Source organism: Medicago sativa, chromosome 4 (genome assembly GCF_051527215.1).
Source record: "Medicago sativa cultivar Bolivia chromosome 4, Bolivia_mono, whole genome shotgun sequence".
In the NCBI taxonomy this organism is placed as follows: Eukaryota; Viridiplantae; Streptophyta; class Magnoliopsida; order Fabales; family Fabaceae; genus Medicago; species Medicago sativa.
The window spans coordinates 61,458,062-61,523,078 of record NC_140752.1 but is presented as its reverse complement, the minus strand read 5'-3'; the positions used below and the strand labels follow the sequence as shown (position 1 = coordinate 61,523,078).

General features: G+C 32.6%; 4 protein-coding genes, 1 long non-coding RNA gene and 1 pseudogene across 6 annotated transcripts; 2 read left to right on the top strand and 4 right to left on the bottom strand.

Annotated features, from left to right (window-relative positions):
• The first annotated feature begins 17,092 nt into the window (after window positions 1-17,092).
• On the top strand, window positions 17,093-20,718 carry LOC146930432 (uncharacterized). Its single transcript, XR_015006377.1, has 3 exons — window positions 17,093-17,320; window positions 18,928-19,057; window positions 19,136-20,718. It is a non-coding gene; the product is annotated as an uncharacterized LOC146930432 (long non-coding RNA).
• LOC146930431 (glutathione S-transferase U8-like) lies at window positions 20,319-21,454 on the bottom strand. Its single transcript, XM_085701981.1, has 2 exons — window positions 21,124-21,454; window positions 20,319-20,830 (listed from the first exon to the last, which is right to left on the bottom strand). Exons 1-2 carry the CDS (start codon window positions 21,433-21,435, stop codon window positions 20,486-20,488), a joined length of 657 nt encoding a protein of 218 aa, XP_085558107.1. The 5' UTR covers window positions 21,436-21,454; the 3' UTR covers window positions 20,319-20,485.
• Window positions 21,455-25,530: 4,076 nt separating this feature from the next.
• On the bottom strand, window positions 25,531-26,555 carry LOC146930430 (fasciclin-like arabinogalactan protein 11 pseudogene; annotated as a pseudogene). Its single transcript, XR_015006375.1, has one exon. The product of XR_015006375.1 is annotated as a fasciclin-like arabinogalactan protein 11 pseudogene (transcript).
• A 2,301-nt stretch (window positions 26,556-28,856) lies between these two features.
• On the bottom strand, window positions 28,857-31,534 carry NF-YC10 (nuclear factor Y, subunit C10). Its single transcript, XM_085701978.1, has 4 exons — window positions 31,053-31,534; window positions 30,862-30,946; window positions 29,195-29,236; window positions 28,857-29,074 (listed from the first exon to the last, which is right to left on the bottom strand). The coding sequence occupies exons 1-4, from the start codon at window positions 31,419-31,421 to the stop codon at window positions 29,001-29,003; spliced, it is 570 nt and encodes a 189-aa protein (XP_085558104.1). The 5' UTR covers window positions 31,422-31,534; the 3' UTR covers window positions 28,857-29,000.
• Window positions 31,535-44,305: 12,771 nt separating this feature from the next.
• Window positions 44,306-49,529, top strand: BGAL8 (beta-galactosidase 8). Its single transcript, XM_085701979.1, has 18 exons — window positions 44,306-44,518; window positions 44,813-44,908; window positions 45,171-45,283; window positions 45,375-45,534; window positions 45,642-45,785; window positions 46,025-46,113; window positions 46,234-46,339; window positions 46,588-46,675; window positions 46,791-46,909; window positions 47,009-47,167; window positions 47,247-47,449; window positions 47,535-47,629; window positions 47,737-47,846; window positions 47,947-48,060; window positions 48,150-48,251; window positions 48,333-48,544; window positions 48,705-49,041; window positions 49,242-49,529. Exons 1-18 carry the CDS (start codon window positions 44,354-44,356, stop codon window positions 49,347-49,349), a joined length of 2,520 nt encoding a protein of 839 aa, XP_085558105.1. The 5' UTR covers window positions 44,306-44,353; the 3' UTR covers window positions 49,350-49,529.
• A 366-nt stretch (window positions 49,530-49,895) lies between these two features.
• On the bottom strand, window positions 49,896-52,085 carry LOC146930427 (uncharacterized). The gene is made up of 2 exons (XM_085701980.1): window positions 51,370-52,085; window positions 49,896-50,923 (listed from the first exon to the last, which is right to left on the bottom strand). Exons 1-2 carry the CDS (start codon window positions 51,809-51,811, stop codon window positions 50,193-50,195), a joined length of 1,173 nt encoding a protein of 390 aa, XP_085558106.1. The 5' UTR covers window positions 51,812-52,085; the 3' UTR covers window positions 49,896-50,192.
• Window positions 52,086-65,017: the final 12,932 nt, after the last annotated feature.

Here is a 65,017-nt window from a genome sequence, read left to right as displayed (position 1 = left end):
AACCAGAGACGTGCCTGAATAAAATCAAGCACGTCTTTTTGAATCGCGAATGAACCGACCGCCAACATGGATAAATGTTCACGTACCATCAGCCCTTGCAAAACACGGTAGGCGTAATCACCCTTTTGAGCCTAAACAAACTCAGCGATCAGAACCAACAACAAAGCTATCAAAACATATCAGATTAAGTTTCGAGAAACCACACACCACTGAACATGGCGTTTTAACCGGTGACCTTCTCCAAAAAAGAAAGCCATAATGAAACCTTATTGAACCTTAATCTAGATCAAACCCACGAGCCATACGCACCCACAACAACAAGGTTATGCGGCAGCTTTGCCTTCGCATATGGGAAGAAACCATGAAATTTAAAGATCTCAAAGATATGGAAATCCACCAACCACCGCCCAGAAAACAAGATCCGAAACCAAACGACCTAATACCTCCCAAAGGGGTGAAATGGTAGCATGAAGGAGCGGTCTTGTCGCATCACTACCCATGGAGCCTACATCGGAACTTGGACATTTGGATTTGGAGGGGATGTCGAGCGGTGAGAAAGTTTTAGAGAGAGGTTATAGGGTTTTTTGTTTTAGAGAGAGGGTATGAGGTGCAACAACTTTGATATATCACTTTCCAACAAGAGCATGGTTGCAAAGCAAAGGAATTGAATGTCCTTCCAATTGTGTGATTTGTGACTCATTATATGAAGACCTCACTCATGTTGTTTGTTAATGTCCTTTTTTAGTCCAGGTATGGCGTGCTTCTGGATTATGGTCCAAAATCAATAAAGAAGTACTGGAAACCACTAAACCAAACCAACAACTACAATTTTTATGTTAGTGCGGTGTACATCACTGAATCTTGCTGGTCTTTCGAAACATAGATATCTAATGATTTGGCAAAATGTGTCAGAATCACGTTCGTATGTGGTGGACAGAGTCGTTTGGCTGCCTGAGGACTATTGGAAGCTAGCAAACAGTATGGATAATCAAGGCAAAAGCGAACCGTGCATGCAACCCTGATGTAGTTGCTGCAGACCAAAACATGGCAACAACATAAACTGGTTCGGTGGCAAAAACTGCATCGGGGAAGATACAAATGTAACATAGATGCATATTTCATTATGCAGCAGTATCAGACAAGTGTTGATATGTGTCTTACAGGTTAACATGATATTTTTATTCTTACAATTACACCCCCAACGAATTAAAATGGATCCTTGGCTTACTTCACGCAATTAAAATGGATCCTTGATCTTTACTTTGACAATGTTGACTTCTCATATGAATTACACCCCAACGAAAATGTGTCCATGAAGTATCTCAAATCATTTCAGTAATACATACTCTTTAAGCAATAAAACAAATTGGATATAATTTTAGGAAAGTAGTTAATATTATTCTTAGCTCTCTTTTAGGGAAGATCGTGATTTGCTACGCGCTTGTATCCCTCCCTCTCTCTAGCTTTTTGGTTATATAGTATTAAAAAAATGCACAATTATTGGTTGACATCCTTTTTTTTTACCACTCATGTACACCCTCAATGTGGCATGGGCATTAGTAATTTCACGCACTTTATTTTTTTTCCTGATTCATCCTTCCCCTCTATCACATGAAACCTTTCTAAACTCCCTCTTTGTCTGTGCTTGTCCCTTTTCTTCCTACCACAACAACAACCTTGCCACAACCACCTCCCCTTCTTCCTACCACAACCGTTCATATTAGAAACTCACGGCGACAGTGAGACCATGGACGGAAAAAACCAGAAAAACCATGGATGACGACGGTAAGACCGTGAACGGCGACAGTGATAAATACATGGCAAGTTGCAAAGAGAGGGCGACAGAAGAGGACTGGTGGAGGTGATGAGGACGAGCAGAACCGTGATGTTAAAAGTAGGTGGCTTAAGAAAGTGATGGTGACAGATGAAGATGGGTGGTCGTGAGGATGATGGTGGTGGTGGGTTACAGACTTACAGTGACAAGGATGATGGTGAGGATGGTGGGTGACGATGGTGTCGGATCTGGGGACGGCCGATGGATGGTGCGGCACGGCCGGTGGTGGTGTTCGGTGAGTGAAGAGAGGGTGAAGGAATAGAGGGGGAGGTTGGTGGTGAAGTCCTACAGATTTGAACGGGGTTAGGTGGAGAGAGAAAAAATGTCGGCGAAGACGAGGGGATTGAGCGGCGGAGGTGTGAGGAAAAAAAATTAAGAAGATGGTAAAGAGAGAACTGGGATAAGAGAGGAAGTGAGAGAAAACTAGTGGATGAGAGGTAGATGATGAGGTGGCACTTTTTAGAGTATTTTATAATAAATAGGGACATGTGGAAGGGTGTACAAGAGAGGGATGCCATGTAAGGGTGTGCATATATCATCACTCTAAAAAAAAAATCTAGTTAATGAAAAATAATTATAGGATATGTATGATATATCCGAAGTGTCCTGCGAGTACTCGGTGAGATCTACATTACCCCTTCATGAATTGGGGGTAATTTACCCTTAATGATAAATAGGATTCAATTCTGAAAGGAATGAGATGGAGATCACATACTGAATGAAGGAGATGCAGAAACTTAATGTTTTCGAGATAAAAATGATAACTAATTGTTAGAAAAAAAACCGTAATACATTACCCTTAATGAATTGGGGATAAATTACCCCCAATAACAAATATGATTCGATTATGAAACGAAGAAGGTGGAGATCACATATTAAATGAAGGAAATGAAGAAGTTTGATGTTGTTGAGATAAAAATGATAAATGCTTTTAAAAACAAAGATGAAAGAAATTTTTCTTTGAAAGGGGTAAATTACCCCCAAATCATCAAGGGGGTAGCGTATAAAAAACTAAGAGTATTCATGTACGTTTATAAGTACAAAATAAGTAATGAACTTTTTATGATCATCAATGTTTTTTTTTGAAATATTTATAAAGATTAATGATCAATTTAGTGAGATAACGGGATAAATGTGACATGTTTTTACATTTCATTATTGATCTTTGATGACCATCTAGACTTAAATTATGTGAGATATTTACTAATGTTAGGTGATCAATTGAAAGAGCTAGAGAATACAAATACATTTTTTCTGTTAAGTAGGTTAGTGGTTAAGAATTCACTTTTTTAACGTGAATAAGTGGAGTGTCTGGGGTTCAAACCCCGACTACTGCATATATTATGCAATATCCCTACAAATTAAGTTAAGTTCACGGGGACACACATGACATATTTATAGGAGACATTTAACATTAATTTCAATATTTGTCAAAAAAATTATTAATTCCAATATTATAAATGGCTTTTGACAACTCCTAAGTGCTAAAAACTGTTTACCTGAGCAAAGCATGATTAATTTTTTTACTTATAAAGCGATACAAAAATTATTTATTACATGTGAATGAGAAAGAAAAATATGGCTCAAATTCTCATGTTTGTTTATGATTTGATCATCTTTCTTTCCATATTTATTGTTGTAACCAACGGTGGTATGTCTTTTTTTCACACCACTTTCCAATTTTCTGATTTATCTTATACACAATGTTATATCATCTTTTAGTAACTTTCCTATTTTACATCGTAGGTCTCATTCCCTGCGTTTCTGATGCTGATTGTCCAGCAGAGTTAGCCTTGGTTATGAAGTGCATTAATAAATTTTGTGAGCTAGTGATAGAGTAAGAATTAAGTTTAAAAATAATTATGTTACCTCTAAACATACTTGTTTTTCCTTCTATCCTAATTGAATAAGTGATTTTCACATATTTTCAGTTTTGTTTCATTTGTTTTTATGATTTCGTTGTCTCTGCACGACTGTGGTTGTTTTGATTTCTCGTCTTTGTTTGGTGCGTTTTTTATTTCACGTCTTAGTGCTGTGTTTATTTGATGTAGGATTGAAGATCAACTTTGAGCAAGTGTAGATATGATCAATGACTTTAGCGTCGCCAACGTTGCAGATCAGAAGACATGAGCATTCCGAAGACTTGAATATAGTCGTATTTGTAGGCATAGATACTTTTCCGTTTTATGTTATTTACATGGATGTTGTGAGTTTGTTGTGTTTGTTTGCAGATTCATTCTTTTTGTTTTTAGCGATTTTAGATTTGTATTGTATCAATGTACTCTATTAATAAATATAGGAAATATATGATTATGTAGAATAATTGTTTTTTTTCTTATAAATTTAGCAGGTATTTAAAAAAAATTATTGAAAAGAGGTAAAATATATTATAAATTATGTCATTTTTTTTACAAATAATTTATTATGCTCGTTAAATAATGTAGCTTCATACATATAGGGTACTCCCTCCGGTCATATTTATAAGCAAAAAACAACTTTTAGGTTCATTGAATAACTAATGTATCTGGTTTATAAATGTGACCAGATACATTAATTATTCAATGAACCTAAAAAATTATTTTTTGCTTATACTACCTCCGTCCCTAATTATAGGGCCCTTTTAAAAAAATAACAAGAATTAAGATAGTGGATATTTGTATTAAATATGTTTGTAATTACTATTGTTTTTACAATTTTATCCTTTAAGAGAGAGGGTTGGTTTATGTTTTCAACATGTTATTTATTCTTGATTGAAGAAAAAGATGTATAATAAATAGGGGCATGTATGTAAAGAAATAATTAATATAGTTGGAAATAGCAAAGGGGTCTTATAAAAAGGGACAAAAAAAATTCTCAAAAGGGTCTTATAATTAGGGACGGAGGTAGTAAATGTGATCGGAGAGAATAGATTGTTTAGGTGTTTACTATATGGATGATGTTGGTTGTTAATTATGATTTCAAACAAAAAACGCACGACCTCATGTTATCCGTTGATTTTCACCATCACACGGTTGTGATTTCAGTGACATGCACAATTAATACTCCTTCCGTCCCTTTTTATAGGAGTAGTTTACAAACAAAAAAAAAATTAATTGTCCCTGAATATAAGATCATATACAAATTCCTAGATGCATTAATTACTCTTTTTCCAAATAAATATATCTCTTATTAATACTCCCTCCGTTCCTTTTTAAGTGTCACTTTTGGAGAATTTTTTTGTTCCTATTTAAGTGTCACTTTAAATAGTTCAATGCAACATTAAATGTTATTTTACTAATATTACCCTTATTTATTATTGTGGAGAGAGAAATATATGTAACTAGCATGGACACCCGTGCCAAGCACGGGCTAGAATGTCGTTATATTTGATGGAGGGAATATTGTGATGTATCAGGTGTTACTTAAAATTTTAGATGGAGTTTTGGTTGTATCATTATCACTTGTGTGGTTTCTCTTTATCCAAATTGTCGATCTACATCAACGTAGGCTCCCACAGAAAGCCCAACGGTGGTATCACATCCGTGTTCGGCGTTGTGGGGGAGCGAGAGTTGTTCTTGGTGGTGGACTACAGACACAAAGATCCTAACACTTAATGGAGAGATGTTAATGTCTCAAGTGTGAGTTAAAATTCCGTATTGTATGCAAGAGTAGATGTGAGAAACATATAAGTGAAATGACTCATATACATAATGCCTTAAGACTTTGAAAGAAGATAGGATGTGAATCTCACTTCTGTGATTGATCTTAGCTTAATGTGATAATACAATCCATTGTAGGATCCTAGCCTAATGTGATGATTTGTTTCATTATTTTTTGAGTGTCATTTGTTTAATTTTTCATCTTAAATTTTAGTTTTTGAATGTGATTAGATTTCATGCACACAAAAAAAATAACCTTTGTCATTTCAAATTCCTTCACTTATGGTATTTCATGGGAACTTGCAATGGAAAAATGTATATGTATGATGAGTTGACAAAATACATATTCGTTAGAAATTTTAAATAGATGTACATATTTTCAATAAATCTAATATTTTGGTAGCATAATTGCCCAGTAATATTCAACTTCTTTAACAAATCCATAAAATCACCAGCAATTCATTATGTTTCCTATGCTCTCACGAATAAAACGCACACTCCTTATTTTTTTTTCTCTTTTCATTTCTATCAAGTTCAAATTCATTTTTAATCTTCTTTTCTTTTATAATTTACTTTATCTCTTCTCATGAAAGAAAGAAACAAACACCCCTCTATGAAACTGCCGCCAACCCACTTTTTTTTACCATGTCGTGTCTCTGACCTTATGTGATATCTCACCAGATCACATACATAATAGTCTCACACTTAAGGGAGAGATGTTTATGTTTCATATGTGAGTTAAACTTGTGTGCAATAATATACATTGAGTAACATATAAGCAAGAAGAACAATATACCTAATGTCTTAAGATTTTACGCAAAGATGTGATGTCAATCTCACTTGTGGAGTTTCTCATAGTCAAATGTGATGGTCCAACCCATTGTAGACTCCCTCAGAACTCTAAACATTATAGTGAGTTAAACTTGTGTGCAATAATATACATTGAGTAACGTATAAGCGAGAAGAACAATATACCTAATGTCTTAAGATTTTACGCGAAGATGTGTTGTCAATATCACTTGTGGAGTTTCTCATAGTCAAATGTGATGGTCCAACCCATTGTAGACTCCCTCAGAACTCTAAACATTAATTTTTTTTTTTTTTAGTTTTTGAATTTCATTTGTTTAACTTTTTATATCAAGTATAAGTTTTTGGATGTCATTTGCTTTCATACAATTTTTTTTATCCAATCAATATTATATCAAATACCTCCATATTTGGTCTTTGGGTGAACGAACATGCGAATGGAAAAATACAAATATGTTATGCTGAATTGAAAAAGTACATGATTATTAAACATTTTATAAAGATGTGGCGTTTTTTTAACCGAGTCTATTTTTTGGTGAAATATTTACTCTTAAATTTCCAACACTTTTTAACTGACCCATAAAATTGTCAGTAACTCGCTATATTTCCGATACTTCCATGGACAAAACACACACTATTTTTTTCCCTTATCATTTCTTTCATGTTCAAATTTCTTTTCATATTCTAATTTAATTTTATTGTTGCTAAATTTATTTCTCTTGTTTCATGAAAGATGGGAACACAAACTTCCCTCCGCAAAAACACCATTAATCCAATTTTTTTAACCATGTTGTGCCTTCGCCTAACCTTATTTGACTATCAACAAATTACAGACGCATTGAGTCTCACACTTTAGAGATATATGTTCATGTGTAAATTGTGACTTAAAGTTCCACATTATTGGATGCCAAAGTAGACGTTGAGAATAAGTAAGATGACCAATACACCTAATGCCTTAAGGTTTTGGATAATGATGTGATGTCAATCACAATTGTGTGGTTTCACTTAGCCTAATGTGATAGTCCAACCTACTGTAGACACCCTTAGAACTCTCAACATTACGATAAACGGTTTCGTTAGTTTTGGGATGCCAATTATTTAATTTTTATATCAAATTTATTTTTTTGGGTGTTGTTCACTTTCATGCAATATTTTTTAATCAATCTCTAAGATATTAAATTCCTTATCCTTTGGTCTTTGGTGGAATTTAACCATAGATAAACACTTAAGTGTTATACTGAGTTAACAAAATATGTGCTTAGTAAATTCTTTATATGTTGTTGCGTTTTTTTTACCCGAATCTAACTTTTTGGTAAATTAGTTTTTTTAACGCAATCTAACTTTTTGGGTAAATTAATTACACAAAAATCTTCAACTCCTTCAACAATTTCATAAAATCACTTGCAACTTACTTCGTTCTTTATAACCTCATGGACAAAATACACAATTCTTATTTTTTTTTTTAACCGGTATCAGTTCTCTCAATCTCAAATTTATTTTTCATCTTCTAATTTCTTTGATCTCTTCTCATGAAATAAAGGAACAAAAACACACTTTTAGTAAATTACCATTAATCTACCTTTTTGATCATGTTGTACATCGGTTTGACCTTATTTGGCTATGTCACGTAATTACGGACACAGAGAATGTCACACTTGAGGGAGATATGTTATCGTGTAAAATAAGAGTCAAAGTTCTACAATGAAAGGAATAGTAGATATTGAATAAGATATAAGTGAGATGACTCACAAACTTGTGCCTAAATAATTTGGGAGAAATTGTGGTGTCGATATCATTTGTCTAGTTTCTTTTAGCCTAATGCAAAGCTACAACCCAATGTAGGTTACACTTGCACTCCCGAAATTATGATGATTTGTTTTGTTAGCTTTTGAATGTCATTTGTTTAATTTTTTTATGTTAAATATTATATTTTGGAAGTCGTTCGCTTTCATGCAATTTTTATTTGTCAAGGCGATAACTTTTTTTTATTTAACCTCTATTATTTTAAGTTCCTTCACTTTTAGTCTTTAGTGGGATATGACAAAGGAAAAACGTTTATGTGTTATGCTGAGTTGAAAAATACATGTTTATTGTACATTTTAAATTGATGTGACATTTTTAATGAGTCTAATATTTTTGGTAGAATAATTACTCAGTAATATCCAACTCCTTCAACAAACTCATAAAACTACCCACAACTCACTCGTTTTCCTTGTCATTTCTTTCTAGTTCGAATAATTTTTCTAATTTAATTTCTCTCTTCTCATAAAATAAATGAGAAAAAAAAACATCTCTATGAAACCACCACCAAGCCACCTTTTTTACCATGTTGTGCCTCTGGCCTTATTTGACTATTTCATCATATCATAGACATAGAGAGTCTCACGTTTAAGGGAGAAATGCTTATTTGACTATTTCATCATATCATAGACATAGAGAGTCTCACGTTTAAGGGAGAAATGCTAATTTGTCATGTGTGAGTAAAAATTCTATATTGCCAGCAAGATTTGATATTTATGAACATATAAATGAGATGAGTAATATACATATTGTCTTAAGGTTTTGGATGAAGATGTGGGGTTTCTCATTTTGAAACACAATACCTTGGTATATGTTCCTCATCAATATTATTGGACATCCAACTTTAAATCTTAATTTGTGGTTTGAAATATGCAACTGTTAATATCATTCAAGAACTCAATTGAATATCATTTGCTTTGTAGCTTGTTATTTTGGTCAGATTGACAAACCGAATCAAAGCTAATATTTTCCTTCTCGTTTTCTGGAAACAACGATAGAATAATATTGTTAAAGTGCTCAAATGGGTCCAAAGTTTGAGCAAGTATCCCTCGCTCTTGATTTTTTTGGAGATCTATATATTTTCCAAATTATTTGGATAAACAAAGTCAATAAGGGAACACAATGAATAAGTTTGATCTAATCCACTTGTTTTGGCCCGGGACTACTTTTAAGGTCTCGTGTTTGATTCTCTCTGCTGCCTTCATATCAATTTTAAGGTCTCGTATTTTCTTTTCAGATCCATGTATCAATGCTTCATTGATTTTCAATGGAATATTGAAGGATGAACCGGTTGTACGAACACCTGGAATTAACATGTAAGCTATGACCCTAGGAAAAAATGGTCAAATTGATAATAGATTAGACCCTCGTAAGTATGTGGATAGCAGTTCAATTTCTGCCTCATGTGTATGGAAAATATTCAGCTGAGATGAGAGAACTCGTCTTATGTATCCCACAGGTTTTCCAACTAAGATTAGTCACTGCTAAGCGGTGATGTAAGCTTTATACCAATTTCATGATAACTCGAAAAAATATCAAATATAAAATTAGTTACCAAACTTAATTGATACATTTAATTAGTATATCTAATAAACATTAAAAATCAATATTTATTATTATTAATAATAATATAATAATAATAACAATAATATTTAAAAATTGATAATTTCAGCAAGCATTTATTTTGTATTATTTTCGACCAAAAATTTTCATCAATAAGTTAATCGATTGTTAGAGCATCCACAATGGACCTCTCCTTTTGGTTGCTTAAATGAGTCTCTATGTACATGTCACTTGCTCTTATAATTAATACTTAATAAGATTTAATCTTTCAAACTCTAGGAGTATATATGTTACCAGAATAACTTAAGGACTTTCTCTTAGTTCGTTCCTTTTATTTTTCTTTTGGTTTTCTTTACTTTTTATTTTCTTGTTATTTACTTTTTTCTTGGTTTGGTGTTTGCCCCTCAGCTTTTTGCTTAGCTTTATTGAGAAGGTTTTAGTCCATCCCCCAACTCCTTTTGTTCTTGTTTCCTTTTATTTATGCATTTATAAAGTGATGCAGCTGGTTCATAATTGAACCCCATTCAACTAAAAAAATAAAAAATCTCTCAAACTCAACACTTCAAAAAATATTAAATGGGTCTTAGTAATAAATAATTGTTGTGCATTTTATATTAAATGTGTAGTTTTTTAATAAATAATAGTTGTTGTCAATAAGAAGTTATTACTTTCAGTTGCTTTAACATGTGCAATATTGCATCTAAAAACCCATAGGTCTAGCCACTGTATATGTTCTACACCTAATTTTCTAGTTCTATCTAGTGGAAGTTCGGTTTAAAATTAACATAAAAAAAAAATACACATTTGTTGGCTAGTGCCCCTTTTAAAATAGATATATTTTGATTAATGTGTATATACACTCTTTACAACTTTGTTTGTATGAGAGGTAGTACAATACTTATATTATTGAGTAAACGTGTTTTATTCAAAATATTGATTGTTATAATGATTTTTTTAAATTACCATTTACATGCTCTTCAAAGTCAAATGAGGTTTGGGTTTTATCATTTTTTAAAAGTGAAAACGAACCAAACTGAATCGATGGTGTACGGTTTGGTTCGACCAAAACTGCATTTAAATAAAAGAGGAATCCCCTCAAAAAAAATAAAAGAGGAATTTTTTTTTCTTCAAATGTTTGTATTTATTTAATACTGAAAATAAAATATATGAAATTCCGTGAGAACACATAATTCAGAAATAAAGTTGCAATAAAAATTTAGATTTTTTTTTAGCAAAATTCAGAAATAATCATAGTAATAAAATTCAGAAAAACTTCTGCAACGTAAGAATCTAGAATATGTCAAAAAAGAAACTTAAGAATCCAGAAGAGAAGCTGCAACAAAGAAAAATGAAACCCTAATTCAAAATTCTTATAATATAACACTAATCCAAACAACACAAAGAAGAAAAATAAACAAAAGCCTTAAAAGACTAAAATACACACTTATTACATATGATTCGTGGTATAAAATGAGTAGATGACAAATTACCAAAAAAACTAAAGTTTCCTCCCAATTATAAAGATAGGAAACTACTTTGTTCTCAATATTATAAAGGTCTCTGCAAAATAATGAACACGTTGTAAACAAAATCGATAAAAGAAATTTCAATAATGTTGAGTTTCCTCCCAATTAGAAGAAACATAACCAAACTGGAAGGAATTAAAGTCGATTAAACTGAGATATACTTTAGTTATAAATCCGATAAGTTCTTTGTAAATTTGAGGAACATTGAGTAGCAATATGGTCATCCGCAAACAAATATATGGGAAAATAAATATGTTACATTAATAGCAAAAGAAATTTTATGAATAAGATCATATCGTTATATGATGAAAATAATGTCTCAAATGAAGCATTTTCAAAAATGATATATAGTAGACAATTATTTGGAACAAAATATAAATCATGAGAGAAGATTCAAGATCCCTTTCGTTTATGCCTTTCTTCAGCTTCAAAATCAATTTCTCAACAAATTATTTGATAACTAACATTCTCCCTCTTATTTTCTCCTGTACAGCTAAAAATCCAACTATTAGCAATAAAATCCTAAACCATGGCCACAAACCATGATGAAGGGGAACGGTCTGATGCAATCAACAATAAAATTTGATGAAATTGTAGGAACTAAAGGTGTTCTTGATCTTCTTACCGTTCTCAAAACCATTTTTGAAAAATAGTAATAGTGATGAGAATAGGATGGGAGATAAAGATCTGAGCTATTTTATTTCCTTTTTGTGACAAAAAGAATCATTACCTTTCACTATTTTATTTTGGTTTTAATTTGATTTTAATAGGTGAGAAACAATTCAACGATAGTCTTGAATTAGACCAATTGTCAACATTCTTTTTTAGGACTGTTATAAGTGTTGAATAATTTGAATTTAATTTCATTAATTGGCAGTTGATAGTTTCTTGTTTGATTTTTTTATGAGCAGTTTCTTGTTTGATTTGATATCAGACAATTAAATTTCTAGATATCATTTTGATCATAATAATAAATCGAATGATTTCTTAAAATAGAGGCAGTATATGGAAGTATGTGTTGAGACTGAAATACCAGGTGCTAAGCATATACCATGTAATGGAAATTTGAATTTTTCTAGCATTAATTAGCCTGACATTAATTAGAATGAGACTATAACATGCCACGTGTACTTTTGAATGAAAATGGTTTCACTTGTTTATATTGTAGATGTAGATGTAGATTGTAGATGTGGATAAGGATACGGATAGAGATATTGATAGTTTAGCCGAGATTGTTGTCTTTTTTTTAATATAATTTTAAAATAAATAAAAAAATATGGGTATGAAATAAATGCAAATAAATATTATCGATGTTGATGAGTGACTCAAACAACCATAAGTATGTGTTTTATCATGCAATTTGTAAAAAAATTAACAAAGAAGTTTGAGTATGTGTTGATGGCAGAAATAAATAAATATGAGGAGATAAAAATGGAATGCTTGATTAGGTGATAAAGAGTATTTGATGCATGTGAACTAATTTATCAAATGAAATGAATGGATGAGATTTGATGTTAAAATAATTTATGTGAAATAGTATATATCAACGCCATGTTTAGTGAAAATGAGTGATTGACAATAGAAACGAAAAAACTTAATAAATTAAATCAGTTCTTTTGAATAGGAGCAAATGAAAATAATAAAGAAAATAGTGAGGTTTAGATAAAATTCATTGAAAAAAAATAACTAAAATAAACTTTCTACATTTTCGCAGGGGTCGGTCTTGTTCTACAACATACATGAATAGTTTGCACCACAAAAATGTAAGATAAAAATATAATATCTTGAGAACTATCAACTAATATGTTACCCAAAAATACTTGAGAATTCTCTGTTTTTTTTAAGGAAGAATTCTCTTTTATATGCACGACTTCAACGTTGGAAGAACAAAACATTGACATGCCTTTCACATATCTCTCATTATTAATAGTGGCAAAAAAAATAGTTTTGGAATGAAGAAATCTGATTCAAAACGTCTTTCAATTACGTCGCTTCAAATTAATAGAAAAATAATGAAATTCATTAAAACGTGAAGCAAACTTTTTCAAAAGGTGTAAATATATATGGGGATGAAAACCTTAAAATTAGCAGAGCCGACAGCTAAACCTATAAAAGGGAATCAAAATTCGGAAGGAAAAAAAAAGGTGCCTAAATCAATTTGATAATAATGAAATCAATAAAATTGAATTGGTCAGGAGGTAGAAATATTTGCATTTCAAATAAATGATATTATAAACAATTTGTATGAAAGGAAGATGCATATACAAATGATGAAAGACAAATTGACTATATATAGGAAAAAAAACTCAAGACTGGCTAACTTAATATGATGATGTGTTGATTACAATTTGATTGGATGATAATTAAGAATTATGTACCAACATGTAATTGGTACATATCTTGTCATAAGCCGTTAGAACTCGAGGGTATCATAGGATGAATATGTGAATTTGAACAAAATACATGGATATATACAATATGTAGTGGAGTAATATCATAAATTGAATCAATTTTTGAAATTAGAGTGATGAAAAAAATATGTTAAGAAGAAAAGTGTTTCAATAAAATAAAAGAGAGATTTTGAGAATAATTTTAAAATTTTAGTATGAAAAATTTTAGTATGAATTCTAAATGATGTGAAGATGTTTGAGACGGACAAACAATATTTATAGGAAAAAAGAAGCAAGTAAGTCACATCAATTATGCCATTAATTTAGTAATGAAATTAGTAACACATTAAATAGCAAAAATAATTTGAATAAAATATTCCATTCATTTTTTTGTCATTATAAGCCTTTTAGTCAACTTGCATAATCATGTTAATTACATAAGTCTTGCACAAATCACATAATATGTACCAATTACACAAAACATTAAATGCACCTTTCAATATAAGGATGCCATGTGTACTATCAAAATAAAATAGTGCAAATATATATAATAGAGATGGGATATTAAGTAAATAAGGTTATTATAGTAAAAATAGAAATTATTGTATCAAAAGTAGCAATATTTATTGATTGTCTTGGTTTGTGTAAAATGTCAAAATGTGACAATTAAAAAGGAACGGAGATAGTACTATCAATTTGCCTTGGTATATGAAAAGTTAACAATAAATATATATTTAATTAAGAGTAATCTAGTACTAATAAACACACATATTTGAGACAACTTTATTACTCCAACAATTTTACCAAATACTCGTGATTTTTGTAAACTACTCATATAAAAAAGGACGGAGCGAGTAGCTTTTTTATTACTTCAAAACAACATACATCACATTCTTGCAATTCTTGTGTGCTTTCCTTCGTACTCTTTAGCAAAATGTCTCTTTTCAATAATTATCATATTGATGAGTTAGGATTCTCTCCGATTATTAAAATAAATATTCCTTCATACTCTTTAGCAATGTCTCTTTTCAATCATTATCATATTGATGAGTTAGGATTCTCTCCGATTATTAAAATAAATAGAAAGGTCGATTACAATATTTTTTTATTGTGTATAAAAGGATATAAATGCATACATTTTCAAAATGGGTGATGTTATAATTCCTCTAGGGTTTTGATGATAACAAAGTATTAAAGAATAATTGGATATGGTAATATATGTTCAAGTGTGCATCATCATAGATTCAAATTTAACATGGTCTGAACATGTATAAGAGCGTCAGAAGCACAAAGAGAATCTAAAAGACTATGGTAGAAGATCTGAAGAAATGTCAATCAGAAGTCAACGCCTTTGGATCAGAAGAAACAAAGCTACTCAGAAGCTGAAGATCTGCATCAAACTCTGAAGACCTCCAGACTTTGAAGAACATATGATCATAAGGGACCCAAAAGCCATGTTAGATTTGTCCTCTTCTGAAGTTGTCTCCATCAAGACTCTGATAGTACAGTTTGTCTTACTCTAACCATATGTAGAAACAAACAAAGAACTGCAAGGACAAAGAGAATGAACATATAATTCCAATTTCAGCAAAGGCATTTCAAATGTCTAATCAACGACATTATCCATATCAGGTAATGGAACAACGTCCTTGATTTGAAGCTTCTCAACGATCTTAATGTGTTGGAACTCTTATTCAACGTCTCTCAAATACCTGCCTATATAAGGAGTTGATGAATTGAAGAACAATAACAAGACTTTGTTATTTTCCCTTCAAAAAAAATAACAAGACTTTGTTATTTTAATTGTGCCCTTACTCTGTCAAATCAAAAAAACACATAGAACACTTAAGAATTTCTTATCAAAGTTTGTATCTTAGAAATTCTAAGTATTTGAGTATGTTATGTTTGATTATGTTTTGTTCACACCTTTGATTGTAGATCAAGTGTAAGAACAAATCTATTTATTTTTAAACTCTTAGAAATTTCTTTTAGTTGTGATTGAGCAATTAGAAATCTCTTTTAGATGTGATTGAGCATTGGAAGTCTTTAGCTTGTGTGTTTGAGCATTTGTTCCTTGGAAGTGCAATGGAAGTCTCTCTCTTTCTCTCTCTCTCCCTCTCCCTCTCCCTCTCCCTCTCCCTCTCCCTCTCCGTCCCTCTCCCTCTCTCCCTCTCACTTGAACCCATCACCTTGACTAGTGCATAAACACTTAGAAAAAGATTGAAAAAAACCAACATAATTCAACCCCATCTTTTGTGTTTTTTGCACCTTCAATTTATAGGAAAAACTATAGTAACAAATATATTCATATATTTTTAAGAAATGAAAATGATTTTTTTTTTTTTGGTACTTCAATTTATAGGAAAAACTATAGTAACAAATATATTCATATATTTTTAAGAAATGAAAATGATTTTTTTTTTTGGTACTAAATGAAGATGATTTCTGCTACATAGCAACCATGAAAGACAACAAACACGCCAATTTTAAAGTTGTCGATTAGTCATTTTAAATCAAGAGAATACTGATTCTTGAAGTTTTGAACTGAAGAAATAAAATAATTCTTGAATTTTATGAATTGACAAATATATTTATGAAATTCAAACACATGAGTACTCAAAATAATTCTTATGTTAACTTCTATCTTTAGATGTTATTATATGATGACAAGTAAATGCGCATGTGGTTATTCACGTGGATCACAAGAAACTTATGCCTATGATAGAATCAATTCAAGACAAGATAATCTTATGGCAATCTCAAAATATACTCTATTGATAGAAATTAATCATCAAAGAAATAATTTTAAATTTATTTACAATAAGAAGCTTAACTAATTAAGCTCCACACATCAATACACCAACTATCTTACATGGCAATTTTGCAAAATTAATACTACACACTTCTCTACAGGTGCAAGTTCTCCAAGAAAACAATAACACCCCTTAATTCCAACACTAGGATAGTTTTCAACCACTTAGTGTCAATTAATTCTTAAAACCAAAACTTGAAATTGGATCCTTCAAATCTTTAATATGTGAAGGATCCAACCTTGGATATGTTAAGGAGTCAAACACCTAGTTCTCATATTATAAGTTTTCTTGCTACCTTGAATATGTTAGTATATTTTGTTCGATTTATAATCAACCACAAACACTGTGATCAACAACTAATTTTGCAATGCTTGTTTCATCTATTTATTTATCTTTATTTATAAAAAAAATGAAAACATCAAGAATAAATAAGGTTAATTAATTCGCTATGCCCATTAATTTAGCTCATCACTAACATTTACTCATAAAATACAAAAAAGAAAAAAGGTAAAAATTTATACTTAGATTTTGCAAATTTTTTATACAAGCCAATTTTACTTTTGGGTAGCCTTTTCTTTTTGCAACCTTTGGCCACACAAGGACCACTTGCCTGCACATGCTTGTACTCTAAAGTTGAAGGAACACTAGAATTGTTGGCAATAAAAGAAGGTTCAAACAAGAAGTATTGGGAGGAGGGGTTTGAAATAAAGTGATACCTTCAACACTTTCTTTATCAATAGAACTTTCATCAGTTTTCATTTATCAAAAGAAAACAGTGAAACCTTTCATCAATTTTCACCCTAAAAAATGAAGTATATTTTGAGAAAATTGAAAAAAGAGTAAGTATAAGCATAAGTTATTGGTGAACACCATCTTAGTTGACTAATATTTTTAGCACAAACAGTTTTTTTGTTAATGTTGGCGCATTAATCTATGGTCTTCAAGAGAGGTAATCCTTTGATTGTGATTTTTTTTTTTTTTGTTAATGTTGTCATATTTCTTCGTTGTTATCTCTCTCTCTCTCTCTCTCTCTCTCTCTCTCTCTCTCTATATATATATATATATATATATATATATATATATATATATATATATATATGCTGAAATTTTTAAAAATGAGGAATATTTGTAAAACAGAGAGACAGGTAGTCGCAACAAGAAGTTAGCTAGAATAGAAAATATGATATTTAGCGGATTTTGAGGTATATTGCGAATATATGCGGTCATCCACACATATCAACTTTTTTAAAATGCAAGTGTATAAAAAAATATAGGTCATCTTAACTTGTGCCCTTAGGGCACAAGTTAAGGAGCTTAAAATGGAAATTCAAAATAACTTTTATAATTAAAAGACAACTTTTTAAACTTTTAATGCATTGAATGCACAATTTCCAAATTTTTTTTTTTCTACATTTAGCTTTTTAACTTATGCCCCAAGGGCATAAGTTAACATTTCCCAAAAAATATACTTAGTTTAATCCAAGAACCAACAATACACTATTAGAAAATTGATTACATTTGATCCTCTATTTCTTTCTTGGCTTGATTCACTGTGGAATTTGTAGCATACAACTATGCCAATACCAATACGTCCACTTTTATATCCATTAACTTATGGATGGTTGAAATATTTGTTTATATAATCAGCAAATATTCGTTAATTAACATGCCCCGTTCATCTTTCAAAAAAAATAAAAAACACACCGTTCATATGGAGGAATTTATAATCAGGTGCAATTTTTTTGTCATCTCTAAGCATACCACGATCAAGACCACGATGGAGTGTTGCTTCCCCATTATTTATATTAGGGGGCTAAAACTGCTATTAAGCCTAGCCTAAAATAAATAACCAAAAGTAAGCAAAACATAACTGGAAACAAGTTTCTAGAAGACTCTTAAAAAAGGAATTGTGGGAAATATAAGTCCGATGGACTAACGAAATGGAATGTCTTCCCTACGATGGACTATCGGTGTTGTGTATTGATTTTAAAATAGTGAATGAAGATGAACATAGCGATCGTTGGAATGCAGTAGCTGGTGCCTGGTGCATTAGGTTTCAAATGGTTCTTGTTGAAGAAGAAAAATGAGAGATTACACAAAGCAGAGACAAGTTTTACTCCAATAGGTGTTTCGGTGAATTTTCTACAACTTATTTAGGGTTGTGAAGAGGCGGAGCTGGTCTTATATTGTTATTCTGAACCTAATAGCCTTAAATATTTAAGATTTTTGATCCATAATCAAGTAAACTGTAAAAGGTTTCTTGAAAAGTTTGCTCTTTTGTTGTATGGTATGACCAGATGATTTGATCACCGCATAATCTATATGACATGTACAGGTTATTCTCTTTTATTTTATATAATTATATAATCCAAGTACTTCATCTTTTATCAAAAATGATTAAACTTTTGAATTGATCAGATAATATTTAACATAAGATGATTCAGATTTGTTAAGGGTGCCATTACTTTTGTTTGTCCACGAAAATCGTTCTTTGTATGACGAAAGCACACATTATTCTTAGCTTGATCTAGTATTTACCTTCAAATTTTTGTTCAGGAAACTCAGGAGTTGATCTCAGATGTCCTCGGGGTAGAAGTTTTATGGCCGAATGATACTCCTACAAGTTTTTTTTTTTTCTTTTTTTCTGGAAGTTAATGTGCCTTCATTCAACAACAGAGGTGGTTTGGTTAGTACTCAAGACATGTTAAATTGAACTTTGTAATTCAGGTTTGAGTACTTTCTTTTGACCACACACATGCTACAGGTACACTGTTATTCTTCCATAGAAGAGTAGGATGAACTTTCTGAAGTTCTTCAAATTCCTTTGAAGCATGGGACCGTCAATCGGGGCTATAGCTCCTGGCATGACAGTAGATGATTGGATTGGAAAGCCTTTTGCGGATTAAGCACCACAAGAGCAGAGCTCATTGTGATTGATAGAGTTTTTCAGCTGAGGGAAGCATAGCCTCGCCATTATGGATGAGAAAGTTGATCATTAATAGCTTTGTCTGAGGTTTGGCTTTAGTATTTACTCTTCATTCGATGTTGACCTGTTTATTTCAATGATTTTTGAAGAAGGATTTGTTTGTTTCAAATAGTCTAGCAGCGAAACTCAAATACACTAAATGCGGGGAAGAAAGGAATTTCAGTTTTGAATTCATGCCCTAGCACTCAAATGTCTCGGTAGCCTCTTACCATTTCAGCTGCACTTACTAAACTTTTAGTATAACTTCTTCAGAGTTTTCTCATTCTTTTTTTGTAAATAGTTTTTATTAATTCATAATACTTTTTTAGTTCAGTTATCTTTGCGGAGATTTTATATTCAAGAAGGAACAAAGTATTATTTGAATCGATGTTATGCGCAAGTTTCGACAACACAAACTATTTTCATTTGGTTATATACTTTTCAAGGTTGCTGAGGAACAAATATCAGAAAATAATTAGCTTAATTATAACTAGTTTAAAAGAATTGTTTTACAAGAGTAGTTTATTATGAATGATTGTCAATATTGTTCAATAATCTTGAGTTATTGTAAAATGTTCTGATATCAAAGCATACAATAGGATTGGCTGGTGGAAGATATGGGGAAAACAGTCTTGCAAACTTTTCTTTCGATAGGAAAAGATGGCGATGCTTGGTTGTGAAAACATGATGCTAAGTGGGTTTTTGGATCGGCCATGCTACTTGTTATTAAGATTATATAGAAAATTACACTTAATGGAGGGCAAGCAGGTAACAAGTTGCGCCGCTGCTCTATTTATCTTTCTCCCCATCAAAAGTGCTTATCTTTATGTGGAGATGTGTTAAAGATTAGAAGGCGGTTGGCTTCGCTTGATGATCATATGTAATTGTTTGTTTCGGGTTGGAATATTGTCCCTTTACTATCTTTAATTTGATTTGTCATTGCATGTAAAAAAAACATTAAAAAGATTTCAAAATCAAAATATAAAAGCAAATACAAACCATCTTAGCATTTTATTACTTTTATGTATAAGCTAGACAAACCCAACCCTAGGTTAGTAACATAAAGAAGTACATTAGAAAGATAACACATTAACATGTGCTTTATTATCACTTCATACAAGCTACCCCTTTCTTAGGAAGATGCTATAACTACTTTTGTATGACAGCCTTCATAAAAGCTATCAGTTTCTCATGATCAGGAAGATTTTCACCTATGACAGGTACATTCTTGAAATTTTCAAACCATGCATGCAAGTGAGGGAATTTCTCAGCTGCTAGGATCTTAAATTCAATGATATCTTCAATAGTTACAAGAAACTTGATAGTTGATCCAAGAGCTATGTCCAGAATGTTAACGGTGTCTCCTCCAAAAAGTTTCTTCTCGTAGTCAATGCATTGTTCTTCAACAACTCTAAGATGTTCCCAGATTTTCGCTATGGTATTCTTCCGCTCTTCATCGCCACCGCTACTAACGAGTGCACCAACTGCAGGAATCTATAAAAATTGACCCAATAAATTATTTATAATACTATTATTTATCATATTGAATAAATTTAGGCAAATCTATAAAAAAAAAAATAAAAAAATAATATTGTTGGATATGGTATCAACTATCAAGGCTAAGAAAATTGCAAATGAAGGCTATGAAAATTTGCCTAAATAATATGTTGATTAAATGATTAAATAATATGTTTGATTAAATGATTGAATAATATGAATAAAATTACTATTACTTTTTCATGGTATGCAAATGAAGGCTAAGAAAATTTGCACATGATTAAACTTACAATGTCATCAACATATTTTACCCAGAACCGAGCTTGGGCTCTCTCATAGGGATCAACAGGAAGCAAAGGGTACTGTGGCCATATCTCATCAATATATTCAACAATGATCATAGACTCACATAGAGGTTTTCCACCATGAACCAACACCGGAGTTTTCTTGTGCACTGGATTGTATTGAAGAAGTTGAGGACTCTTGTTGAAACGATCTTCCTCTATGTTCTCATATGGTATACCTTTTAGCTTAAGGGTCAATACTACCCTCAAAGTAAAAGGACTGTACCAAAATCCATGCAGCTTCACTTGATCTGCCATCTTAATTAATTTGTCTTATGCTAAGCCAGTTAACATGTGTGCCTTATATAGTGATAATTAATTCATTGATTTCATCCATAAATAAATAATTTAAGGAATGGGTCAATTGCCTTGTTCAACAAGTTCAAAATTTCGAAAATAAAATATTCAATGCTTATAAAGAACTAGTAATTTACTTAGTGGTAAAGTTATCAGGTAGGACCAATATACCGAAGAAGCTTCCTTTAGCTCTTCACCTTAGTTTGTTAATGGTGTCATATCCGTTCTAGCAGACGGCACTTGCCTTATTTTCTCCACCCACTACGTTGAATGATAATTTTTAAAGGATGATCATTTGACCCTCTAAGATTTTGTGAAGAATTGGTACCTTTACTGTAATACCCCCAATATTCTAAAGCATGATTTGCGGATTAAAATAATAATTACAATGATAATAATAAAATGGTTCAGTGATTTATTTATTTTTATGGAAGATATAATGTTCATTCATTGGAATCAATAGCTTGGAACTTTCTGAGGTAATATCTATAACTATTGGGATTTTTAAGACTGAAATTAGGTATGAAAGTAGTGCGTATTAGAACAAAGTAGTAGAACATATGATTTCCAAATTTTGGGGTTCCTTTATCCAGAACAAAACATTGTAAATTTGGTTGCTTTTGGAAAATTTGTACATCCATTATTTTGCATGGTCTTCAATATTATTCTAAAAATTTGAAATTGATAAGTTAATTCTCAAATTTTATGTAAATTGTTCATGTGGCTCTATTGTAAGCGCTATAGATATTCTACATAGTTGGAGTAACTAAGTTATTTTGTGGCTAATTGTATATAACTATTGTTATTACATGAGAAACTTGTTGATTATGAATTTGTTTTATCCCTCTTCGTTATTTTTTTAGCTTTCCACCTTGAACATGTATTTTATGAACTAGTTTTAATACTATGAGGAAAGTGTTCAACGTTGAGACGACTACCGTTCGCTGCAACGAAGAGAATGCAGCCTATGAGTTAAATGCTCATAGTATTTTAAAATTGGTATCCGTTCGCTGCAACGAAGAGAGAATGCAGCCTATGAGTAACACGCTCATAGTAATTATACACAATCTCCGTTTGCTGCAACGAAGAGATAATGCAGCCTATGAACTAAATTGTTGGTAGTATACCGTTTGCTACAACGAAGAGACAATGTAGCCTATGAGTTATGTGCTCATAGTTTAAATTGATAAATCTTCGTTCGCCACAACGAAGAGATAATGTGGTATATCTCCGTTCGCCACAACGAAGAGATAATGTGGCATATCTCCGTTCGCCACAACGAAGAGATAATGTGGTCTATGTGCACATAAAGATATAAGACATATGATACAAGAGATGATTCAACTATAAGAATAGAAATATTTGTTTCCTTGAGTATTACAAATGATGAGATAGTTATACATATGTGGTTGATAATTAATTTATTATTTTGGAAAGTTATGAAAATAGACGGGACACCCCCAAATTTCAGTAATTCTTTATTTTATAAAGGTGTAAGTATTATAGGTTATTAGGCTTGCCAGGCTGAATTTATCATGAGTTAGTGTTAGCCTGTGCGCCGGTCATGGCCCAAAGGTGGGTTGTGACATTTACTTGACAAATTGTAATGCTAGCAACCTACTCTCTAACGAGCATAGCAATACACTCATTCCTTTTAGTTGAAATTCATATCCGCTCCACCAAATATATACGGGACATAAATAATTTGTGGGACTCGTATGAATTTCAAATCAATAGAAGAGAGTGTATTAGGATGTCTGTGTTAGAGAATGAGTACATCGTATTATTCATAATTTAAATTTTTTAAGACAAAATTATGATATCTCAACTAGATTGTCATAGGGTAATCCAATAATAATTTGCAGCATCCCAAAAATTTAGTAATAAAGACATAAATAAATCAAAAACCATAGGGGATATTTAAAACTAAATTATGGCTGGCCAAACCTGTTGTCAAAAAAGTTCTCCCAAATAAAGGAGAGGGTAAATAATCCCACAAGAAAAAGCCTAGGCATTCACTCCAAATGAAGCAAGTTTATCATCAGAGTTATCTCATCCTATAAAAATATGAGAAACTCTAGAAATTATTTGTTTTTGGGTGATAAAATGGATGGATCGGATGAATTTGAATCAATTTCCTTTTTTAAGGAAAAAATACTTATAATATTTCATTTATAATTAAGTGTTCAATACATGTTATTAAAAGAAAAATGTGTTCAATACATGTTGATACATCAATAAAAGTATTGGATGATATAATGGATGAATTAAAACATGCTATTAATCCATTAACATCTACTAAAAATCTTCCTTCAAAAAAAAAAATTCTACTAAACATTTTTAAAAAAAAAGACTTATTTATATGTTTAGTCCCTACAAACATATATGCCACTGACACAGCTTATTCTCGCCTAAATTGAATAATCTACTAAATCTGTCACACAATCGACTTTCTCCCACCCACTAATCCTTCCAAAACAACGTGGTTGTCCCACTCCCCACCGTTCGTTTAATATTATCAGTCAACCATCTCTCCATTCCCACACCAACTCCCTCCCTTATCCTAATAATAATCTCCCACCAATCAGATTCCAGTCCTCCAGAAGTACAAATACGCCCCTCCTCTTCCCCATACCTGGCAATAAGAACCTTATACCACGGACTATCCCTTCCCTCTAACGTCCTCCACCACCATTTACCAAACAAAGCTAAATTAAATTTTTGTAACCTCCCAATGTTTATGTATTTTTCTAATTTATATCAATGGTAAAATGTGTAATATGTAATATATATTAAATATATAAATTAACAATGTTTCTTCTAAAGTAAATATAAATTAACTAAAACTATTTCAAATTACCAATAATAGGTTCAACGAACGAGAGTTTCAATCACACCTGAAATGAACAAAAATACCCACATAACAGATAAAAAAAATGGTTAAATATGTTTTTAGTCCCTATAAATATATCAACTTTTGGTTATAGACCTTCTAAAATTTTCCTTCAACTTTTAGTCCCTATAAAATTTTCAATCACTATTTTTTGTCCCTATTTTTAAGTAAATTTTTGTATTTTTTTTTTTAATGAACTTGTGCAGAAATGTGTAGAATATTGTAAAAATATCTCAAAAAAAAATTATAATTTTTAAAAAAATATGAATTTTTATATTTTTGGTGGTTAAGAATTCATATTTAATTTATGTTTTGTTAAAAAAAATCTTTTTTTTTAGAGAGATTCTTATAATATTATAAATTTTTCTGCATAATTTTATTCAAAAATATGAAGTCTACATATGAGTTTACTATAAAAGAGGGACCAAAAGTGAAGATGAAATTTTTTTTGGAGACTAAAATTTGAAGAAAAAAAAAATTAGAGGAACTAAAAATAAAGTTGACATTTATAGGGAACAAAAAGATATGTAGCCCTAAAAAAAACTAACCAAGACTCAAACTACAACTATAACACAATATATAACCAAAACCCCTTTTTCACAAAACCACATAACCTCCTACAAGTGATATAATAATATAGTTTCATCCATCTATTTAAATTAACAATGTTTTTTCTGAAGCAAAACATATATATTAACTAAAACTATTTCAAATCACAAGATGCGCCAATCATAGGTCCAATTCATGCATTTTTTATTCATTTGGATGTACATATAAAGGAACAAGTTTGTACTTGGTTTTTAGTGAATTCATAAACTAAACAAGGACTCCAATTCATACATAAATTCACAAGATACACACAAGGAAACCAATACAATAAAGTGGTTTAACAACAAAGAAAACATGCAACAAATCATCAAAGTAAACAACTCCTTTGGTCACTTACTTTTTATCATTACACAGTTATATTTGCACATATGGAACATTTTAAGATTGCAAATTGGGTAGTTAAACAATACTACACAGAATCTAAAAAAGTGGCCTTAGAATCAATTCACCCCTACTCCTATTCTCATATATCGAAATTTGATCATATTGTAGTAGTGATCTTGTGCAACATTATTGAGATTTCTTCTAATAACATAAGGTTCCAGGATAACTGATTTTGTCATAGGAAGCTTTCTCAATTTTGCATAGATTCATTTTTCTTTTAAAACCAGCTTACATATACAAACTGATTAGATTCATATGAGAAATAAGAAACAAAGAAAAATTAACAAGACAATATAATTGAAAAAACACTATATAAGACTGCAAAATGTAGATCAATTAATCCGTCCCAGTTGCATGATCTTTAACCTTTTGGTACATGATCTTCTTCACCATGAATATAATGCTACTATGATTGTAGCCACAGCAACAGGAACCAACATCGAACGTCTTTGTTTTACATTAACAGCACCAGAATCATCGTCTCCTGCAACTCCACCATCGTTATCAGAAGATTTCTTCTTAGACGACTTAGTCTTTTCCGGTGCTGGAGCCGGAGCAGGAGGCTTAGCAACAAAGAAATCCCGAGGAAGGAGCACTTTGTCCACTTGGTAAACTGCAAGCTGGTGGTCAGTGTAAACAGTGCCACCGACTGTGACATTAACAATACCTGTTGTCATGTTCACTTGGTTTCCTGAACTTGTTACATTCAGTCCCAACCTATAAGGGTCATCACCAGCCTGTGTTCTCACCGGGTTGCTCAAAGTATCAAAATTTGACATGGATACAAATGTAGGTAGCAAGTGGAATTGGATGAGCTTGTTCTTTTGTTCATCACTGAGCGAATTGAGGAAGCCAGGTTTGAGGCTTGAAAATGCATTGTCGTTTGGCGCAAACAAGGTTAAACCACCATTCGAGTTTAAGAGTTGAGAGTTGATTTGGGTGGACACTTGTGTGGTTTGGAGAAGACGGATTAGCGTGGTGAACCCTCCGGCCTTTTTGAGGATTCTGATAATGTCGGTTGGGGCTGTATCGGTTGAAGGGGCTGGAGCAGGTGATTTCTGGGCTAAAGTAGTGGTGGAAGAGAAAAAAACAAGTAGAAGAAGTGTGAGAGAGAAGAATGGATGTTTCATCATCACCATAGTTTGTAGAAAGGAGTTGAAAATGGAAGGGTGGTCCTTGAAGTAAGTGCTTTGGTACATGTAAGAGTGATGGAGGGAGGGAAATATATGGAATCATGAAAGGGTTTTTTTCCTTTGAAGTTTGGTGAAATGTTTCTTTAGAAACTTAAATTGTCAGCATGCATGAATATACATCAATGAGAGGTAGTGTGTCAAAGGCTACTTTAATATATTAGGAAGTTGGATTTTGCTTGGGGAAGCAGGAAAAACAGTGAGATATATGTGGTTGTGTGTGTGTGTGTGTGGAGGCATAAAAATAAAATCAAAAATTAGTATTATTGCGTAGCATTTACTTGTAAATTATAATTCTTTTTCGAAATAGCAAAACAATCAAGTAGTTGCTTCCAACTCAAGAAACAAGTCTCTTGAATTTTACTTTTAAAATACATTTTGATTTTGATCTAGTTTCATGATATTATTACGTTTGGGTGAGAAATCTGATGTTGGTTACTTGAATAAACTCTGTTGATGGTAGCCTTTGAACTACGATGCATTATTAGCTCAGTGTTTCTTGCCAGTGGGACTCTGATGATTGTTTGTTGCCATTAATGTTTGTTGTGGAAGAAGGATGGATTAACAGATGATTACTCCAAAGGTCATAAAATTTTCTTACTATCTAGTTTCTAAATCCATTTCATTAAGAATAGTAAACTAATGTAATTAACTTCAAAATGAACTATGGCTATTTTGAGCCAAACTTGAAAAAATGATTGTAATGATTTGTTATATAGTCTTAATATATCGTATGATCGGGTAAGATATTTGTGTCCTTTTGTGTACATAGCCATCGAGCCATAAAACCAAAGAATGTGAAAGTTTGAATCTAGCATAAAAGTAGCAGCAGATTAAATACGTTAGATTCCTAAAACAGTGTGACATGTAATAGTAACAATATCTTTGGTGATATCGACCATTCTTCTTGGGTAAAATCATTCACCAGAAACCAGAATTTTATTATTATAAACATGTTATGTAAGAACTGCTGAGAGGTCTACTTCAAGTAAATAGTTATTATGCATTTAGGAAATTTGGAGAGAGACAGCCATCACCATTGACACTTAACAATCTTGCAAGCTGGATCACAGTCTCTTTCATTTTCGGGTCTGGTTGAATATCAACGTTGATTGCTAGGCTTGATTTGAGTCAATACTTTGGATAAAAATATGCTAAGATGGTTCACAAGGACCAACTTTTAGTTTAGCAGTTCATTAGAACACGTTTATGGTGGTTGACAAAAGTGTTGATTCTCAAGTTCTGGAGGGAGTGGTTATGAACACTATTACAGTTGACAAAAACAGATTGTGTTTCAGATCTGCATCCTCTGTACTTTCAGACGGTACCAAGTGCTGTTGACAAACAACAAATAAAATTGGTTTGAAACTCAAAACCAACATCTGAAAGAAGACCACTGCACTAAGTCCTTTCTAATGTTGTACAAGGTACACCTACTGCTTTATAAGGTGATCCACTAAACCCGTACAAACATCAAAGATGCCGATTTGATGAGCGAATGAAAGCCATTATTTTATTCTTACTATTACTATTATCCTCAAAACAAAAGCCATTATTACTATTACCATCCAAAGCACTGAGCAAACAATTGTGACCTAGATATGAATAAATATCAGGGAAAAGGAATGTAGCATCTAAAAAACAACTAAAGTACTGAATTCATGTTTAAAATTAGTTGGAAAAAAAAAATTGTTATGTTTGAATGGGAGGACTTCGGATGAAGGGGGACAACAAAGCGGGAAAGTGACCAAAATCTTTGTTGGCAGAGGTAAATAAAAATAGTGAGCTGGAAGGAGTGAGTAACCAAGCAATAAAAGGGGGAACAATGCAAACAAGGGCAGGGGTGAAGTAACTTTTTTTGCGTTGGAGGGTGAGAACTTCTTACCCTCCTTCCATCTCAAAGCCTTAAAATCCATCCCCCTCAAACTAGAGGGAAAACAAACGAAAAGAGTTTTTTTCCAAATAAATAAGTGAGGAAATATCATTCCCTCTAATTTAACTTTAACATACAAAACAAGGGGAAATACTTCCAATCCATCTCATTATTAGCTTTCCCTTCCTTTTCCCTATATTACCCTTCTCCAACTAAAAGCATACAAACGTAGCTTAAGCATTGTTTCCACCCTGTCGTTGGTATTTAGCAACTCTATATATGTTTTCTATCTTCCCCTGGGAAATTTACCTTCAGCTATGCCACGAAATTTTCAGCATAAAAATAAAAATGAAAATAACCGTTACAAATGTCAAGCATCAAGTTCGCATAGCCACAGCAAGAAAAAAAAAATCTAGCCATATGAGATGGAAGCTTTAAAGAAGAGTGCAACGGTAAATACACTATGGAAATGTAAAACAGTGCATTACTATAACCATCATACACGTTTCCATTTCAGAATGTGACAGATTTAACAAAAGAATAGGCTAAGGTTCACCACTATTTTGTTTTACATTTCCTAACCTCCTTTATTCCCTCTTGAGTTTGTCTCTCTTAATGCATCCTCGGCTTTCACTTTCTCAGGAACAAAATCTGGACAAGCAAAAACAATGCAGAAACCCTTTTAATTAGTGGTAAATAAATACATGTAAAGGTGAACTACAAATATTTCAATAGTCACTAGATTAAGTTTCAACAGGGATAAGAAATTACCAGACAGAAAGTCATATCTTTTTTGCTTACTAACAACACGTGCTGAAACACAAAGCAGTTGTTTTATCAGTAATTAGGAAAAGGTCTCAATGCACAAACAGCACATAAATAAACATGCACAAGGATCAATTCCAATTCCAATGGACATACAAAGTAACAGTAGTTTTACAACCTACTTATAGCATAGGTCAAATATTAAGTCTTGTGTTGGTTCATATCTTCAATTTTAACATTGCCAAGTGCAGACCATAAAGAAAACAAAAAAGGTTTTCGAAATTTTGTTGAACTCACCCTCCTCGCTTTTGCTCTTATTGATAAAGATCGAAGTAAAAAAAAACTAACAGAACAAAAGACTTGCAGTGAATGATAACTTCCAGTGCCTAATTAATGGGTTAGATTAATGATTTTTCTTTTGACAACTACCAGTTTTTTATTCATGATAATGATAGAGATTTCCTTCAATATGGCACAGGAAAAGAGAAGGCAATGTTTCAAATAGCTTGCAATGACAGCAATTTTACAAAAGAGCAACAGAAAATATTAAAAAAATAAAAATAAAAAAATAGAAAATAAAAAAACTTCAGCATATTCCCTTTTCTAGTGTACAGCACTGAAGAAGTTTTAAAGATTTTACCATATCTCTGAACCATTCAACCCTAACTTAATAATTGGTTAATTTTAATTCATGTGAATCAGAATATAGGTTTCTAGAATAAAGTAGTGGTGATATTTATAAGTGGATGGGTTGATAACTATTCAGAAGTGAATATAGGAAACGGTTCAAGAAGGGAGGTATATGGTATAACTGAAAATTCCTCACACTTCACATCACATGGAGAGATAATCAATCAATATGCAAAATCCTATATGATATGAACTGAATCGATACTAGCATCACACAACATGTTTTCATCCTTGTGTCTTATCATCCATGCCTTCTAAGTCCCCATGAACTGATAGGCTTAATATGATTGGTTGAATAGATTTTGTAACATTCTTATGCAGGGAAAAAACTTCATACTGAATTCATTCAATATTTACTATTAACTAGATTTGATTTGGGACAGCTGCTAGATTGTAAGTCTCACTGTACCAGAACAAAACCAGTATGATATTCCCTACCCTAAAGGCAAAAGCTCTTTCAAAGACTCAACCTACCTATCCGTTATTCTCCCCGAAAAGTAACCACAAATAACTAAGACTTCTACTCAATCAATTCAAGTACAAAAGATCACTGCTAACTTGCTAAGTTATGATCACATTGTTATTCATGACAAATATTTTTGCACGAAAACACAACAAAACTGGTAAACGACCAATCACAAGGTAGCAAATGGTCAAAAACAATAAACAGACGGATAACTGTACTTAGATAATTTAACTTTATTTTATCCTTTGCTATAGAACTAGCTTATGTGAGATTATACATAAGTGCTTATCATGATAAGCTGCAAATAAGTTGTTTATCCAAACTAGCCCAAACATTTGACATTAACACATAGACACCGATAAGCTACTAGAAGTGGTTTAACACATAGACACCGAATAATAATTTAAACGCAACCACATCGGTGTTGGACACTGACACATACCAAACACTAAACACAAGCCGCAAGTACAAATGTAACAGCTTATAGCAAAAAAGTAGAGAGCAAAAGAGACATTACATAGATGATTGTAGCTCAAAGACTTCTTCCGATCCTGAGCACAACAACCATAAGCATCCTCCGCTAATTGTTCGAGAAACTTCTCCTACAAAACACAAACACCAAATCAAAAACACATAACAATAACCAATAAAAACCATAACAATAAAAAAAAAAAAAAAAAAAAAAAACATAAACATTCATAAATTTACCGCAGCATTGTTAATAGCCAAGATTGCTTCCTGAGAAACACGCAAATCGCTAATTTCACCCTTCAACATCGTCCTAATTCGATTCATAGGAAACACATGCGTTTTCGCATCTTCTTCTTCGTCATCGTCCTTTGCATGTTTCTTTCTTCTTCCACTTTCTTCCTGTTCTTTGGAATTGGAATTTCCGTTGGTGAAATTGAGTTTCTTCTTATTCTTGTTGTTGTTCTTGTTCTCTTCGTTCTTTATCTTCTCTTTGGATTTTTCAATGCTTTTGTTGTCTTTCTTGATTTTGCTTGTAGGTGTTGAGGTTTGTGGCTTTTTGGATTTCTTCTTGTTGTTTTCTGCTATGGAGTTGTTTGAGGAAGCCATTGTGAATGTACTTTGATAAGTGATTATTCAGTACAAGCACTTTTTTCCCTTTCAGCTTACACTGACTTTACTACTCTCACTTTGTTTCTGACACAATGAAGGGTTTACTTTCTGTACGAACCGGGTTTTGAAGATGAAACGTACGGGTAATTCAGTTTGAAATAATATGGCCCGATTCGGCCCGAATAATCTAATGTAGGACTCTTGGTTTCAAACTTGCTTCATTTGGGAATGCTATTAGCACCCTAATCTTATACACTTATCAAAAAATAATTATTGGCCATATCTACATGCAACAAATGTAGGACTCTTGGTTTCAAACTCGCTTAGTGTTGCTTTGATTACTAACAATGAATTGGTTCAAGTGATAAGGGATTTGAACTTTGTAAGTAGATGGTTAGAAGTTCGATTAATGTCTTCTACGTATGGAAAAATCTTGTTTGGAGGAGAGAGAACACACCTTGTGTGTGCCCCACATGTTTTTCGACAGAGATTAGTCGTGCCTTAAACGGAGAGAATCCAAACCCCTTACTGGGATGTGTCGGTTTTAGTTTGTCACGTCTGCAAGCTTTCGAATTTGAATTGGCATGTTCAATTTAATCAAACATGACATGAGGCTAACATATTTGTTGTTTGCGACTCTTAACCTTGTTTAATGTGATATTGAGCTTAACTTGGTTTAATAGGTTTTCTTTGATGATATCTCTAACATTTATTGTTCTGGAGTGGATTTTTAGACGAGGTCAATCTCAATATCACGTCAATCAATCCACGCTTGTTAACCTATATAAGATTTCCCATCCTAATAAATTTTATTCTCTATTTTTTAGATTCTTTATTTTATTGTCTTATATCGTATCAAAAATAAATAAATAAAACTTGAACTCTTTTTTTTTTACCAAATCATTAAACTTATCCCGTCTCGAAACATCGCGCATAAAAATAAATACATCACACATAAAATGAAAAATGGACCACATCTAAAACTAAAATCGGGTCAAGTTACAATTGTTCAAATGGATTCTGTAACAATAAGATTGGCTAACCCATATTTGGTGACTCTAGGAGCAACCATTCATGGCCATTATGGAAAAATCCTTTATCAAGGAAATATTTTAGTTACGTTCATATATTAAAAATCGAGATTCGGTGATATGACACAAGGTCTTCCAAAAGTGGAACAGGTATTAGAAATACGTTCGATTGATTCAATATCGATGAATCTCGAAAAAAGAATTGATGCTTGGAATGAGTGTATAACAAGAATTCTCGGCATTCCTTGGGGATTCTTGATTGGTGTTGAGCTAACTATAGCGCAAAGTCATATTTCTTTGGTTAATAAAATCCAAAAGGTTTATTGATCCCAAGGAGTACACATCCATAATAGACATATCAAAATTATTGTGCGTCAAATAACATCCAAAGTCTTGGTTTCAGAAGATGGAATGTCTAACGTATTTTTACCTAGTGAATTAATTGGATTATTGCGAGTAGAATGAACTGTGTGTGTGCCTTGGAAGAAGCAATTTGTTACCGAGCTTTATTATCGAGAATAACAAAAACGTCTATGAATACTCAAAGTTTCATATCTGAAGCGAGTTTTCAAAAAACTACTAGAGTTTTAGCAAAAGCCGCTCTTCTAGCATAAAGGAAATATTATAGATAAGGCATAAAAATAAAAATAAATACAAAACCCTAAATCTAGCATAAAGGAAATATTTATTTATAGATAAGGTGTACAATCTTCAACTTAATTAGTTATCCCAAAGCGAGGTACAAATTTCACTCCTTGGCATCTTGCTGAGAGTGTCCATCGTTCCCACACAAGTAACACACAATTTGAAACATAGACATACATAGATAGGATGAGTAAATCATAAATCAAGTACACAATAAGTATGTATGAATAGATGAACACACAATTACAAACAGACACGACATTACGTAACTCAACATAATACATCTCATTGTGTTTTCTGTTCCCATATACACATCCTCAAACAAAAAGTTCATATAGACAACTAGTACAAGCTTTCCTTTAAAAGAAACCAGTGCAAGTTTTCACGCAAGTACATGTATGTCAATCATCATTCCCTCTCTAGGCTAGGCCTCTCATAAGTACATGTATGTCAATCGAACACCGTCCTCACTTCTCTTGAGTCTCAGATTAAGTCACTCATCACATTGATGCTCACCACAACAAACACGTCGTATTTAATTAGTTATTACAAGCATACTCGAAACTTGTCCCTTATGTTGGAGTATTTCTTAGATATTCCAAAATTAGTTAATTAATAGCAAACCATTTATAAGATAATTTTGGTTCATTATTGTTTGATTAATATATATAGTGCCCTCACTTTTCAAAATTTCTGGATCCGTCACTGATTGCAAGTATATGCGATATGTTCTTCTTTTTATTTTTCATATTTAAAATGGCCATCCGTTCTATAACTAACTAGCGGAAAGACAGACACTTCTTTTTATTGCGATAAAAAGTGTAAACTATGAGCAGTATTTTATATAAAATTTTGGTTATGATTAAAATTATAAGTATATATTTGTGAATTTCAAATTGTAAAAAACCTGCTTAGAAGAATTAATCCATAATGAACCCACAAAAATAAAAAAATTAATCCATAATGTATAGTTAGTTACATAACCGTTTAAGACTTTGTTGAGTTAGTTACTAATAACTTGCATCACAAGTCAAGTGTATATAACTAGTTGTAATGTTTTTTTTTTCATCAATCAATGAAAAACTAGATTACCACAAACTCCTCTCTTCTCTCTAACCTCTTAATCCTTCTTTCATTCATTCTATTCCGAGTTAGCATTATTTTTATCAACAAAAAGTTTGTTGAACTAGCATTAATTACAAGTATATACATCCTTCTCTTAGTAATTTCCATAGAAAAACACAGGATTGAAAAACCTTTGATTAGCTAAAAGATAGGGGATTAAAACATGTTTTTCCTATCTTGTTTGATTTAAAAGTTGGCCATGAAATTGAACAAAATGTTAAGAGTCCCACATCGGTTAAGAGATGATCTGACAATGTGTTTATAAGTGGGGGCATTAATCCTCACCTCACAAGCCGGTTTTGTGAGGTTGTGTTAGGCCCAACCACGATTTCTAAGATGGTATCAGAGCCTCTTTAAGATCCATTGGGCCACCTGCTATCAGGTTTCCGCTATCGGGTCACCCACCATTTATGTCCACCTAACCAAGCCCAATAGTGCTGGTCGTGAGGGGGTGTGTTAAGAGTCCCACATTGTCTCTTAACCACGAACCAAGCCCAATAGTGCTGGTCGTGAGGGGGTGTGTTAAGAGACAATGTCCCGATAGCGGAAACCTGTCCATTGGGCCACCTGCTATCAGGTTTCCGCTATCGGGCCACCCTGTTGGAGTAAGCCCTAATATCCAATCAAAATTGATTGGGTTTGGCTTTGTATCATGATATTGATATAAATATATATTGTGAATATATATAATAATAAGGCATTTCTTTATTGATTTTGTTATGTTCAAAATAATAAAGTCCCTAGAATAGATAGTTCATGTAATGGAATATTAAGTGTGACTTAATAATGAGATTACATTACGTAAAGAACGCTATTCTTAAACATATCCATAGTCAAGCTTTAATATGAATTGGGATAATAATAAAGCATAGAGACTATTATGTATGTAGACTGATGACCACATCTCATGGGTCATTGATATTGAGATATTAAGTCTATACATAGGTATAAATATTAGGAGTAATATTTATACTGGATTGAACCACACCGTGAGAATACTACATAGTATGTTATGAAAATGTCATAAGATATTCTCACAATGATAATAATGTATATCGCTCTTAGACCTGAAACCACTATGATCCCTAGATGTGGACTCAAGTGCTTTGTTGCCATTCTAACGTTGTCTGTAAAAGGATAACCATAACGTTGGTTGATGGGTACTTGATGAATCATGCTGAGGGACATGAGTGTCCTAGATGGGATTTGTCCCTCCTTCATAACAGGAGATATATCTTAGGCCTCTTGATGAAATATGACTGTAAAACTACATGGCCATGCCGAACTAAGTCAATATAAGATATTGGACTTATTCATTATTCAGTATATTTCGGAATCAAGAAATATAAATATTGATCTACACAAGGGTGACAATATCTATGCCTTGGGATCAATAAAGATATCGAGACAAAGGAGTAAGTGTACACATGAGTATTATCATGGAAAGGTTTCGTCAGATCACTTGACATTCTTGTCACTTGGGTAGCAATGATGTGTTGCTAGATACCGCTCATTGTTTATAATATTAAATATTAGATTTAATATTATTGCCAACGTGACTAGAACCTATAGGGTCACACACAAAGAACAGTCAAAAGAGAAATATATAAGTATGACTTATATAAGGGGTGCGTTTAGTAAATAACGCTAATTAGTTAGCAAAATTACTAAACTCGTTGTTGGGCTTACTGAAGCCCAATAGTGACTTATGACTTGCAGAGCACACTAGGAGTTCTATAAATAGAACTCTGGTGCTGAAGTTTTTGGTTACACGTTTTGAAGCAACCCCTTTCTTCTCTGCACTTCCAATTCATTGGCTAGCACCGAGTTTTGGAGGAGCACTGTTCGTGTGGACTTGCTAGAGGCTTTGCTGCTTGCTGCTTGCTTGGCTGTGATCGAGATTCCAGTTTCCAGTTCTATCTTTCAGATTCCACAGTTCAAGGTAACAATCGAAAATTTTCCGCTGCTTCTACTCCATTCTTCTATTCGATTTTCCTTCACACCCACCATTTATGTCCACGAACCAAGCCCAATAGTGCTGGTCGTGAAGGGGTGTGTTAAGAGTCTCACATTGTATAGGAGATGATCTGACAATCTGACAATGTGTGTTGGGCCACCTGCTATCAGGTTTCCGCTATCGGGCCACCCACCATTTATGTCCACGAACCAAGCCCAATAGTGTTGGTCGTGAGGGGGTGTGTTAAGAGTCTGTCGTGAGGGGATGTGTTAAGAGTATGTCGTGAGGGGGTGTGTTAAGAGTCCCACATTGGATAGGAGATGATCTGACAATGTGTTTATAAGTGGGGACAATCCTCACCTGGTAGGAATTGTTTTCTCCTCACCTGTTAAGAGTCCCACGTTTAATATCTTTCCATCTTAATTAATATTCTCTTTTTCGGTTTTTCCTTTATTTACAAAGAAATAATGTATCACGGGATACCTGTTAGAAATTGTTTTCTCCCACCAAATATTAATATAGGACAGAAGACAAATTGATTTGTTTTCTTGGTGCTCACAAAATGCGGCTAGCTTGGATTACATAATGGAGCAATTTTATATGGTGGGATCACAAGGTAGCTAACAATGAATATATATCTGAATTTTTATGTTTCTTTATCTTGTACTTTAGGTTGAATATAATCTATGGCGGTGAATGTGACACTGAGAGCAATTAGGAATGGTTTACTAAGTACCTATATTCAGAATGGAATGTCCACTATCACTATGCATTTATATCAGTCAGTATCATGATTCCCCACTTCAATTTGTTTGAGATAAACTCAGTATATATATATTTTTGCGCATGATGTGTCTCACTAGTGGAATTTGGTACACAAATCTACTCCATATCTATAAATAATATCAATTTTTTTTTTTTAAGAAATATCAAATTTCCGTGTAGTTTTGTTTTTCTTTTTTATTTTTTAAAGTTAAATATGTTTTTTGTCCCCATAAATATACCAACTTTTAGTTTTAGTCCCTCTAAAATTTAGTGTCTTTAATTTCAATGGCTTTAGCAGTAAAAAAAAAAAATGATAGAAAAAAATCAAGCCAAGAAAGAAACGAACGAAACAGAAAATCTAGCAAGAGACCAGGAAACAGTTTGTAATTTTTTGTTGAAAAATGAATAAATAAATTTGAAAAAATTATAATTTACTTAAAAGTATATTCAAATAGAAAAAAGTGGTTTTTTTTCCCTTCAAATGAAAAGGTGAATGCTTGATGCTTTGACCTTCGTATTTTTAGGTAAGTTTAAATAGTTGCTTCAAATCTTGCAACTATTGAATTATTAGATTTATAGGATAATAGGACCATATATGTCACACGTAAATGAGTCAACCCAAAGTTCTTCATGCATGTTTATATAATAATGTATTGATTCTTTTCTTGGGTTCCATAGTTAATTTTAAAAACTCCCAATTTCTTGACTTTGGGTAAATTACAAATTAGGAAGAGACAGACATATTGTGAATGATGCACCAACCAATCAAACAACTACATTTTTGAAAACTTGTCAAAAAAAAAAAACTACATTTTTGAAATCTGAGTTTTGAATGACCTAACCACTGCTAATACAAATTTCATGATCACGGACTCCAAAGATTCAATAGAATGGGGGCAAAATTTAACTATTGTATTTAAATATAAAATAATTATTAAAACCACATAATATAATTATTAAATTTGGTAGTAGAAAATGGGTTTAAGACAAAAAAAAAATTGGGTTATGAAAAAAAATCCTAACCGTGTGTATTATAATATTGATAACAGAAATATATGATCTTCAATTTCTAAATTCTAGCTAGTATGAATAATGCAACAATATGCGTAGTGTTATCATGTGAGTCTAGATTTAGAAGCATTTTGTACGTATACTAGAAAAAATTAGCAGCTAGTCCAAACCCATGCCATAACGGTGTAGAACCTCCATCATTTGTGTCCATAGACGAATTTTGTTGGTGTAAAACATGTAATATTTTTCAATGTTTCTATGAAAGAGTTCATATGTGCTTGCAGTTGAGATTCCATCTCAGTATACTTAACGTGTAAATCGAAGGTGTAACACTTCAAGTTTTTCTATTTTCATTTTAGTCCTTGAGGATCAGTTGTACTAATTGGTATACATGTTTTGATGCTTAAACATCAATATAGGGTTGTTGGAATAGTTAAGAAACCGTCGGTTAATGTTATTTATTAAATGATGAGAACTCATTAGTTTTCCTCCATCGATTTGAATAATCGGTCTCAAGTCGGGAGGAAGAACCGGTAAGAGACGTAAAACCATCCATTCTGGTTCTATATTTGTCTGGATTAAAGTGCTCAGCTAATTTCGTGCGTCGAACCAAAAAATATCTTTCTTCTTCCTACTGTTCGATCTTCCCATTCATTGTCATTGTCAGTGGATCCCTTGGAATTAATTGATTGATATATGGACTGTACCTTTTTTTTAGGGGATACGGGTTGTATTTATACCTAGACGATCATGTTTTGACTCTATAATAATCGATTTGTGCTTAAAAAAATTGATTGATGCGTGGTTATATTTTAAAATAAAACAGATTTCCCACTTCTCTTGAATTTGAATGAGACCAGCTACATAAGATCAAAAACCCTAGACTATGTAAACATCGTAAAATCTGAAAATTCATTTGTATTGAACCTTTGGCTCTTTAATTGGACAAAAGGCCATCAAACTTCTCAAGAAATTTGAAATCTTAACCGTTTTCGATTCCGTTTGTTGATGTGAGTCTAGTATTTCGAGGTGCATACTCTCGGTGTTGTTTCTCACTTATACTTGCCTCCAAATTTTCATGACATCGAAAGGATCATTCTTCGTAGCATAATCAATCTATAGAAACACCAAAATCAGTCAAATAAGTTATGAAGGGGGTTTTGATCTTGGATACGATGGATAGGGGGTAGATTTATTAAATAGGGATGTCCCATGATCCTAGGTCTTGCACGATCATCTATATACGAGAGCGGAATATGGTATGTCGATTTGTGTTTTTAGACCATCCCTAGTGATGTGTAACTTTTGTGTTAAATTGCATAGTATAAATGTGTTGATGATATATGTTGTTTGTTGCTTTGTTTGATCTTGTGTGATGTTTGTTGAATTGATATATCTTCATGTATGTTAGAATGAATTGCATATAGTATAAAATTGATTGTAAATGAATTGATTATTATTAAAAGTGATCATTAAAGCTAAAACTGTTTATGTTAGATACATGCAAAAGTTTTGTTTTTTTGAAGGACATTTATGCAAAAGATAGTAGAACAATAAATGTAAGTTTACAAATTAATTCTGGAAACAATAACTTCTAATTATATTTCAAAGTTAGAATCAAAATTCATTCAAGAGCAACCGATAGTCATAATTTAATTAGTACGGATAATACATAGTAATATGTAAGGGGCGTGATTTGAACCTCAGACATTCTATTTAATCTTAAAATGTGAATTCAAGTGACAAAGTTACTTGACAAAAAAAATGTAATGGCGGAGATTTCTCGTTGATGATTGGCATGATTGGTTACCGGAAGATATTACAAAGCAAGATCAGATTTTGGGGTTGAATTGGAATATGCTTTTTGGAGTTTTATTAGACATTATATGGTGGTGTACGAATGATCTTGTTTTCAACCACAAAGCTTGTACTTATTTTGAGATGAAAGTGAAAGCACCGAAGAGGTGTCCTGAGAGGTGATAAGGAAGATTTTATTTTGGGCTATGCAAAAAAAGATGGGTACTTGATGTGTTATATCATATATGCTAAGGTTTGGGGAATTTTCCACGGTCTTTTAATTTCTTGGAGAAGAGGCTATCGAGATATCATAGTCTATTCTAACTTCTTCTTGTTTAATTTGTTCCTTGTTAATGGAAGGGTGTTGCTTTTCGCATGCTTATTTTGATCTTGTGTCGAATATCAATGGTATATATGATGGAGGAGGCAAATGTTTGGGGAAATACTTGGGTGCCATTAATGGCACCGTGCCATTACATCCTGGCCATTGATGCACCCAAACATTGTGGATATGTGTGTGTGTGTGATGTGTGTGTGTGGTGGAGATCTAATGGCATGGTGTCATTAATGGCACCAAAGTGCTACCCCAATGTTTGTTGGATTCATTCATGTCCTTAGAGAGGCGAGTCAAGTTCCAAAATTTTTTTTTTCGTAAACAGAGTATCCCCACGCACAATTGTAAAGACTAATTCGTCAAACCTTGTGGGATTCAAATAGGCAGCACATTCTCTAAGAGTTTTAACGTCCTAGGATGCATTCAAACCTAGGAACTTGGTTAAGTTAAAAGAAACTCGCGCCATCTTATATAAACACTCTTGAATAAGTTTCGAAATCTTTGGTGAAACATGAATATCATTAAAATAAATGCATTAAATTAAAATCTTTTGATTTAGTCCTTCATTAAAATAAGGAGAGGAGCAATTCTTACCCAGTCACAAACCCAAATCAAAAATATTTGAGCACACATACATAAATAGAGAGAATTAATTATTAAATGAAAAATAAATTAGTCACATCATTTTCTACTTTTATCTTTAAAATTTTCTTATCTATGTAATTGTAAGTCATTTTTATTTGTGTTTGTGACCAACTTTAAGGAGATCTATTGTTTTTTCTAGAGGACTTTTGTTTGTTTTCTTCCAATAATATTTTGACTTTTATTACCACTTTCAAATATTAATGGCTTGGCCGTATTCCACTTGACCCGTACTCTGCCATTTTCGGTTTCATTAACGTGATTCATCATCACCTCTTGACACGAGATCAAGAAACAATTGACTTTTTAAGTTTATTGTTTAAGTGATATATCTAGTCTACATTTATAACAAGATACATTAAATATTTAATGAACCTAAAAAGTCAATTATTTCTTATAATAAGGATTAGAGGGACTATAAGTAAATTTGACTTTTTAAGTTAATTCTGTGTTGTTTATATTATGAATCACATACATCATTAATCAAATAAATTTAAAAAGTTAAATTTACTTATAATTGGCAATGGATGAAGTATCAGTGAATAATATCAATTAGTGTTTGTTGATAAACAAATCGGTAGTATTCACATATACTTCCTTTGTCCCTAAATGTAAACAAAAATGGGTAACATTAAGTTGATGTATCTAGTATAAATTCTGAATCATATATATTAACTTTTATTGACCAATTTTTTGTTTACATTTTAAGACGAAGGAAGTATAACAAATTATTGATCGATGATAAACAACTGATTTTTCCACTTTACTAACCATTGAGTTAAATATGTCTAAAACACACCAAAAGCAAAAGAGGTTGTTAACTTTTGAAAAAGAATTTAAAAGATCATACATAACAATGTTATATGTGCTAAGAACATGGATTTTGTGTTTAATAAGATTCATTTTGTCATCCAAAAACTTCGTAAAAAAAAGATCAAATTCAATGAAGAAATTAACGATAGAAATTATATATAAAATTCAATATTTGATTGATTTCAATAGATCTTTTTATATAAAATACAAAATTACTCTTGTGATAAAAATCATAAACGATTGTTTGAATAAAGAAATTATAAATAATTTTTTAAAATATTATAATAATTTTTTATGTATGAAGAAAAAGAATATTAAAATAATTATAAATGGTTTTCCAAAATTAATTATTAATATTATATTAATTTAAGTTAATTATTTTATAATTTTTACTAGATTTCAACTTTAGTTTTAAATTATAGGTTAAATTACACCAAGGGTCTTTTAAGTTTGAGGTTTGTAACAAATTGATCTTTTATGTTATTTTGGTCATACATAAGTCCTTTTAAGTTTGAGTTTGTAACAGATTGGTCCTTTAAGTTATTTTGGTCACACATAAGTCATTTAAGTTTGTAAACATTTTCGATTTAGTCCTTCTGTCACATCGTCTTTATTTCGTAATGTTCGGTTAACAGAAGAACTAAATTGAAAACGTTTACAAACTTAAAAATTTATGTGTGATCAAAATAACTTAAAGGACCAATCTATTATAAACCTCAAACTTCTTGTCAAAAAAAAAATTATAAACCTCAAACTTAAAGGACTTATTTGTGACCAAAATAATTTAAAGAATCAATCTGTTACAAATCTCACACTTAAAGAACCCTTATGTAATTTAACCTAAATTATACTATTTTATAAGATAAATGAGAACATCATTTTATTTTATCTATTCCCAATTTCCACTTTAAGATAAAAATTTACAGGACAAGATATGATAAACGCACATAATCAACTTGTTATATTTTGCTATCATAGTTTAGATTGTTACATAGAAAACCCTAAATTAAGATGGGAATGGAATATCATAATTTATAAAAATGGGGGAGTACTTACTAGTTACTACTACTTGCTAAATAGTAAATACCTTAACAATATTCATTTATTACACCCAATAACCAAATTAATATAAGCCAATACATAGCTACTAAAATGAGACAAAAACTGTGACCGGGTAGGTAAGAATCATAGGAAGAAGACAGCACCAGAATTGAGGAAGACGACGATGACACTGACAATCTTTTTTAGTTTTTGTTTAGATATGCTTATAAGCTTTAAATACTATAATTGGACGTGGCGTGCCCTTCAATGTGGAGAATACTCATAGGAAAATTTATAGGAAAATGATACTTTCACATAAAAAAAAAAATTCGATTTGGATTAGATGCAATCAAGATTGAATGCAAACTTCCTATTAAGATTGGACGGTTTAGATCTCAAGATAGTTTTTTTTTTTTTTTTTAAATTTTGTCAGTATAAATTTTGAGTTTAAACTCCAGAGCAGACGATCTCAAATTCGTCGACTGCATAACTGCACCGATTCTTAATTGCAATGAAATTCAATTTCAAAATTTTGATGTTAAATACGAACTCGTTTATCATTTATTGTGTATTTATGAAATACATGTAAATTGTACTACCTCCATTTCAAAATGAATATCGTTTAAGGTTTTTACACGCATATTAAAAAATGTATTAATTAAAATAAAGAAAGATGTTATTTTACCAAATTATCATAATCAACTATTGGTTTGTTTTTCATTAAAGCAAAAATAATACTTTGGAAGTAGGTGTATATAATATTAATTGAAGGGTACAATTGAAACAAATAGTTCTAGCTAAAACGACACTCATTTTGAAACGGATGGAGTAGAATATAACAAGAAATAAATATAGATGCAAACATGTATTGTCCAATAAGTACAACTTATCGGGTTTTTTGGTATAAATCGGGTATCCTCCGCGTGCAATTGCTGAGACTAATCCCTCAAGCATTGTGGGACCCAAATGGAGGGCAAGCTCTTCCTAAGAATTTTAACACTGCTGCATGCTCAAGATTAGATTCGAACTCAGAACCTTGATTAAGCTAAAAGATACACGTGTCATCTCATCTAAACGTTGTTGGGTAAGTACAACTTATCGTTTGAATATTCTATGCTTCTCTAGAGTGTATTTTCATTGTTAAACTTTTTAAAAGAAAAAACAAAAGAGATAAACATATACCCCTATCAGGCTATCACACATATTGTTTAATGTCTAGTATATGCCCATTTTAACATATACTAGTACTTTTTATTACTTAATAATTTGACTAACCTAAAAAGAGAAAATTATTCTTATATTTAATCAACATTTGTACTCTTCTCCCATTAGATTTGATTCTCTTCCCACTCTCCAAGTTTATACCAATTTGAAGCTACAATTCCATTGCTATCTTTTCACAAAGCGGTTAAGCAACAACCTCCAACACTTACACGCATGTGATAATAAAAAAAAGACACCACAAACTTATGAGATTAAATCCAACTACTTGGGCATTCTCATGGAAGATTTATTTATTTTTGTACTAAGAAAGCAACCATAATTTTTCCTTTTAATTTCATTTTTGTATTATGAAAGCAACCATTTAAGATTTTTGTTTTTTTCTTGTGAACTGTATTCCAAACTCAAAGTCATTGTTATTGCATTTACTTCAAGATAAGTGTGTCATAAAAACATAACTTGGCCTTTAAATACAAGTACCAAGAACAAAGAAGGAATCATTCTTCATTGTATTTGGTTTAGTTTGTTCCTAAACCTTAAAAAGATAATGAGAGGGACACAAATTGTGTTTGTTTTGCTTTGGTTTCTTGGTGTTTATGTTCCTGCTTCTTTTTGTTCCAATGTTACCTATGATCATAGAGCATTGGTCATTGATGGCAAACGCAGGGTTCTTATGTCTGGTTCCATTCATTATCCTCGTAGCACTCCTCAGGTTTCTTGTCTTTTCTCTTTATGTGTTTTTTTTTCATATACAATTGTGTAGCACGTAACACTGACACTTCAGATTAAAAATGTGTCTTGTGTTTAACATTTGTCGGTGTTATATACCATTATGACACTGATATATGGGATTACATTTAATGACATTTATTTTTTTTCTTCTAATTATTATTACAATGTTTACGTGTCAGTGTTGTGTTTGTGTTTGTGCTTCATAGATATACAGTACTTATTCAATTTGTGTCTGATGTTTGAACTTATAACAATGGTATATTTGTTATTGTAGATGTGGCCTGACCTTATTCAGAAATCTAAAGATGGAGGAATTGATGTGATTGAGACTTATGTTTTCTGGAACCTGCACGAACCAGTTCGAGGCCAGGTTCTGTTCTTTTCCATCTTCATATTGTTCTTCTGTTTTCCCTTTACTATCTCTTACATTGCATTGTGTTAGTTTTCAAACATAAAAGCTTAAAAGACTATGTTGCACCGACACTTTAGATTGAAGGTGTGTCTGTGTTTGTGTCTGAGTCTGTGCTTCATAGATAGAAGATCATTTAGATATTTATCAGATAGTGTATTTTTAGAACTTTTTCTATCAAAAGACATTAAATAATGATTGATTACATATTTTGGCTTGTCAGTATAATTTTGAAGGCAGGGGAGATTTGGTTGGATTTGTGAAGGCGGTAGCAGCAGCAGGTCTATATGTGCATCTCCGGATCGGTCCATATGCATGTGCTGAATGGAATTACGGGTAAAATTGAATCTTTTCAATGTATCATTTTTAATGAAAGTTTCATTACAATATCTAATCCTTGATTTTAAATTTTTTCCTCCTTAAACAGTGGTTTCCCTCTTTGGTTGCATTTTATTCCGGGAATTAAGTTTCGAACTGATAATGAACCATTCAAGGCAGAAATGAAGCGGTTTACCGCTAAGATTGTGGATTTGATGAAGCAGGAGAATCTCTATGCATCACAAGGAGGACCTATAATTTTATCTCAGGTTCTATTATCTTAAAATCATAATAAGTACATGCCAATTTTTCATTATTTTTGTGAGATTATAATGCATAGTTATTTAATGTGAGAATATTTTATTTTTTATGCCAGATTGAAAATGAGTATGGAAACATTGATACTCATTATGGGCCTGCTGCTAAAACCTACATAAATTGGGCAGCATCAATGGCTACATCTCTTGATACAGGTGTTCCCTGGATTATGTGCCAGCAGGCAAATGCACCTGATCCAATTGTATGTTTTCTCCTTATAAGGGTTTAGCTATCCACATAGTTTTATGCAGTTTATGTTTTACTGGATTATCATCTTCCTTTTTTTAGTAAAAGGAAAAAGAATAGTTCGCTCTGTGCTTATCACACGGTTTCGTTTTAATGGATTATCTATCTTCCTGATAGAGCTATCTTACCATGTTGATGTCAACAATTGTCCTACTTAATTGTTAATTTCATAATATCTTATCTTAAATCTTGCAGATTAACACATGCAATAATTTTTATTGTGATCAATTCACACCAAACTCCGACAAGAAACCAAAAATGTGGACTGAGAATTGGAGTGGATGGTCAGTAGTGACCTTTTCTATTTAAATCATTTTGTTATTTTTATAACATACTCAAAAAATATGATCTGATTTAACTCTTTTTTCCCCTATTGCAACCTTTTAAATTCTTTGAAACCATAGGTTTCTTACATTTGGAGGTGCTGTGCCTTATAGACCAGTGGAAGATCTTGCTTTTGCCGTTGCGCGTTTTTTTCAGCGCGGTGGAACTTTTCAAAATTACTACATGGTAATTAATCTCACACGTAGTCAGTGTTGTCAAACAGCGGTGCTACAACTTAGTGAGATTTGAACAAGTTATTTATTACAAATTATTGTTAAATAGCGATTGTTGTGGCTCATAGCTGAACTTATACAACTGCTATTTTCCACAATCCGTAATTGACAACATTGCGTATAGTTTAAGCTCAAAGTTACTAGGCAAGATAGTAAACCAACTAATACCACAACTTTTTTTCGTTACTTGCTCTAAAATAGTACCATGGTGGGACTAACTTTGGTCGAACAACCGGTGGACCTTTCATTTCAACCAGTTATGATTATGATGCACCCATTGATGAGTATGGTATGCAATCTTTCGACTTCCATATTTATTTTGAACAATATTATGTTTAAGGCCATAAGGTTTTGTGATGAACCACTAAAATTTAAATATATAAAATATGCTACTGCTTATGCAGGAGTTATTAGACAGCCCAAATGGGGCCATCTTAAAGATTTGCACAAGGCCATAAAGCTTTGTGAAGAAGCATTGATAGCCACGGATCCAACAATTACATCTCCTGGTCCAAATCTTGAGGTAATAAGAGGCCCTTCACAATTTCTGATTTAAGTTTCAAGCTATTCAGTGTCATGAATAATTTTGTTATATCTCTTATGATTTACTTTTGAATCTCAGACTGCAGTTTACAAGACAGGAGCTGTATGCTCCGCCTTCCTTGCCAACATCGGCACGTCTGATGCAACGGTAACCTTTAATGGCAATTCATATCACTTGCCTGGATGGTCTGTGAGCATCTTACCAGACTGCAAGAATGTTGTACTCAATACTGCAAAGGTTTGTCGATATCTGTTCTTCTATTTTCTTGTTCAAGAAGTAAGTAGAACATAAACTAAAGTTATTTTTCGTATGACAGGTTAATTCTGCATCTATGATTTCAAGTTTCGCAACTGAATCTTTAAAAGAAAAGGTTGATTCTTTGGACGGTTCAAGTTCAGGATGGAGTTGGATTAGTGAACCTGTCGGTATTTCAACGCCTGATGCATTCACAAAATCTGGACTACTCGAGCAAATAAACACGACGGCTGATAGAAGTGACTACTTATGGTACTCATTAAGGTATATGAGTTTCCAAGGTTGAGATAGCTTTTTTTAACTAGATTTTCTCCGCGTCCATGTTAACCTTTTTCAATTTGTTTTGAAGCATTGTTGATGAAGATACTGCCGGTGCTCAACCTGTCCTTCACATTGAATCCCTTGGTCATGCCCTTCATGCTTTTGTAAATGGGAAGCTAGCTGGTAAGGAAAAAAAAAGTTAAAACTTGATATTTCTTTCTTAAATGAAGTATTTCATGAATTATGTAATGAACGACATTTCGATATGTTATTTCCGAGAATTTTTTCAGGGAGTAAAGCAGGCAACTACGGAAACGTGAAGGTCAACGTGGATATACCTATTACACTTGTAACTGGAAAGAACACGATCGATCTCCTGAGTTTAACAGTGGGATTACAGGTTCATATTTTCTTATTATACATAATTAAAGCATATACAACAACAAAATCATGGTTTTTAATATGCATCATGTGGTTAATGTCAATTTTACACGCCACAGAACTATGGAGCTTTTTATGACACAGTGGGTGCGGGGATCACCGGTCCGGTAGTATTGAAAGGTTTGAAAAATGGCAGTAGCGTCGATCTCTCCTCACAGCAATGGACATATCAGGTTAGTCTCGGCTTGACTTAAGGCCTATTTTTGTTTCTCCTTTGAGTTTTGGTGAATTAATTACATTGGCTGTATTTTTGTGAATGCAGGTTGGCCTTCAAGGTGAATTTGTAGGTCTGTCTAGTGGGAATGTTGGACTGTGGAATTCACAGTCAAACTTACCTACAAATCAACCTTTGACTTGGTACAAGGTAATCTTGTTAAAATAAAGCATTCTATTTAAATTCTCAAGTTTTTCTTCAGTTGACTAATGTTGGTACATGTTGTATTAGACGAACTTTGTTGCTCCCTCCGGAAGTAACCCGGTTGCAATCGACTTCACAGGGATGGGAAAAGGCGAAGCTTGGGTGAACGGACAGAGCATTGGGCGATACTGGCCAACATACATCTCTTCGAATTCTGGCTGTACTGACTCATGCAATTATAAAGGAGCATATTCTGCATCCAAATGCCTCAAGAATTGTGGAAAACCATCACAGACATTGTAAGTGTTAGATATTCTATTCTACATGAAAGAACTTGAAGTTGAAAGTAATTAATTAGTGATATGATCATACCTGAAAACTAATGCGCTTTAATCGTATATATGTAATTGTTGAATAAAGAAGACCTTTTAGATACTAATTGAGTCACTGATCCTGCAGATATCATGTACCGCGAGCATGGTTGAAGCCAGATAGCAACACTCTTGTATTGTTTGAGGAAAGCGGAGGCGACCCTACAAAAATATCTTTTGGTACAAAACAGATAGAAAGCGTGTGTTCACATGTAACTGAATCTCACCCTCCACCTGTAGACACATGGAATTCGGATACAGAATCAGGAAGAAAGGTAGGTCCTGTACTGTCACTGGAGTGCCCTTATCCTAATCAGGTGATCTCTTCGATTAAATTTGCAAGCTTTGGAACGCCTTGTGGGACTTGTGGAAACTACAACCATGGAAGCTGCAGCAGCAATAAGGCTCTATCCATTGTGCAAAAGGTATTATTATATGAGTTTCATTTTTATACGGCCAGTGTTAATATTTTTACACTGTCCACAAATCAAAATCAATCATATGAGTAACTTTAATGATATAACGATTATGATTGATTGATAGTGTACAAAAATCTTTACACTAACCCTGTATATAAAGTTTATATTTCCTTTTGACTTATACTGAAACCGATGATCATTAACAGGCCTGCGTTGGATCGAGCAGTTGTAATATTGGAGTATCAATTAATACATTTGGAAATCCATGTAGAGGAGTAACAAAGAGTTTAGCTGTTGAAGCTGCTTGTACATAGGCATGTTGCTTCTCTAGCCTTACTACTACCTAGCTAGGACTTAGCTAATAGATCAAGACAAGATGATTCTTGATTAGCCTAAGTAAAATGGTATTATAGTTGTAAACTAGATTGGAATGACAATGCCAAACAGTGCATTGTTGAATGCAATAAAATATTTGAAAGAAAAAGTTATTTCTCTAATGCACATGTGTTATGAATCATGATGCTATTTTCACTCAAAAGTTTGGTTTCTAACTTATAAGACAAAAAGTTGTTTTCAATTCACACATGTGGAATGAACAACTGGCGTATTTCTTATAAGAGAAGTCCAATTAATTTAGTTATAATTGCAATCTTTCTAAAAATAGAAAAGGATTTTCATGGATTTGGATCCTCTGCAACAGCGATTGTACTGTGCAGCACGCTAACAGGTTAGCACTAAAAACTACGCTTACATATATACCTCATCAAAACGTGAGGGCTTGGAAGGCCGTGAGGGTTTGCACGTTTCAATATACTGGATCTAAGAGAAAAAAATTTGTTTATTCGCATAGATCAAAAACATATTTAAATTATTTTTTTTCATTGAGAAATTGAGAACTTATACGAACAAATTGAACCTCCATTTTTGTGGGATAAAAATAGATCATATAAAAGATGATCAAAACAAATTATCCTTCACAATACAAAACAAATACGAATTAATATTAATCAACAACAAATTTCGATGAAAATAACAATCATGGGCAACATTTTAGGCCCTTATTTACCCGGAAACATTACAATACAAAGAAACCAAAATAAAACAAGTTACCAATTCAACCACAAAGAATCTCTTATTTTTCATGATTCAAGATATTATCAGTATTGAGCAATTAGTCCTTGGCTAGTGGAAGGCCTCTGGAACCTGCAGAGTTTGCATGTTGTTGAAAAGAGTGATGGAGTTTGGTACTTGTCTTCCCCTCCCATCATCGGCATAGCAACGCCTCTCTTGACAGGACTAACATAACTTGGCCTATAAGTTTGACCTAAAACTCCTTCAATAGAATCTGTAGGATTTTTAAACTTGAATTGTGTTTCCAAATGAGCAAAAGCATCATCTGATGGCAATTGGTAATTGTGAGCCTTGTTTTCCTTTTCTCCAATAGGCCTTACCCTTATGTCCATTTCAAGCAAACCGGAAACTGTCACTCTAACACTGTTTGCATCATCTGTTCTTTCCACAATCACTTCTCTTTGGTTGCCACTTGACTTCCATTCGGCATCTCCATCAGAAGGAATAGTTACTAATTCGCCGTCCCATTTTACTGTAAGAGAGTCAACTTTGTCATTCCATTGAGTTACTCTATTGGCTGCAATAACAAGAGTGTGTGTGTCGAACATGACAGAAAGTGCTTGCACCCATGTGTAATCGCGAGTCCTTCCCTGAGGTCGAGTACCGATGAAGTGTGCGTTGATTTGGAATTCATCGTCTGAAACTATGGCGAAGTTTCCTCCTTTGGCTCCATGGAAGTAGAACATCACACCGTCACCACCAACAAAGCGAGGATCGTAACACAATGAACCGTAGCCATCACAATTTGGTCTTCTAACTGCAAAAGAATCAAACAAACGCAATATGAGTTTAAAGACTATGCAATGCTGTTAAAACATTTTTACACCGTCGTCTAATCAGATTTCATAATATTGCCACTTAATAAAATTTACACTGTCAATATGTAGTTTTAAATTCTAAGAATATTACCTGCAATCATATCTAATTAAATCAATGCATGTGTATATAAGAAGTATTAAATGGACTAGCATGAGAGGAGTCAATGTGAACCCTATCATAGACAAAATCTACATCGACTACAGTCAATAAATCATGCATTTAATTTGACGTAGTCACGCGATTTGGATCATCATAAGATAAGATGGCTCACATAAGTCAGGTCCAAAATATAAAGTTGGACCATGCATCGTCTGATCTTAATCCAATATAGATCAAGTATTATACTAAATATCCAAATATAAATATAGATAGATGTGAACTTACACTTGCAAGTGGCTTCACATTTGTTGCAGTCAATGAAGCAACCTTTATCCTTCTTGTTCTTCTTTGGCTTCCTTTGTTTACACTCTTCCGGACACACAAGTGTCTTGAAATGACAAGTATTTTGTGCTTGGCAGAACCCTCGTTCCTGTCCCGATTGAAGAGCTGGCAAGCTTTCATATTTTGAGGAGTCATCATCCTTTTTCCCCTTTCCTTTGCCTTTGTCTTTGTCGTCTTTGTCTTTGTCTTTTCCTTTGTCCTTGCCTTCGTCCTTATCATTTCCCTTACCGTTGCCATTGTTACCGTTGTTACCATTACCGTTGCCATTGTTACCGTTATCATTGCCATTGCCATTACCATTTCCTTGGCCTTGAGCAATGACAGCTTCCATAGAGATGAGTAAGATAAAAAAGGCCACCAAGATGCTCCACTTTCTTCCAGCCATCTTGGTGAACTCTCTTGATGATATCTTTTATTACTTTCCTATGCAATTATTTAGTGATTTTCAATTGCTTCAATGATGCAGAAGATTTATAGATTGATGGATAGGTACATGTATTGAAGAAAATATATAGAGAGAATTTGGTATATGCATGTTGGCCTAGAGCTTGAAGTTCGGCTTAAGATTTGTTTGTATCTTTTTTCTAAGTACGCTTCTAAGTTCTAAACTTTGTGATTGCTTGGTATAATGATATGTATGAGGGCTATTCAAAGCTTAATAATGTTAAAAATGCCAACTATAGAATATTGACCAAATTAATTTATCAACTCACTAACTTTCTGTTTATTCAGGTTCTTGTTTAAGAGAATCTATAATGGAGAACTTTTAAAATATTAATACCTAATTAGTATTTATTTAACCCCTCCGGTGCAACACTTCTAAAAAATTTATTAGATAACTTTAAATTGAATAGAAGTAAATCTTGTTTCAATAAAATTTGTTTCTGGGGTCAAAAGGATAGAGAGTATGCTTGTATAAGAATTTTCTCTCACTTCTAAAGTGTTTAAAAAAAAAAATCTTTCTAATTATCCTATGATGGGGATAGCTATTAAGCATAACTTGTTAAAAGGTGAAGAAGCCCTCATTTTAGATGCTCTAAGAGCTTGTGTGTTACTCTATCTAATAGTTTTAGAATGTGAAGTGTAATTTTAAATAGGTTTTTTTTAATCGGTTTTAGTATTTTGTCCAAGTTTTTAATTTTATCTTGTTAAATAATTTAAAACTACATTTTAACGACGTGAATAAAAAATAAAAGAAAAAGTGTTCATTTAGGGGGAAAATGAAGATTTGAACATAAGAGGAGAGATGATGTGATTAAATTTTTGTCTATTTTAAAAGGATAGTGTATTTTATCTAATATATTTTATATAAGAGAGGAGGAGAACATATATTTTAATAAAAATGGAGAGATTAGTGCAATTTAAGCATCTCTAAAAATATGGGAGTGTGATTTACTTAAAATGTTGCTCAAGACATGTGGTTATGTGAATCCGCTGTCGATGAGATAACTTCAAATGTGAATAATTTAGAAGTACATTATGTTATAACTTTATGAATTTTCTCCGACCCTAGTGAGCATATAATTCCCAACTCGCTTAAATTTTTATCTATAAAAGATAACAAGTCAAATATGATTTTTGTCACTCAAAATATATCAAATTTCATTTTTAATCATTTTAAAATTTTATTTTAAACTTTAGTCCTTCTAAATTTTCTGTTACCAATTTTAACCCGATCTTTTGACAAAAGTTCACGTCACATGTTTCAAATGGCCTTTTTATGACACATCATTGTTAATATCTTAAAATATCTTTAACTTAATAATTTAATTATTTAATCTTAAATTAAATAGTCAAGTTATTAAATTAATGATATTTTAAGGTCTTATCAATGATATGTCATCAATAAAGTCATTGAGAACATGCAACGTTAATTTTTGTAATAAAACAAAGACTAAAATTGGTAACACAAAATTTAGAGGTCATATTGTTCCTATTATTGTAGATTGTTCTTCCTATTGTCATGAATTGTTCTTATTTTAATGGGATTCACAAATGATAAAATAGTTTAAATGAAATGGTAAAATTGAAAAGGAAATATTCATCCCATAAAGGTGTATTCTCTTTATATATTAGTAAGATAAATCAGTTTACTTTCAACTCGCTTTTAACCACAATTAAATTTAAATTATTTAAAAAAACATAATTAAATTTACCTAATCAATTCACTCAAAATCAATTTTCATCAATGCTTAACCAAACATGCACTTAGAGGAGAAAAAGCATATTTATCTCAGATAAATAAATAAATAAAAGAAATGCTAACATGGGTCGTAGGGCAATGTTAAGGATCCACAAATTGAAATTATGCATGAGAAATTGTGTCAATTTATTTATTAAAAAGTTGAAAATTAATTTTTCTCAATAAATATTTGCTATTTGTGAAATGGTTAACATGTGCTCGACCCATAAATAAAAGACTTAATTACATGTTTGATCCCTCGTGTTTATAATTTGAGGTTTTAAGTTTGTCTCTTATGTTTTAAAAGTTTTAAGTTGGTACAAAACGTTATCACATTGAAATAAATCAGTACTTTATGTCACTTGGTCGTTTAGAGATCTAGGTTGTAAATACAGATGCTACAATCTAACTTATTTACAAAATTCATTTTAAAAATTATTTTATTTTCTTTGTTTCATTAAACTCAATATTACATAGCAGAAGGGATTAACATATTCCAACTTTTTTAAAAGATAAGGTTCCAACTTAGAATTTTTAAAACATATAGAATCAACATTAAACCGTAAGATAAATATAAAGGACTAAACATACATTAAGACTAAATAAAACCCATAAAATGGAACTTTTCCCTAATCTCGAGATCAATTCTACGATACTCGTTAGCTTTATGACTACGATAATGTCGAATAACTGATTTATTTGTAGACTGTTAGATTGTCACTCAAGATTCGATTATTGTAACCTTTGCCGGTGAGAGCATTAGCAATGAATTTAGCTGTGGTAACGTGATTTTATGTGTGAGTTGATAACAAGAAGCTTGCATTGATGGCATGTGAGCTTTATATTGTGCAGAACAGCTCCACCAACGAATGCTTTACATGCAAGTCAACCGCACATCATAGTTATTGATGCATCTTAAAAGCATCTTTCATTCATATAGTTTCATTACTATAATTACATTAAAAAAAAGTTAATTATAGTTTTAATGTAATATAAGGAAAATGCTAACAAGTGTCTTAAAAGCATTTGATAAAAAACTTAAGTAACAATTTTATCTTCGAAATTGTGTATTCAACTTATTGAAAGATTTTCCTTCAAAAAAAACTTACCAACTTTTTCTACATGAAATTTAACAATTATTTCCTTTTTTGAATCATTAACAAGTGTTCTAAGGGCACTTATTAGCATAACCCTAATTATAAATAAGTGTTCCGATCTAGAACACAAATTTAGGGTTTCGCCCCAACAAATGAGTGGTTGCCTAAGGTTTTTGGGTGTGTACGCAAATGTGTTATTCATTTCCCTATAACTCATTCGATCTCTTTCCTCTTTTATTTCAAATTTTCCTTCAATTCTTTTTATCACAAAACCCATATCAACTCTTTTCTTCTTCTTGGCTCAGGTTTAAAGAACAAATCTAAAAATCGAAACTAGAGAAAGAGAATTAGTGCAATAGCACCAAGTATACATGAACAATATAGTGGATGCGAAGGAGAGACATATGTCAAGGCTAGTGGATGAGGCAATGCGGAAGGGGCGACAAGCTGGAGTGGGTGGAGAAAAAGAGAGAATGGGGATGAGAGAGCGGTTGGTTGCTTTTATTTTATGGATCTTGCTAACAAGTGTCCTAAGGGCGTTGTTTAACGAACCTATAAAAAGAAATTTTGTCTTTAAAATACAAGTATATATAGCACATGTAAAAGTCATAACTACACAATTTTTAATGTAGGACACTTAAATTTATTTGCTTTTATTTTATTTTGTGGTTAGATGAAACAAAACAAAACTGTCACGTAGGCATGGTGTTAAAATGGTGTACTAAAAACGTGAGTGTACTTGTATCACAACGTTATTTGAAATGTACCTCAATTTTCTTGTTGTATTATTTGAGAATTGTTTCGTGGACATCCCCATTTTGGCCATCACCTATTTGACTCCCTCTCACTCTCATTCAAAACAACAACAACAACCACAAAAGGAAAACAAAGAACAAAACAATAACAAAAACAAAAATTAAAACAACCACACCATCTCTCATCTGACCTTCCTTTCTCCTCCAACCACTCTCTCTCATCCAGTCTCCCAGTTTTTCTCAATAAACCTTCATCGCTCGCTCATCACTCCATCAACCTGGATGTTTCTGTTTTTCTTTATTTGCCTCTCACTTCTCGGCATCTCTATTGGCCTCGACACTAAATCAATTGTACATGTGTCACACCAAATGTTGGTGAAGCAGACGTCGCTATCGATTTTTATGACAATAATATACCATCAAGTATTCACTTCAACTTCTTCGCATCTAATCACCACTGTATCAATGATCGAGTTTCGATCTCTTACAAAATTAGAACCCATTCTATCACTTTCTTCATGCATTTCAATTTATTGTTCTTTTATTGATCACAAAACTCAGATAAACTCTTTTCTTCTTGGCTCAGATTTGAAGAGCAAAATTTGAAAATTGAAACTAGAGAAAGAGAATGGGCGCAACAGAAGCAAGAACACATGAAAAATATAATGGATGTGGGATCCGACAACGAATACAGGAGTTTGTTGGGATCGATCAAATTGTCATGAAATGGTTAGGGAGCTTTCAGGTGCAGTGAGGAGCAACAACAAAATGAAAATAAAAGACTTAACAAATAAAAAAATATTTAAAACAACTACACTATATCTCATCCGCCCCCCCCTCCCCCCCCCCCCCCCCCCCCCCCAAACCACCCTTCCCTCAGTTTTTTTTCTCTCTATGTCCACCTCAGTCGATCTCGATGGTAAACCAAATTTTCTTTTTCTCTTTGCCTCACCTCTGCTTCTTTCTCCTCCTTGTCTTTGCCAACCTCGACACCAAATCTATTGTACTCGTCATGTTGAAGTTTGGTGAAGCAGGCCTTACCATCAATTTTTATCATAAAATAACGCACCATCGAATCTTCACTTCAACCTCATCTTATTTCATCACTGTCGTGTTGGTGACCGAGTTCCGATCTCTTACCAAATCAAAACTCACTCTATCACTTTCCCCATTCATTTCAGTTTCCCGTTCTTCTCTTGATTATGAAACCCGTATAAACTTTTCTCTTCTTTGAGGGATGAATAGCTCAACTAGTCTGGACTACGGGTAAAGGTGTTGGAGGTCATGGATTCAAACCCGGACAAAGAGTATAATATCTAATTTAGCAACTAACTACTAACATTTATCACTAAAAACACTCTTCTTCTTCTTAGTGATTGTTATGAATTAGAGGATTCCATGGTTCTAGATCAAATGCAATGGAGAGATAGATTGTATAGTTCTCTCTAGGAGTCATCACAAAGATGCAAATGAATAAAAGATATGAAATGATACATGAGTGTTCCTATATATAGAGTTTAGTTATGTAACTAACTCTAACTAACTCTTAACCAAGCTACTAACTCTAGTTTACCTATCAACTAACCATAGTTGATTATTCATATTCTAATAGTCCCCCTCAAACTCAAAATGGGAAAAATTCACCAATTTGAGTTTGAAATACAATGAAATTACAATGATTATTCATACTAAAGTAACTAACTAAAATGGGGGTAAAATTAGCAAATGACAAAAACTTATAGAAAAAAAAAGGTAGCCCGGGCCCAATGTGAAATTCTGATCCTCCCATAGCCAAAGCTCTAAACACCAGAACGAAGGAGAAACACAAACTGCTAACTGAACATTCTTCACCAAAACGGTTTGTACCAAACGTGGCTTTTGAAAATCAATTTTCCATAATCTGATGCAAAGTAACTGATTCAAAACGTGCATCTGTAAAGGTTCTATACTCTATAGCATGAAACAAGAAAGTGCAAATATCCTCTTGATGTTATGCAGAAGCGCTTTTGAACCAAGATCAACTTATGCAAAACGCAATTTATCAAAAAACAACTCATTTAATCACGCAGCTGAACCATAAACAGCTTATCCCAAAAGCGCTTTTTCTGCTTCAGCTTAAAAACATGGTTCTTTTCCAGAAACAAGAATAAGAAAAATGTGATTATGGACATGATGTGATGCATACTGAAATCAATTCTTCTTCGCATACTCTCTCTTCATCCCAAGGTATCTTCCACAATTGATTCTGAGTTGAAGCTTTGCAAACAACGAACAGCAAGAACCAAGAAATTCTTCCACCAGGATCGAAAACGAAAACGCAAACAGAGAACAACATTGAAATGAAATTTGACAGAGAAGAGGACAACGAACCGCAGAGGTTTCCGCCGGGATCGAAATCGACGATGTGTTCGTCATGTAGATCGAAGCATTGAAACTGATTCTTAACTGCAATTACCGTTTGATCCTGTTTTCCGACGAAGGCAGATGCGTCGTAAACAGGTCCAGAGCATGAGAAATTTATGTTGATGATGAGATGCTTCGAGTTCTTGGCGACGGCTTCAGAAACGTTGAACTCAGATTCGCGATGCGTCGAATTCGTTGATTTGGCAGAGACGGTCAACTCCGAATCAAGAAATGATGTTTGCTGGTTTTCTGCTGAAGCATCAAAAACAGATTCGTGATCGATGCAACAAGAATCTTCCAGAAAACAAGGAACTTCACCGATCTTGATGGTGAATCCATCAATTTCTGGTGCGATCCAGGGTGAAGAAACAGGAGTGGAAACGGAACCGTCGAAACTGCCGAAAACAATCGAAGCTTGCGAAGCAGAAGAACAAGAATTTTCTGATGCGGAAGCTTCAAGATCTTCTTCTTCATCACCATCGGAATCTTCTTCTTCATCAGAAACTGGATCAAATTCGCTATCTCCATAGCGCTCTGATACCATGTTATGAATTAGAGGATTCCATGGTTCTAGATCAAATGCAATGGAGAGATAGATTGTATAGTTCTCTCTAGGAGTCATCACAAAGATGCAAATGAATAAAAGATATGAAATGATACATGAGTGTTCCTATATATAGAGTTTAGTTATGTAACTAACTCTAACTAACTCTTAACCAAGCTACTAACTCTAGTTTACCTATCAACTAACCATAGTTGATTATTCATATTCTAATACATGGATTCAAACCCGGACAAAGAGTAAAATATCTAATTTAGCAACTAACTACTAACATTTATCACTAAAAACACTCTTCTTCTTCTTAGTTCAGATTTGCAAAACAAAGTCTGAAAATCAAAACTATAGAGAGAATAAGTGTTGCAGCAGCAAGAACACATGAACAATATAATGGATGTGGATGAGAGACTGGCGAGAGAATAAGTGGAGTACTGGAGTAGCAACATGAACGCATGAACAATATAATGGATGCGGAGGAGAGATTGGCGTACATGGATTTTATTGGGTGTCATTGACTGATATTTGGTGTGTTAGCTATGAAGCCCGGATACTCCAAAATGGAGATGTACCCGTATCGGATACGTATCGGATACCGATACTTCATGGATTCTCTCGGATACGTACCCACGGAGTATCGGAATTAATTATTTTAATTTAAAATGTATATTTTATCGGATACTTATAAGATACTCAACAGATACACACAGATACTTATAAAATACTTCACAGAGACGTGTCTTGGAGAAAAAAAATGAAGGGTAAAAAAGTGAGATTGTGTTGTGAAAATTTAATGTAGATGTATATGATTCAATTTAAGATATGAATCACTATAATTGTTTTTCGATTAACTAATTAACGGTTATGTTTTTGGTGGATGAAAGTAACGAGAGAGATGAGATTCAATCAATCAACATTAAACAAACTTCATTTTAAGGCCACCAAGATGCTCCACTTTCCTCCTGCCATCTTGGTGAACTCTCTAATGATATCTTTTGTTACTTTTCTCTGATTTTCAATTGCTTCAATGATGCAGATGATATATACATTGATGCAGAAGAAAATATTTATAGAGAATTTGGTATATGCATGCATGTTGGCCTAGAAGTTCGGCTTAAGATTTGGTGGTACCCTTTTTCTAAATGCTTTTAAGTTTATAAAGTTTGTGGTTGCTTGCTTGGATATTCAAAGCTTGATAGTATTAAAAATAGCAACTAGATATTGACCAAAATAATTAACTCACAACTTGATGTTTAAACAAGTTCAGGTTCTTCCTTGAGAGCCTGTGTTACTCTATTCTAAATTTTTTAAAATTTTGTTATGCAATTTTAATGTGTAAGTAATGCTGCTTCAACTATATTCTTAATTGGAGAAAAGGATATAGAAAATTACCAATATATTTACATTTACTATTAGAAAATAAAATTGAGATATTTTAGTGTAAATAAATATCAGTAAATTATCCCTAAAAAAATATCAGCAAATGATTTCCTAATTTATGTGTTTAAAGTCTTAAGCTGATATCAAGAGATATACAAGTCTTAAGCTGATATCAAGATATATATGGAATGGAAGGAGTTGAGAATGAGATTACATGCATTTTTTTTGGCATGTAATATTTTTAAGCATTTTTAGGCATGCACATAAACAAGAATGAAATGGACAACTTGCTTTTGAATTGGGATGGCAAAGCGCACTTGCCCGCCCCGCTTTTAACCCGTAAAAAATGGGACGGGGTTGGACTGACCAGCTTAGATAATCGAATTCAAAATAGGATAATGCTTGATCCAGCGAATCCAAAATTCTTGAAATTCCAAGAATGAGCTGGCCAATTTCTATCCATTTGATTTTGCATGATGATTTAATGCTGCTTGATAATTATTTGACTGCACCGCTTAATAAACACAACACTCCGTTTTTTCCGGACAACACTCATTTTAATTGGCCAAACAGTGATTCGGGACCATTTCGTGGGATATTCTCTCGGGAAATATAGCACTGCCCCCCGTCTATTGGTGGGTTAACAGATAGGCCTGTCAAACTATTTTATTTTATTACACCCTCCGGTCACTATTATAAGCAAAAATCTACTTTTTAGGTTCATTCTATAAATGATGTATGTGGTCCATTAAATAGACCACATACATCATTTATTGAATGAACCTAAAAAGTGAAATTTTGCTTATAATAGTGATCGGAGGGTGTATTTCTTTTCATTTCTTTTCATTTCTATTATTCATAAAAGTTTGTATTTAAATTTGTTGCTATTTTTACCAAAAAAAAAAAAAACTGTATTTTGAGTTATTCATAACATTTTTGTTGTGATTTTACCAAAAAAAACTCTCTAACGACATAATTTAAAACAGTGAACTAATGATTTGGTGTTGTGATTCACATAATTTTTCACTAAAATGATACTGAATAAATGACAGTTTTTTATCAACTAACTTCCGGTTGTAAATCTTTTTGCTAGCCCTCGTGAATTGTAGTATTGTTATATTTGATCTATCCTCGCACTCCCTGTGTTTTAGTAAAAAGAATTGGCCTTCCCAAAAAAAATGTAGGGAAAAAATGTAAATATTTTTCTTGACGAGGATAAAGTGATATTCATTCATTCAAATTCTTGAAGTAGATAGAATACAACCACATTTTCAACATTAATTACTAAAAACGTAAAGGATGAATTGGTCAAAACACTCGCAACAATACAACATCCACATTAATAACATATAATGGTAAAATGACTATCACTATCAATAATATGATAAAATCAAGGTATTAAATATGGTTGGGAAATTGGTGGTGCATGAATTCGCAGAGGAATATAACCATGATTTACATCTACCATAAACAGTTTATATGTTGTCATTCTCAACGAAAAGTATCAGAATTTCACTACAATGAAATTGATTTAGTAGATGATGCTTTCCTGCAACAAAGGAAATCGTTTGATTTGATGAATAAAGAAGTTGAGAGGTAGACGCAACTTGAGACTTACCTGTGTTGATCAAAAGAATCATCTCCGAAATAGAAGACAAAAGAGTTTGCTAAATGGGAAAGTTGGTTATCTTTTGCAATACTTTCAGAGAAAGTCGGTTCAAAATCCAACATGTCTATCAACTCGATGTTGAAGATCAAATAACAAATGTATTTTGGAAAGATGCAAGGATGATAATTGATTACAGTTATTTCGGTGATCTCGTTTCTCTTGATTCAACTTATTAGACAAATAGTTTCAATAGACCACTAGCAGTATTTTTCAGGATTTAACCATCATCGAAAAACAATCATATTTGCGGCAACATTGTTATATGACGTAACAACTGAGTCATACAAATGGTTATTTGAGACAGTTTTGGAGGCACGTAAGCAAAAAATGCCTCAAAACAGTTTTTACAGGTCAAGACCATGCCATGACAAAAACACTTGTTGAGATTATGCCGAAAACTTACCATGGCCTATGTACTTAACACTAGATGCAAAATGTCATCAAGCACTTAGGAAATTTAATGAAGAGTGAATATCACATTTTGAGAGACTTTAAGAAGTGCATGTATGGTCATGAAGATGAAGAAAATTTTGAAGAAGGCTAGACCCTCCTTAAAACACATGATGTTAAGGAAAACACTTGGTTGAGAAGAGTGTACACTATAAAGGAGAAATCGACATCTTGTTACATGAAGAAAGGTTTTACATTGGGAATGTGAAGCACCCAACTTAGTGAATGTGTGAATGTGGATATTAAAAGTTTTACGAGAGTGGAATTGGATATAATCAAAAAATTTAAGCAGTTTGAAGTTGTTGTAGACGAAAAGCGACATAAAGAATCGAAGTGTAAATATGAAACACACCAAAAAAATTCAAGACTCATGAACTCATATTTTAATATCTTGCAACAAATTTCTAAGCCTTATACCCCCACTATCTTTGATCTATTCCAAAATGAGTATCAGTTGTTTGAAACATGTTTTACAAAGAACATGAACATACAAACATCACCATTTGATTTTGTTCTTGGCATGTCAAGGGATCAGGAGAGTGGTAAGTGTCATTTGATTTGGATAAGAATTTAATTTCTTGCTCTTGTAGTAAGTATGAGAGCTTTAGTATACTTTGTTGTCACTGTTTAAAAGTGTGTGTTCATATGGATGTCCCCGAGCACTATATCTTGAAGAGGTGGACAAAGGTAGCAAGAATTGGAGATTTAACTACTATTGGTATTTGTGATCTGGTAGTAGATGTCAATTTCTCCCCAACACAATGCTATAAAGATATTTGTCCTACATCAATGGCAGGGGCGGATCCAGACTTTAGGTATATGTGGAGCTAAAATTTCAAAGAAACAATAATGCAAACTACATTTAAAAATAAGAAATAATATTGTTTGATACAATTCATTACAATGAAAATCGTCTTATATCCATTTGTCGAAAATGAGCTAAAATGACATTATCGTCTTCTATCCATCTGTTGAAAATGAGCTAAAATGACATCATTGTTAATTGTTAAAAGAACATCTATTTCTATATATAAGTTACAAGACGGTCATTTAGCCATTGATCACCCATTTTGTTACATAGGTTACTCTTCACAACTTTCATATCTGAAAAAAAAAAACACGTTCAACACTTGCAGTTGCTATCGGCAAGAGCAAAGCCAACTTTATAAGTTTATAAACCATAGCAAATGTGTTGCACTTATTTGTTTCCACAAGATTTGCACAAATATCTAAAAGCCCTTTCAACTTAGCAAATTTTGGGTCATATCGAACATTGTAACATAATTCTTAAGTTGAGTGCGTAACGTCACTTTCGGCACATCTATAAAATCATTTGGATAAAACTCAGTCATCCTCAAAAACTTGTTCACATCAAAAGCTGCAAATGACTTTGCGGGACTCAAGCATGAAACACACCGTGAAAGTTCAGTATTCTGGTGCTGTGTTTTATCTATTATAAAAAAAAAAAAAAAAGGAGAAAGCATGTGGAGCTATAGCTCCACATTACCCCAACATGGATCCGCCCCTTTTCAATGGTACTTCAAGTCAATTTGGTTATGAGGCTCACTTGTTAGGAAAGTTTTATAGTAATCGCATAAATTTAAACTCACATGTCACCCAACATCGATTAAATTCATATTATCCAAATATTAAAATTAAGTGATCTATATATGATAAAACTCTTAACACATAAGCTAATTAAGTACAATCTCTTTCTCCATAATTCAACGAAAACTCTAAAACTATTGAAACAAAGCTAAGTTTTGAGTTTTTTCCATGAACCACATCAAAGTAAACATACTAGAAAGCACTTGATCATTTTTAGAGCAAACATGAGCCATTTAGGAAACTAGCAATGTCATATAGGCATAACTTTTATATGATCAAAACACAAATTCAACTCATTTAAACGCTCGCTCGCACGCTCACGCACGCACATACACGGATCAATGTTTTCAATAATAATAATGAATTATTTTTTTCTATTTGTAAGTTTATCGAAACCATTTGAATTTGACGTGTGACCACACATAAAGAATGATTATTTTTTTCCTAATTGATTCATTTGTAAAGAAAATATTTCACATCCACATATTTCTTGCCCAAAGGAGAAAATGATGAAATGAGGGGTTACATGTAATTACAAACACGAAAGACCAGTTTGGGTAAAATGCGTATTTATAAAGTGTTTATTAAATAGAATTCAACACAGAACATAGTAATATGAATCACATACTAGTATAACAAAATTCAGTTCAACATCAGTTTAAGTGTACAAATTCTAGAAGACACACAACATAAGAAGCATGATCATATGGAACCCAATAACACTCACAACGCTACAAAGAAAAGTACAATGACCTGCTCCAAGCATTTAGTGATATCGCACCCAATTAAGCAGTAAACTCCACCACTGGATAAGATGCCAACACTGCGATTCCACATAATCTATACTCTAAATCAACGTCATGTTTCAATTTCATATATCCATCATCGCCCTATGAGTTTTTAATAATCCAATATTTGATACGTACCTTCGTCAGATACGCCATAACCACCACCACCACCATATGCACAATATGGACTTGGATATGGATATGGAATATCTGCACAAGGTCAACCAAAGAAATTTGGAGGCACTCTATTTCTCCATGTTAACTTGTTCCTCTTTCTCACAATTCAAAGTTCTTTTAATGTACACAAAATGTATCATTTCTATTTTGGTGAGGGAAAGGTGAGGCATGAGATTAGAGCCAAAAGAATAATGGAGAGGAAAGGGAAGGGAGGAGAAGAGAAGGATTAAGACTAGTTGAACAAGAATAATGTATGGAATAAATTGACTATGAAGAAGAAGAAGATCATAGTGATGATGTTATTCCATATCCAAGTTCATATTGTGCGTATTTAAGTGTGTTGGATTCTGTTTTACTAGTATGTGATGCATATTAGTACTGTTTTATGTGTTGAATTCTATTTAATAAACATTTAAATACGCTTTTTATCCAAAGTGGCCTTTCGTTTTTATAAATACATTAACCCCTCATTTAACCATTTTCTTATTTTGGCAAAAAAAAATATGTGGATTTGAAATAATTTTTA

Bases quoted from the DNA above. Each gene is read 5' to 3' on its own strand.
- BGAL8 (XM_085701979.1), top strand. From the start codon at position 44,354: ATGAGAGGGACACAAATTGTGTTTGTTTTGCTTTGGTTTCTTGGTGTT. The intron at 46,340-46,587 runs GTAATTAATCTC...GCTCTAAAATAG, and splicing joins CTTTTCAAAATTACTACATG to TACCATGGTGGGACTAACTT. The intron at 49,042-49,241 runs GTATTATTATAT...GATCATTAACAG, and splicing joins CTCTATCCATTGTGCAAAAG to GCCTGCGTTGGATCGAGCAG.
- LOC146930431 (XM_085701981.1), bottom strand. From the start codon at position 21,435: ATGGCAGATCAAGTGAAGCTGCATGGATTTTGGTACAGTCCTTTTACT. The intron at 20,831-21,123 runs GTAAGTTTAATC...CAATTTTTATAG, and splicing joins TAAAATATGTTGATGACATT to ATTCCTGCAGTTGGTGCACT.
- LOC146930427 (XM_085701980.1), bottom strand. From the start codon at position 51,811: ATGGCTGGAAGAAAGTGGAGCATCTTGGTGGCCTTTTTTATCTTACTC. The intron at 50,924-51,369 runs GTAAGTTCACAT...ATTCTTTTGCAG, and splicing joins ATGTGAAGCCACTTGCAAGT to TTAGAAGACCAAATTGTGAT.
- NF-YC10 (XM_085701978.1), bottom strand. From the start codon at position 31,421: ATGGCTTCCTCAAACAACTCCATAGCAGAAAACAACAAGAAGAAATCC. The intron at 30,947-31,052 runs GTAAATTTATGA...TGTGTTTTGTAG, and splicing joins TGGCTATTAACAATGCTGCG to GAGAAGTTTCTCGAACAATT. The intron at 29,237-30,861 runs GTAATGTCTCTT...TTTGTGTTTCAG, and splicing joins TTTGAGCTACAATCATCTAT to CACGTGTTGTTAGTAAGCAA.